Here is a 72,089-nt window from a genome sequence, read left to right on the forward strand (position 1 = left end):
ATATATTTTTAATAATGTAATTTTAAAAAATCTAAAATTATAATATAACATTTTTTTCGAGCTGCTCACGAGCTTTTCGAGTCGAGTATCGAGTAGCTCATTTCGGCTCGTTAAGAACTCGAGTCGAGTTCGAGCTCGAGTCGAGTCCATTCGATCCGAGTATTTATCGAGCCAAGATCGAGTCGATCTCGAGTAGCTCACGATCTGTCTCGTCTCATTTACAGCCCTAAGTCCACATAAGCTTGTAGTGGGCTTAGGACTAAGGGTCTGGCAAGCCTAAGGGGGTATTAGCAAGGAGAACTCATGTACCTTCTTTAGAACCTAAATCGTGAGACTACAGGGAATTAGAGCCTACCCCGAAACCTCATTTCAAAACTGAGGATGTTCTTTTACCCATGCAGTTTGTCTTTTTTATTTTTACTTTCATCATTTATATTTTTATCTTACTAACGTTTTTCTTTCATGTTTGTCATTTTAGCATTTGCATCATAAAAATAGGTCATTGATCCATAAAAAGGTGTTAGTTACACACAAATAATCTACATTAATGGACAAATGTGTTGTAATGCAAGAGGTAAAAAACGCCGAGGTACGACTATGGTTCGAAAAGACTCAGAAAGAAAAGGGAGACAGTTTGCAAGGAAGCTATATGTCAGAATTGGTTAGCTATGCCTCTGTTAGCCTAAAACAGAATGATGTCAAAGAGCTACGGAGCATTTAAGACAGTTGGAAGGGTGACTGGAAACAGAAGTTCAGCTAGCGGTATGGTGATATCGCACTCCTACTCTATGTCAAAATAGATAAGCCCTTAATCAGAGCTTTGGTACAATTATGGAATCCGAGGTACAACTGTTTCACCTTTAACCAGGAGGACATGGTGCCCACGATCAAATAGTATACCACATTGCTACATTACGAGGGAATCATAATGGTTCGAGCCTACATCAAGCACATCAAAAGTCAGTCTTTCAATAATGGGTTGGCAAAAGTTGAGGGAGTAGATGAGAGATGAGTAACCGACCGAATTCAATGCAAAGGTAGCGGGGAATGAATTCCTTGGATCGACATCGAGCAACTGATGAAGAATCACCCCGATGAATGAAATGTGATAGACCTTTTCGCGCTAGGGATTTATAGTTTGGTGATCTTCCCGAAAACTTTGGGGTATATTGAGACAACTGTGATGAAATTGTTTGAACAACTCCCAAGGCGAGTAAATCCAGCTCCAACAATCTTAGTTGAGACCTTTAGCTCTCTCAACCACTGCAGGAAGATTGGTGGAGGAAGATTGATAGGGTATGCTCAGCTTCTCCAAGTTTGGATCAACAGTCATTTCTGGAAGACTAATGAGATTGTTTATCGCTGATTCAGCACAACATATTCACCTTTGGGGGAATTCCTTACTCTAAAATGGCATGAGAGCTCCTCAAAAGAAAAGTGGATGAAAGTATTCACACATCTTCAGGACAGAGATATTGTTTGGAGAGCTCCTTGGTTGACCCATAATGATATCCTGATGTGGGGATTCAGATACTATGACTTTACTTGGACCATGTGAGAAGTTGGATATTCTCTAATTTTGACACTTCTGCAGTATGGGGCACGCTTGTTCGTCCCAGCCACATACGGAATATCTGGATCAAAATTTGCATACCATGGGAACAACTACAAGAAGAATGTCAAGGAAGTAGTTGAGTTATAGAATAAAATATTTTGAATGGATGTCGTAACTGCCAAGGACATGTTTACTCCGGACTATTTGGAATGGCAGAGGCTAAGGAAAAATGACAACATCTCAGTGCCAGATTATGAGGACACCCGAACTATGGAGGAATAACTTAAGCATGTTCCATCCGAGCTGGAGATAGCAAGAGAAGAATTTGAAGCTGTGAAGAACGAACTGAAACAGAGGGCAAGGGAGCTTGAGACCGAAAGATACCAGTGGAAATTATATGCCGATACTCAGAAGGATCGGGTAGACAAGTTAGAGAAATAACATAAGAAAACTTGTTTTGAACTGGAAGACTTGAGAAAAGGATACCGAGAATAAGTCCAGAGTAATTCTAATATGAAGAGTTCTTCTGAGTACTGGAAAGGCAAAGCTAGCAGCCTAAAAAGAAAATTTGAAGGCCATGATGAAAGAGACACTTTGAAAGAAAAGCTAAATAATGCTCAGAGGCGTTTGATAGACAGCCAGCATCAGAACAAATATTTGATAATCCAGGTAGCTGATTTAGAGAAGTCTCTTCAGAAACAAAAAGAACGGGATGGAAAAACCATAGCTGAGTTAGAAGACATTGTGGACGGATTCAAAAACAAGCAAGTGAGCTTCAGATAGTGTCATTTGATGGAGGGTTACAATGGCATTTTCGTTGGGAACAAGCTCAGCAAAGGGTGAAAGCTAGGGATGCAGTCATCCATGATTTCCTTGAGCAAGTGCAGAAGGCAGCTCGCCATTTGTATGGTTTAACACGAGAAGCTAGAGTGGTTTGACAAGGCATTCAACTAGGGATAGATGAAGGAAGAAGACTTGTCAATCTATTAGAAGATATTCGAGGTCTAGAGGATTTAGTCCGGATGTACCTTTAAAATATGTTTATTGTCTCTTAAAAGATAAAACACTTTTGTCTTAATAAGGATTATTTATAATAACAGACATATTTCTGGACCAATGCCTCTAAATCTCATACATCATGCATTTCATACTTTGCATTTTTATTTTTCCATGTTTATTTTTTATATTTTCTATGTTTTTACATTCATATTAACTAATAGAAAATGTCTCATCAGAAGAAAGAACAAACGTCGAGTTTACCTCCACAAGCTCTAGACATCATCATCCTCACAATACCCGCACAAAGAAAAGACAAATAGAAGCCAAAATCGCTCAACTTGAGGAGAATATGTTGAAGTTACAAAGAGAGCTGGAAGAAAAGATAAACCAGAACAGTTAGAGTACCCTAGATACAATCACGAAGAGCCAAGAGTCATTGGTCGATCAGATTGTGGCCAAGTTATCTGGTTTACATCAAGCGAGTGCACCAGGGGCGGGTTCGTCTGATAGGGTAACTATACCACCGACCCCACAGGTGGTTATCTCACCTGGAATCTTACCCGGACTGTAAGGGGACTCATCTGCCGCAAAAGGGAAAACCTCATCTACTATAAAGATACAAACTTCTTTTTCCAACCCTGACAATAATTCGGATGATTACCACATACTGGATTTCGATAAGGAAGACAAGGCGAAAAATATGGAAGAGAAAATTAAGTTACTGGAAGACCAAATGAAGGCGGTTAAAGGGGACCATGACTATTATGGAGTGGATGCATTGGAGCTAAGCCTGGTCCTAGATTTGGTGTTTCCACCAAAATTCAAAGTCTCTGAGTTCGAGAAATTCGACAAAAATAGTTGCCCATCAGCCCACATCACTATGTTCTGTCGGAAGATGACAGAATATGTAGGAAATGATCAACTCCTGATTTATTGTTTCCAGGAGAGCCTGTCCGGTTCAACTATCCGGTAGTATAATCAGCTGAACCGATCTCATATCAAGACCTGGAAATATTTAGCCAAGTCCTTCTTGGAGCAATACAAATACATACACGATATGAGACCAGATCGGGTTATGCTACAAAGCATGGAAAAGAAGCATAACGAAAGTTTTTGACACTATGCACATAGATGGAGGGATTTAGCTATGCAAGTTCATCCGCCCCTGGATGAAAAGAAAACCATGAAGCTCTTTGTGCAGACTCTGAAACCCCTTACTTCAGGCACCTGGTTGTAATCACATCAGGAAGTTTCTCAGATTGGGTTATGGCCGGATAAATGATTGAGTTGGCCATAAAACAAGGCAAAATTGAGTTAGGGGAATCAAGCAAGAAACCTCCCATGAAGAACAAAGATAGAGAGGTCAACAAAGTCAACACCTACAGTGCCAACAAAGGTGTTACGATCTCTAACACAAAAAACAATTACAGTTGTACCGTCATGTACTTCTAGACAAATTCCAATGGAACCTAGGAAAGAAAGAGAGAATGATCAATTCGATCATATTCCCATGTCATACAAGGAATTATACCAATAGCTCTTTGATACTCATATAGTGTCACCGTACCCTGTGGAACCAATGAAGCCCCCATACCCCAGGTGGTATAATGAGAACGCTCACTGTAAATACCATGGTGATGTGTAAAAGCACACGATCAAAAATTACCTCGCATTCAAGAGGATCATACAAAGAATGTGCAATAAGAATTGGATCCACTTTAACTTTGGAGCACCAAATGTTGCACAAAATCCTTTTCCTAATCATCAGGAGACTGGGATTAACACAGTCACTACCGAAAAGGACAGGAGAATCAAAACTGGTGTTTCAGAAATAAAGTCTCTTTTGCCTTGGGTATAGAGCCAAATGGTGAAATCAGGACTTGTTGCACCACATTCGGATACATCAAGGAATATATATGGTAACCACTGTTGTTACCACAATAAAGAGGGGCATGAGGTGCAAGATTTCCCAGAATTCAAAGCTTTGGTCCAGCTCATGATGGATAGGAAGGAACTGGAGTTCTATGAAGAAGTTCAAGATTTTCCGAAAGTAGATGTTTGTGCTACCAGAGAGTTATCTGAAAGAATATAAGACAGGGGTAGTCATTTGATAATTACCTATATAACAAAGATAGTAGACAAGACACGAGAAAAAGTGGTGATCACAACACCTCAACCTTTTCATTATAAGGACAGCTGACAAGTGACATGGAAGTATGAATGTCGAGTGAGCACTTCAAAGGAAGATGACAGTGAAGTGGGGCAGACTGCGGGGAAACACTACTTTCAAGAGGCCAAATCCTCTCAGAGACCACTTGAACCCTTCAAGAAGGATGTGCTAATAATCAACGAACCAATAAAGAAAGAAGAAGCTAGAAAGTTTCTCAAATTTTTTGAAGCACATCAAATACAACATCGTAGAACAGCTGCATAGCCTGCCGACACATACTTTAATGTTGGCACTACTGTTAAACTCGGAGGTACACAGAAAGGTACTTTTGAAGGTCTTGAATCATACGTTCGTTCCACAAGACATACCATTCGACAAGATGGATCGATTGGTAATCAACATTCAAGCCCTTAATGTGATGCCTTAAGTTATGTTGAAAAAGATACCAATGGATACCTCTCATATGAGAACCTGCCAGAGCGAGGTCCGAGCATTTGATGGGACCAAGAGGGAGGTGATCTATAAGATTGAGGTGCCTTTAATCATCAGACCGACCACCTATAATATTGAGTTTCTACATGCCTTCTTACAACTATCTTTTACGAATGCCTTGGATTTAGCAAGCTGGTGCAGTACCATTCACACTGCATCAAAAAGTCAATTTTGTCATTAATAGAGCCCTGGTGATTATTAACGCTGAAGAAGATATTGTGGCAAGTGTGACCATGGATGCTCCATACATTGAGGTAGACGAGGAGGTGGTAGAATGTTCATTTCGCTCCTTAGAATTTATAAATGTCACATTCGTGGATAAAGGAATGAAGATTTCCAAACCCCAACTTTTGAATACACCAAGATAGAGATCAAACTAACCTTGGGACGAGGTGCTAAGACATGAAGAAGATTTGGGAAACTGCTGTAAGGAAGGATTAATTATGTCCTTCCTATATCAAAGTTGAATCAGTTTGGGCTTGATTTTTAGCCCAGACAGCAACAAAAGAGAAAAGAAATTCAGAAGAACTAAGAGAGACGATTGGCTAGATTGATTGGAACTGAATTTCAATGAGAACTCATGGTGTTCCCACCTCTTTACGACATATTCAAGTCAGGCGGTTATATGTTTGAGACCACCTAATCAGATTTGGAAGTGGGTCTGAAAGATTTGAGTATAAATGTCGTAATCATAGAAAGAGGTCAAGAAGCAATTCGATGTTGGTTTCCTTCAAGGGTCCAAGTATCCGAAGTAGGTGGCCAACATACTGTCGGTTCCAAAGAAAGACGGGAAAGTGTACATGTGTGTCGATTACCGGGACCTTAACAAGGTAAGTCCTAAAGATAACTTTTCTCTGCCATACATAGACACGTTGGTAGATAATACTTTCGGGAATGTTTTTTTCTCGTTCATGGACGAATTTTCAGGATATAATTAGATTAAGATGTATCCTGAAGGCATGGAAAATACCAAGTTCGTCACAATGTGGGGAACATTCTGCTACAAAATGATGCCCTTCAGATTGAAGAATGCTGGGGTAACGTATCAAAGAGCTATGGTGACCATGTTTCACGATATAATGTATAAAAAAATCAAGGTTTATATCGACGACATGATTGTCAATGCACAAACCGAGCATGAATATGTCGAGAATCTGAGAAAGCTCTTCCAGAGATTAAGAAAGTTCCAGCTGAGATTGAACCCTAGTAAATGCACCTTCGGGGTGACATCTGGGAAGCTGTTAGGCTTTGTGGTCAGCAGGAAATGCATCGAAGTTGATCCCAATAAAGTTAAGGCTATCCAAAATCTACCTTCCCTATAAATACAAAAGAAAGTTCGAGGTTTTCTGGGCAGATTGAATTACATAGCACGATTCATATCTCAGTTAACCGATAAATGTGACCCAATAGTTCACATTCTCTAAAAAAATAACCTTGGAGCATGGGACGAGAACTGTCAAACTGCATTCGAGAATATAAAGGAGTATTTATCTCACACTCCTATTCTGATGTCCCACATCCCATAAAAACCTATATTCTTGTATTTATCCATATTCGATAATTCAATGGGGTGTGTCATGGGTCAACATGATGAATCCAGAAAGAAGGAAGAGGTCATCTACTAATTGAGCAAGAAGTTCACCAATTGCGAGGTCAGATATAATCCTATCAAAAAGGTTTGTTATGCTTTAGTCTGGGCTACACGAAGACTCAGACAATACATGTTGTTTCACACCACTTGGCCGATTTCCAAGTTATATCCCTTAAAGTACATGATGGGTGTGCCTACTCTCTCTATAAGGTTAGCCCGATGGCAGATGCTGGTATCTGAATTTGACATCTAGTATGTGAGCCAGAAAGCTATAAAAGAAAGAGCCATATCAGATTTCTTGGCAAGAAGAACTGATGAAAATTACGAGCCGCTGGACTTCGACTTCCTAGACGAAGACTTGATGGCCATATCTTTAGAAGAAACAAGTACTTCCACAGATAGTTCCTGGAAAATGCATTTTGATGGTGTATCAAATGCATTAGAACATGGCATCAGGTCCATACTAGTATCCCCAGAAGAGAATCATTACCCATTCATTAGCAGGCTGAATTTCGATTACACCAACAACATGGCAGAATATGAGGCTTGTGTTTTGGGGATTCAAGCTGTAATGGGGCAAAATATAAAGACCTTGAGAGTATATGGAGATTCAACCTTAATAATCTATCAGCTCCGTGGAGAATGGGAAACCAAAGATGTAAAGTTAGTGGAGTACCGGAAACTAATACTGGATATGCTTGAAGAATTCGATGAAGTCACCTTCCATTATGGGCCTAGAGAAGAAAATCAAATGGTTGATGTTTTAGCTACATTGGCAGCCGCATTCAAGGCTGACGGGGAGTCTGAAATGATGCCAATTGACATGTAGTTGTATGAGTATCCGGCTCATTGTTACCAGATCGAGGAGGTGAAATACACTAAGCCCTGGTACCACGACGTTCTGCAATACATCAAGAATCGAAGTTATCCAGAGGAAGCCACCGAAACTGACAAAAAAACCATTAGAAGAATGGCAGCTGGATATGTCCTTGATGGGAAGGTCTTATATAAGAAAAGCCATGATCAAGTCCTGTTAAGGTGTGTAGATGTAGAAGAGGCAAAGATGATAGTGGAAGAAGTGCATGACGGAGTTTGTGGAACACATGCGAATTGACATATGATGTCAAGGAAAATAATAAGATGCATATATTTTTGGTCCACACTGGAAAGTGACTACATCAACTATGCTAGAAGATATCATAAATGTCAAATTTACGGAGATAAAATAAATGTTCTACCTCAGCCTCTTTATGTGATGACATCACCATGGCCTTTTTCTATGTGGGGCATGGATATTATCGGGCAAATCCATCTGAAGGCTGCAAATGATCACCGGTTCATTCTTGTGGCAATTGATTATTTCACCAAATTGGTATAGGTTGCATCATACGCTAGTGTCACTCAGTCCACTATTTGTAAGTTTTTGAAGGAATAGATTATATGTCAGTATGGTTTACCTAAAAGGATCATTACTGATAATGCTACAAACTTGAACAATAAGATGATGGATGCTCCTTGTGAGCAATTCAACATAAAGCATCACAACTCTACTGCTTATATACCAAAGATGAATGGGGCAGTAAAAGCAGCAAATAAAAACATCAAGAAGATAATGGAGAAAACGACTGAGACGTACAAGGATTGGCACGAGAAATTGCCTTTTGCTTTGTTTGCTTACCGAACCTTGGTACGAACTTTGACTGGGGCAACCCCATCTTCATTAGCATATGGGATAAAAGCAATGATGCCCATTGAGGTAGAAATTTCATCACTTCGGGTCTTGTCAAAAGTCAAACTAAATGATGCAAAATAGATGCAATCCTGATATGATCAGCTGAACCTAATAGAGGAAAGGAGATTGAAAGTCATTCATCATGGTCTAATCTACCAAAAACGAATGATTCGAGCACATAACAAAAAGGTGCGCCTAAGAGTATTCCATGAAGGAGACCTTGTGCTAAAGAGAATTTGGCCAATTCAAAAAGACTTCAGAGGAAAATGGATGCCAAATTGGGAGAGACCTTATGTCGTGAAAAAAGCCATCTCCGGAGAAACACTTATCCTAGCTGAAATGGGCAGGCCGAAATTGCCAAATCCCGTCAATTCGGATGTAGTCAAAAAATATTTCGCTTAGGATGAAAACTGTAACCCCTCAGACCCGGTCTGTAAGTTAGACTCAAACCTAAGTGGTCACATATCCCTTTCAGAGTTTTTTTTTTACAACTTATAGAATATTACACAAAATATATTAATATTACAGATATTTCCAAAACGATAGCAAATACATGTCACCAAATATAACTAAAAAAAACATATAGAAATATATGTTCGTACAAAATAAGTAGTTGATCTCCTCTAATGCAAATCTGCTAGCTTATGGTCTGCTGTTATCTGAAAAAAGGTAAAAACTATAGAATGAGCTAAAAAGCTCAGTGTGCTCCAAACAGTGTATAAAATGTACAAATAAAATATTCCAGTAAAATCAGTTATCAAACATGATTTATATATATAATTTTTTTATATGAATACTACCCCCATCCATCAAGTCCAAATTGTGTAGATTCCCCATAACCATACACCCACCAACAAGTCCAGTAAGGCACTGAGCACACAGCAGAGGAGCCGGTAAATAAGGTCCTGAGCACACAGCAGAGGAACCTCCAGGTATACTTCCTCCAACAATATCCCCCCCAAAATAATCATATTCCGCTTATAACAGATATATGTATATCAAAAATTAAAACATAATTCAGGTCAAGTACAAAACAGAGTCCATGTCAAGTATCATATAAAAATTTAGGTCAAATATCATATCAGAATCCAGGTCAAAAATCAGATAAACTATTTATATGATAGTTTAAAACGGTAAAATAACACTGTCAGGAAACACACCTGTAACAGTTTGGAATCAGATAGGGAAGCCTATTACTGGGTCTGTCGATCACGTTCTGCTGCAGCGCTAGATCCTACGAATTGGAAAAATCCATATTGGAATCCTAATATAAATAATCTAAATATTATTTAAATAATATACGAAAACCTACGGGTAATTCTCGTATTACGCGGTTCGGACTGATCTGACAAACGGATAACACCGGACCTAATTGTTCCTTGCTCAGGTGAAACACGAGTACCTTAATAAAATATTTTCATTGAATAAATCTTTAACCAAATCTCAATTAAATAATCAAAATATTAAAATATTAAGCCTTTTTGGGTTTACAAGCTCGATTCGGGAATTTCGGATCAGAATTTGGCAAAACAGACTTCAGAATCAGATTCAGGACGTCGAAAAACATAAAGTATGACTTTTCGTATATTTAAATTCTTGGTCAAAGTCAAAGAAAAAGGGTTTGACTGACAATTTGGAGACTTTCGAGTTCGAATTTGGTGAAACGGACTTTGGATTCGGATTTGGAACGTCGACAAATGTCAGGATAGGTATACTCGGTCGAAAACAAAGGTCGTTTAATAGCCGGTCAAAGTTATGGTCAAAGGAGGTCAACAAAATGTCAAACATTTTACACAAATAGCACCCTTTTTTAAATAATTACCAAAATAGCACCCTTTTCAAATTAATTCTCAAAATAGCACAAATTTCGAATTAATTCCCGGATATCTTTTTTCGAAAATTACCAAAATAGCACCCGTTTTGAATTAATTCCCAGAATAGCACCGAAACCGAATTAATTCCCAGAATAGCACCAGTCAACGGGTCGGATTGGGTCAACGGGTCGGGTCGGGTCATGACCGGTCAAACCGGTTAAACCGATTTCCAGATTTCACTCGCCTACGGCGACGCGTGTGGGCGTGTGAGGTGTCCTCCGGGGCTCTAAAAATCACGGAAAAATTTTTAAAAATTATTTTGAGCGATTTCGAGATACTTACAAAGATCGGTTCAAATTTTTGAACGGCGGAGAGCTCGATTTCATCAAATCGGAAACATTGACCGGTTCACCTCCCCACGCGCCGCCGTCAACGGAGACCGAGGATGACACCGGCAGACTCGGAACGGCACAAGGAACACGATGGTGCGGGAGGTGTCGTAAACGGAGCAACGATCGGCGATGAATTTAGGATTTTCTAGGCGATTGAGCTAAAAAAAACGTCGATGCTTTGACTTGAAATTCACGGCGTTTGGCAGTGTTTCGCTTCAATTAAATTGAAGGGTTTATTCCTCGCTCGATGATGAACACGATGGTGGTTTTAAAATGACGATCGGAATTCGGACGGCGTCGGGATCGTCGTCGGAAGTTGAGGTTGGGAGAGGGAATTTGGGAGGAATTGGTTTTTGATTTTCAGAAACCAATTCACGTATATAACAACCCATACCTAACATTTTAGGGTAAATTTAGGGTTTGATCCCTGAATTTTCTTTAACTCTAAAACAAGCTTCAAGTTTTAAAAACTTTTAATTTAGTCCCCAAAAATCCACCAATTTTCATAATTAAAACCTCAATTCCCAATTAAATATTATTTTGAAATTTTCGGGTTGTTACAATTCTCCCTCTCTACAAGAAATTTCGTCCTCGAAATTTACCTTATGAAAACAGATGAGGAAATTGAACCTCCATTGACTCCAATGTCTCCCAACTAGCTTCTGAGGGGCTACGATTACTCCACTGAACTTTGACCATTGGAATACGTCTATTCCGAAGAACTCGCTCATCCCTCTCTAAAACCTGAACAGGCTCCTCCTCATATGACAAATCAGGTCTCAGCTCTACCTCATCAACCTGAATGATGTGATCTGGATCTGGACGGTATCGCCTCAACATAGAAACATGAAAAACATCATGAATACGACTGAGCTTTGAAGGCAACTCAAGCTGATAAGCAACAGGTCCAACTTTCTTCAGAATACGATACGGCCCAATAAATCGCGGACTCAGTTTACCTTTACGTCCAAATCTCAATACCTTCTTCCATGGAGATACCTTGAGAAAAACCTGATCTCCAACCTCAAACTCGATATCCTTACGTCGCTTATCTGCGTATGACTTCTGCCTATCAAATGCCTCTCTTAAGCGATCACGGATCAGTCTGACAATATCTTCAGTCTCTCGAACCAAGTCTGGACCAAAGGTTTTTCTATCATACAACTCTGTCCAACATATAGGAGTACGACATCTACGTCCATACAGAGCCTCGTATGGTGCCATGCGAATACTCGCCTGATAACTATTATTGTAAGCAAACTCAGCTAACGGCAAGAAATCTTCCCAACTACCACGAAAATAAATCACACAACCCCGTAACATATCCTCCAACACCTGAATCACTCGCTCAGACTGTCCATCAGTTTGAGGATAAAAAGCTGTACTGAAATTCAAACGAGTACCCAAAGCCTCGTGCAAAGCTTTCCAGAACCTGGAGGTGAATCTCGGATCTCGATCAGATATGATAGACAACGGAACACCATGAAGTCTAACGATCTCAGAAATGTACAACTTAGCCAGTTTGCCCAGAGAATAATTAATCCGGATAGGGATAAAGTGCGCTGATTTAGTGAGTAGATCAACAATCACCCAAATAGAATCCTTTTTAGAAGTAGACAAAGGAAGACCAGTAACGAAGTCCATCGTAATGCGCTCCCATTTCTACTCAAGAATCTTAATTGATTGTAACAATCCAGATGGATGCTGGTGCTCTGCCTTAACCTGCTGACAAGTCAAACACCTCGCCACAACATCTGAAATATTCTTTTTCATACCAGTCCAAAAGTAGCGTTCTTTGAGATTATTGTACATTTTGTCCCCACCAGGATGCATAGCATAAGGACTACTATGAGCCTCCTGAAGAATAACCCGTCTCAACTCATCATCTTTAGGGACGCAGTAACGACCGTGAAAACACAAAATACCATCCTGGTCCACAGTATACTCCGAACTCGATCCTTGCTTAACTTGTTCAATAATGGGAAGCAACGAGCTATCAAGGAGTTGTTTGGCCTTAATCTCCTCGGCCAAAGTAGGTTTAACCTGTAATTCTGCTAACAAACTATTATCATCAAATAAGCTCAAGTTGGAAAATAAGGCTCTGAGATCTGATATCGCCTTACGGCTCAAGGCGTCTGCCACTACATTAGCTTTCCCTGGATGATATTCTATCTCAAAATCATAGTCCTTTAAAAGCTCCAACCAGCGACGCTGTCTCAAATTCAATTCTTTCTGAGTAAGCAAATACTTCAGACTCTTATGATCAGTATAGATATAACACTTTTCTCCATAGAGGTAGTGTCTCCAGATCTTTAATGCAAAAACCACAGCAGCTAATTCCAGATCGTGAGTAGGATAGTTACGCTCATGCGGCCTTAACTGACGTGACGCATAAGCGACAACCTTCCTCTCTTGCATCAAAACACATCCTAATCCAGAATGAGAAGCATCACTGTAGACAGAAAAATCCTTCCCAGATTCAGGCTGAATCAACACTAGGGCTTGAGTTAGAACAGTCTTCAATTTCTCAAAGCTAGCTTGTTGGTCCTCAGACCAGACAAATAGAACATCTTTCCTCAATAGTTTCGTCAGAGGAGCTGCAATAAGGGAGAACCCCTCAACGAAACGACGGTAGTAACCAGCTAAGCCCAAGAAACTACGGATCTCAGAGACGTTTCTGGGTTGCTTCCAGTTCAGAATAGCCTCCACTTTGCTTGGATCCACCTGAATGCCATCAGCAGAGATGATATGTCCAAGAAAAGTCACTTCGCTGAGCCAGAACTCACACTTGCTCAACTTAGCGTATAGCTTATTCTCCCTTAGAGTCTGAAGAACAATCCTTAAATGCTCCTCATGTTCTGCTTCACTTCTAGAATACACCAATATATCATCAATGAATACAACTACAAACTGGTCCAAATAAGGTCGAAACACCCTATGCATCAGATCCATAAAAGTAGCAGGGGCATTAGTTAACCCTAATGACATTACTAAAAACTCATAGTGCCCATATAGAGTACGGAAAGCAGTCTTCGGAATATCCGAATCTTTCACTTTAAGTTGATAATAACCAGATCTTAAGTCTATCTTTGAAAAGATAGAAGCCCCTCGAAATTGGTCAAATAGATCGTCGATTCTGGGCAGAGGATATTTTTTTTTCACCGTGAGCTTGTTCAGTTTCCTATAATCGATACAGAGTCTCAACGTCCCATCTTTCTTCTTGACAAAGAGAACTGGGGCTCTCCACGGTGATACACTGGGTCGGATAAATCCCCTATCCAACAACTCCTGGAGTTGGATTTTCAGTTCTTTAAGCTCCTTTGGGGCCATACGATAAGGAGCCATTGAAACCGGGTTGGAACCAGAATAGACTTCAATCACAAACTCGACTTCTCTATCTGGAGGTAATCCAGGCAACTCCTCAGGAAAAAATCGAGAAATTCCTTGACAATTCAGATGCCTTCAATATCGGATTGCGATCTCCTAGTGTCCAAAATATAAGCAAGAAACGCCTCGGAACCCTTCTTGATCATCTTCTCCGCTACCAAAGCAGACACAACATTCGTCAGAAATCCACGTCGTTCCCCGATCATTACAATCTTTCGATTATCTGAGGTCTTCAGAACAGCTCTTTTAGTCTCAAAATCAAAATTTACTCGATGTTTGTCCAACCAATCTACGCCAAGAATCAAATCGAACTCTTCAAAGGGTAACTCCATCAGGTCAGCCAGAAAAATCTCCCCATTGATCTCTATAGGGCACTCTCTAAAAATACAATCCAACACGATGGATTGGCCTAAGGGACTTTGAACTATCACTGAACGCTCAGTATTCTCAACAGGAATATTTAGACCCTCAGAAACGGAATGTGATACATAGGAATTTGTAGAGCCACTATCAAACAATGAAAAGTATGGAACTGAATGAATAGTAGCAGTACCTGCAGTCACATTAGGCCCATCACGATCTTGTCGAAGTCTAGCAGTGTAAACCAATGCAGGTTGTCTGGCCTCAAATCTGATTGGACCCCTACTCTGAGATGCTCGGCCTCTGCTAGCCGATCCAAGTGCTCTCTCCTGAGTACGTCCCCGTGTTGGAGTCTGAACTGTACTATGAGAACTAGCGGGAGTACGAGCTGGTGTCTGAAATGAACGATCTCGCTCTGGACAGTCCCTCAAAAAATAGTCACCAGAACCACACTTATAACATGTGCCCAATTTCATTCTGCATTCTCCAATATGATGTTTTCCACAGTAATCACATATCTTCAAAGGTTGCAACCCAGATGATCCACCATGTCTAGAAGAATGTACAATTGAAGAACCGGATGCAACATGTATGACACTCGCACCGCCTCTCTGAAATGAATCACCCCTGCCTCTCTTCCTAGGATGTGCAGAAGAATTAACAGAACCAGAAGGCCTCCTGAATCGGGTTTGAGCTCGATCACTATCTCTATGGTGCTCCATACCCAGTCGTTCTATTTCCTCAGCAGTCTTGGCTATCTCAACCAAAGCATCAAAATTCCTTTCTCGGTGGGTAGCGACTCGACTCCTGATCTCATACCTGAGTCCATTCTTGAACCTCAAGCATCGATCTGTCTCAGTGTCCACAAGTCCAAGAACATATCGACTCAATCGGATGAACTCCACCTCGTAATCCATAACAGACATATTACCTTGCTCCAGGTTCTGAAACTCCTGGCGTCGCTCATGCAGATATCTCTCTCCGATGTAGCGACTCCGGAAGCGCGTCTTGAAAAGATCCCATGTTAATTGGTTCCTCGGAATACTACCAGAAATGGATTGCCACCATCTGAAGCTTTCTTTCTTCAACATAGTTAGGGCCCCCTTTAGCTTTTGCTCAGGTCTGAGGTCCATCTCATCCATAATCCTCTCTGTGTCCTCCAGCCAATACTCAACGTCTGTCGGAGGTCCACCAGTAATACCCTCGAATGGAACTACACCAGCAGCAACTAGAGAATTTGAAATCTCCACTGCAGTCATGTTACTAGGGGCTCTAGCAGCTCTCTGGAACATGCGGAAGATACCTCTATTAATGGCGTCTTCATTCATCTCAGAATCCTCATCTTCAGTGACGGGAGGGTCTCCCATAGGAGTAAACTGATCGTCATGAGAAAGAGTCGGATCTACTTGCGGAACAGGAGGATCACGTGCTGACATCGGATCGTCTACGACCTGTCCTACGACCTCTAGCAGCATTCATCGTTGGATCTATAAGGCTCTACAGAAGAATTTGAAACATGTGTCAGATTAGCATCAGGGATCTCGAGAAAACTTGAAATCATAACATAAGGTGACATTTTTTTTTCTTAAAAATTCAAAGTTTAGGACCCATATACAGTCCGAGTGTTTAAAACCGAAAGCTCTGATACCACCAAATGTAACCCCCCAGACCCGGTCTGTAAGTTAGACTCAAACCTAAGTGGTCACATATCCCTTTCAGAGTTTTTTTTTACAACTTATAGAATATTACACAAAATATATTAATATTACAGATATGTCCAAAACGATAGCAAATACATGTCACCAAATATAACTAAAAAAACATATAGAAATATATGTTCGTACGAAATAAGTAGTTGATCTCTAATGCAAATCTGCTAGCTTATGGTCTGCTGTTATCTGAAAAAAGGTAAAAACTATAGAATGAGCTAAAAAGCTCAGTGTGCTCCAAACAGTGTATAAAATGTACAAATAAAATATTCCAGTAAAATCAGTTATCAAACATGATTTATATATATAATTTTTTTATATGAATACTACCCCCATCCATCAAGTCCAAATTGTGTAGATTCCCCAGAACCATACACCCACCAACAAGTCCAGTAAGGCCCTGAGCACACAGCAGAGGAGCCGGTAAATAAGGTCCTGAGCACACAGCAGAGGAACCTCCAGGTATACTTCCTCCAACAATATCCCCCCCAAAATAATCATATTCCGCTTATAACGGATATATGTATATCAAAAATTAAAACATAATTCAGGTCAAGTACAAAACAGAGTCCATGTCAAGTATCATATAAAAATTCAGGTCAAATATCATATCAGAATCCAGGTCAAAAATCAGATAAACTATTTATATGATAGTTTAAAACGGTAAAATAACACTGTCAGGAAACACACCTGTAACAGTCTAGGAATCAGATAGGGAAGCCTATTACTGGGTCTGTCGATCACGTTCTGCTGCAGCGCTAGATCCTACGAATTGGAAAAATCCATATTGGAATCCTAATATAAATAATCTAAATATTATTTAAATAATATATGAAAACCTACGGGTAATTCTCGTATTACGCGGTTCGGACTGATCTGACAAACGGATAACACTGGACCTAATTGTTCCTTGCTCAGGTGAAACACGAGTACCTTCATAAAATATTTTCATTGAATAAATCATTGACCAAATCTCAATTAAATAATCAAAATATTAAAATATTAAGCCTTTTTGGGTTTACAAGCTCGATTTGGGAATTTCGGATCAGAAATTGGCAAAACAGACTTCAGAATCAGATTCAGGACGTCGAAAAACATAAAGTTTGACTTTTCGTATATTTAAATTCTTGATCAAAGTCAAAGAAAAAGGGTTTGACTGACAATTTGGAGACTTTCGAGTTCGAATTTGGTGAAACGGACTTTGGATTCGGATTTGGAACGTCGAAAAATGTCAGAATAGGTATACTCGGTCGAAAACAAAGGTCGTTTAATAGCCGGTCAAAGTTCTGGTCAAAGGAGGTCAACAAACTGTCAAACATTTTACACAAATAGCACCTTTTTTTAAATAATTACCAAAATAGCACCCTTTTTGAATTAATTATCAAAATAGCACAAATTTTGAATTAATTCCCAGGATATCATTTTTTTCTCGAAAAATTACCAAAATAGCACCCATTTTGAATTAATTCTCAGTATAGCACCGACACCGAATTAAGTCCCATAATAGCACCGGTCAATGGGTCGGGTCGGGTCGGGTCAACGGGTCGGGTCGGGTCAACGGGTCATGACCGGTCAAACCGGTTTCCAGATTTCACTCGCCTGCGGCGACGCGTGTGGGCACGTGAGGTGTCTTCCGGGGCTCTAAAAATCACGGAAAAATTTCTAAAAATTATTTTGAGCGATTTCGAGATATTTACAAAGATCGGTTCAAATTTTTGAACGGCGGAGAGCTCGATTTCATCAAATCGGAAACTTTGACCGGTTCACCTCCCCACGCACCACCGTCAACGGAGACCGAGGATGACACCGGCGGACTCGGAAAGGCACAAGGAACACGATGGTGCGGGAGGTGTCGTAAACGGAGCAACGATCGGCGATGAATTTAGGATTTTCTAGGCGATTGAGCTAAAAAAAACGTCGATGTTTTGACTTGAAATTCACGGCGTTTGGCAGTGTTTCACTTCAATTAAATTGAAGGGTTTGTTCCTCGCTCGATGATGAACACGATGGTGGTTTTAAAATGACGATCGGAATTCGGACGGCGTCGGGATCGTCATCGGAAGTTGAGGTTGGGAGAGGGAATTTGGGAGGAATTGGTTTCTGATTTTCAGAAACCAATTCACGTATATAACAACCCATACCTAACATTTTAAGGTAAATTCAGGGTTTGGTCCCTGAATTTTCTTTAACTCTAAAACAAGCTTCAAGTTTTAAAAACTTCCAATTTAGTCCCCAAAAACCACCAATTTTAACAATTAAAACCTCAATTCCCAATTAAATATTATTTTGAAATTTTCGGGTTGTTACAAAAACCTGAAAGGGCACCCTAAATTGAAAAAGAAAAGAAAAAGAAAAAAAATAAGGCAGGTCCAAGATGAAAACCCGAAAAGGGCGTCTTGAAACCAAGGATGGCTCCAAGTTGAAAACCCGAAAGGGCAATTTGGATAATGATTTAGAAAAGGTCCCTAATCCAGACAATAAAGCATCACGACATCTGAATCTTCTACAGACTTAACGAGTCAGAGAAAGGTTACAGTCTCCTGAACATTATCGCATTTTCGAAGATCCCTTAACAAAGGCTGCGTTTACGATCACTTAACGATTTATCAGTTCAGAAGCGCCCGCATTATTGAAATCTAAGACATCCATTCATATTTCATGTATGTATTTATCTTTCAGAATGTTTGTCATGTATTGTTTGTTCTTTTTCCCTTATGAATAAATACGACCATTTCTCTAAATCAATTATTTTAAGCATTTTGGGTTGAATTTAAACCTAATGATTTTTTCATTTCTGAAAAAGATAATTGCATATTACTGTACAAAGATGTTTTTGAAAAGTACAGATACTCGAAAGTCGATCAAGGCTCATGCACTCTACTTGAGATGGTTGAAGAGCGTTTCCCAAATCAAGGATAAAAATAAAATTTTACACATCGGATTTAAACGTGTTGAAGAATTCAAGATCAATAATCAGAAATTCAAGATTCCAGAGTCAAGTGTCATCAAGGCTGACAACCAGAGATTGAGATTTCTCTCTGAATCCTAAAATAACATATCTCACATATGCATTTTAGGCACACCTAAGAGCTTTGCATCCATAGCATCACATATATGCATAATTTTGTAGGTTCTTGCTAGAGTCAATTTCAACTTCACAGCGAAGGATATTGAACTCGAAGTGATCGATGTACAAGATGGGATTTCAACTTCACAATGAAGGATATCCATTTCAAAGCTCAACTTCACAATGAATGAGCCCTCCACGATTTCAACTTCACAAAGAATGATATCGTGCCTAGCGGATCGACTTGATTTCACCGTAAATGAGTTATCTGCAACAACAGGGGTTTATTTCCCAGCCAAGTACAATATAACTCAAAGGTAGGAAGAGTTATTTGTCAACAAGAACTTTCGAGATCGTTTCCGTTCAGCTCGAGAGCATACTTACTGTAAGGTAGCAGCAAGGAACTACTTTTCGGTCAAATTTTCACACCAAGGTCTTTGAGTCGAGAAGAAGACCAAGGTTAAGATTGGCAACAAGAAGCCACTTTCCGATTTACCTACGATTTCAACTTCACAACGAAGGATATCGTACCTAAAAGATTAACCCAACTTCACGATGAATGAGTCATTTGTCACACAACAATGAAAAAACCAGTATCTTCAGGTCGAATAGCAGCTTCACGACAAAGTATATTGGGCTAGAAGACGATCCAGGAGCTACTTTCCAACACTTTGAGCTCGATTTCAACTTTACAGTGAAGGACATCGTGCTCAGGATTCTCCAGTTCAACTCAACCTTACATCAAGAGAGTCATCTTTAATTCAGTCCATATTGATTATAGCAAATCAATCATACCATCGAATTTCAACTCTATGACAGAGGACATTCGATATGGACAAAAATTGTGTCTTGTAATCTTTGCCCTATTCCCGTTACACGACTGTGGGCAAAGAAGGGCAATTGTAGGCACATATTTTCGTCCGACCCCATTACAATATGTTATGTATATTATATATAATATAAATGTTTTTATATATGATATAAAATACATATGTTATTTAAACCGTATGGCATTTTTTATACTATATTATATTATTATTGGTATAATAATGCTTTCATTTGGGTTTGGTTCTATGTGTAAGCCCAAGTCAACCCCAAAGACCAGTCCACATATTTATTGAGGCTAGGGTTCTATTGTCTCTTTTCAGCGCCACGCGACCACTTGAGCAGCTATCGGTTAACTGAGGACTCTTGAAGAGTCCTCACACACACAGTAACTAACCTATACTCCGAATCATCTGGCAAGTCATTCGTGAAATGTTCAACCAAGAGAGATGTAGCGTTTTAGTCTAACTAGGATTCTATGGCTATAAAATCATGTAAACCGAAATCAAAGACATACAAGAATCAAGGAAAACACACACTTGTAAACGTGAAAGGGAAAGTGAAAATATCGGAGCAAAAAAACCTTACAATCTTCGAAATAAAAGAGGTATTTTTTGGTATTTTCGGCTTGCATGCTTGTTTTGGTTTAATAGCTTGGGTTCATACTTGTTTTTTTTTTTTTTGTTTTGGGTTCAAAGAAGCCCCCTAAACTGAACGACCGATGAACAAAGAGGGAGGGACCGAGATCTTTTTTCTCAGCCCTCCCCGAGGCTATTTTTAAAAAATGGTTTGGATTTTTGAGAAGGGGGAAGAAGGGCTTTCGAAAAATGAAAAAAAAATTGGCCACCGTCGATGAATGACGACTGGCGAGGCGGTGACCAGTCAGATTCTGGGTTTGGCGGTCGTGTTCTTCGTTTTCATGAAGAACACGATGAACAAGGCAAATGTTTTTTTTTTGTTTTCAGTTTGATCTTTTTGAGATAGGGGATGATTATGAAATATGTTTATAATTTTGGGTTATATAGTAACCCGCTGGGTGACCCGCGTGTGACCCAATCCAAGGCCTGGGATCCACACGTTTTCGTTAAAAGAGGGGTAATTACCTTTTTTGTCCCTGTCATTTTTTAAAAGTGCATTTTACCCCCCTTAAATTCAATTCTAACCCCAATTTCCTTTGAAATTCACCACCTACTTTCTTTTTTCTTGCAATTTAGCCCTTTATTATTCTTTTCCCCATGTTTTAATTAATTCTTTTTTCTTTATTTGTTTATTTATTTAATCTAATGTTTTACTTATATATGTATATATATTTTATTTATTGTTTTTTCTTCTTTTCTTTGTTTTCTGTTTTTCATTATTTACTTTTTTTTCTAACATGTTATATATATTTTTTTTTCCTTTTTATTTTTTTTAATTTTTCCTTTACATAGGGTCTTATTTATTTCTTTCTTTCTTTCTTTCTTTCTTTCTTTTTATTATATATATATATATTATTTTATTCTTTTTTTAATTTTTTATTTTTTTACTTTTTTATTTTTACTTTTTTGATTTTTTGTTTTTGTTTTTTTTTTATTTTTATTTTTTTATTTTATTCATATCTTATTTAACTTTGTTTTACTTATCTTATTTATTTTGTTTCTTATTTCACTTTATTTTACGTTATATTTTCTTATTTCTTCTTTTTTGGAAATTAGATTTTTTTTGTTATTTATCTATTTTATTATTTATATTTAAGCTTGCAATTAGCATCACTTTTTAATAAGACATTGTTCTTTACATTATTTTTATTTGTTGTGTGATTCAATATGAGCATTTTATTTTATTTCTTGTATTCCACCAACATGTATATTTTTTCCTTTAAGTAGTATAATTTAACCTTTATCTTTCTTTTGGATTCAACATATTACTTTACAAATCTAACATTTTTAACCTTTTAAGGGTATTCGTCTAAACCGATCGGAGGTAAGTAACTTAGATCAAATTTTACCTTTTAATTAAACTTACAATTTTCTTAATTAAAGACAACTGGAAATTAATTAGTATTGAAAGGGCAGTTCAAGGGTGTTAATCCTTCATTGACTGTAACCGACTCTCGGATCCGACATATCTTTGGTAAGACACAGATCAAGTAAGATAGTATCCGATCAGCCTAAATAAATAAATAGTTTAGATTTAATTAAAATTTATTCCTCATAAATAAATATTTATTTAAGTCACTGTAAAATAATATCTTCTTTTACTCTAAATTCAAAAATCCTAAACCCTAAAACCCTAAATCTCAACCTCAAAATCCAAAATTCTAAACCCCAAACTCAAATCATAAACTCTATATTATAAATCATACACTCTAAACCCTAAATATTAAATTTTAAACCATAAACCCTAAATTCTAAATCTTAAACTCAACTTCCTAAACTCTAACTCTAATAAGAAAAGTATATTGTTTTACTGTGAGTTAAATATATTTATTTATGTTATAAATTTTAATTAAATCTTAGGTATTTATTTATTTAAATCTAATGGCTATAAATTAGTGTAAAACTTATTAGTTTTACATAATGTAAGCAGAGGCGTGGCTGGGGCGGCGCGAACTGCGCGACCGTGCAAGGCCCCCAAAAAATAGCCCCAAAAAAGTATATATATATAGTGGCATTTTTCCAATAAACGCCACTATAGTTGGACCTATTGTGAAGTTTTTTTCAAAAAGCGCCACTATTATTGTGCAGCCCCCAAAAATGCCCAAAAAAGTATATATATAGTGGCGTTTTTCCAATAAACACCACTATAGATGGACCTATTGCGACGTTTTTTCAAAAAAAACCACTATTGTTGCCCCGAAATCGAATATATCTAAAAAATAGGGCTCCTTTATAAGAATTTGTACAGGGCCCCCGAAAACCTAGCCACGACCCTGAATGTAAGTAGATCCTAACTCTTTCTCTCTATATGTGTGTGTTTTATTTTCCTTAATTTTTTGTGGTACGAGTTTTTCTACTTTCTTTGTTTCAAGTCTTTCCTTCTTTTTATTTCTTTTTCTTTAAGTTGTTTTTTATAAACTGATAATATTTATTCAAAAACTCTTAATCATTTAATAGTATTCGAACCCGAAACATTAATGCAAAACAACAATCTTTTAATTACTGAAGTCACTTGATTTGTGATTTTTTTTATATTTGAATTTTTTATAAGTTTTTGTTTAATGATATTCAAGTTTTAATGCATTTAAATTTTTTTGAACCGTGAAAGTTTATATTTCATTTGACGGTCAATGATTCATGGAAGCTGAGCAGAACTTTAACTTTAAAAATTTTCGTTTCAGAAAATTATATGTAATAAATCCAACATTCTAAGAAATGAACACAGTGCAGGCAACTAAACCGGCCGTACCCGTGTTCAGCTGTGTAAAATAAACCACCAGAATGCTAAAGTTGGGAGCAAAACGAAGGTATTGATACAGCTACGAATATAGTACACAAAACAAATATGTAATAATGATTACATTCTATGACTACTTCTCAAGTGAAGGATCTAACTGCAGAAGATGTGGTAACCAAACTCGAAAGCAAGCCGACAATGAGTGCAGTGTTATACGTGGTCGGCTCAGCTTGCTTTGAGTTGTTCCGGGAATCGATAAATGTTTCGTTTAGGAAAGGCCCTCCCACAAGAGCTCCAACAGCTACATTAGGATTGGGATTGGGTGAAGTTAGCCAGTGGAAGCCATTGGAGCAACCGGTGGTCGCATCTACCGGAATTGAAGCTCCTCTATGATGCACGTATTGCGGGTATTTATCGCCGTATCCCACAAGGAAGCTCATCTTCAAGGGGTTACTGCCTAAGACATAATCAGCCTGGAAGCAAAGATTGTTATTATTATACTAGTCATTACACTGGAGTAACACTTTCGACAAATATTGCTAATATTTGGTTGCATCTTAACGTAAACAGCGTACCTGTGATTTGGCAAACTTTCTAAGATCCGATGGTTTGAATGAACGGCCACCACAGGTTAGCTTTGCCGTCTGTGACGTAAGCATGTAATCGCTATAAAGAGCAGCTAAAAATGCAGAAGCAACCGGATGCTGCAGAGAATTCCATTCACTGATCCATATAAGACCACCTGCAACGTAAAGCCTATACCGGTAAACAAAATATATCCAAAGTGTCCGAGCTAATTCAGTTTATCTGCAACTTAGGTGATCTGAAAGTATATGTAATTCCCCAAAAAGAAAAGTGAAGTATGGTAATAAAGGTCCGGCATTAACATTTACCATCTAAAGAATAATAAAGAATACATATTTTACAGTTGAAGGGTATTGCTATGTTGATTTATTAAGTCTCAAATCATTTGGTTCGGTAATAAACTTTCTTCGAGCCTTTTCGTTTTTTCGGATTTACAATCTACATAGAAAAAATATGAATCCAAGTGACTTAGCTTTAAAGAAGACATTACCGTCGGTTCTGCTGGATGTTGCAGAGGGAGACTTTGGTAGAAGACCACACATAACATCCTCGGCAGACTTCCTATAGTTTTCAAGGCCGGAATTCCCAGAGGCACCCTTGGCACCGAACAAGCTTAACCTGGAAAGCAAAACCTGCATACATGTAGCATAATCAGACACTATGTTCAAAGAAAAAACAGAATGACACTAAGTAAAATTATGGTTCTGATGATATATATTCGGAGAAGCACAACATGCTCAATCTGACAAACGAGGCTAGATATCCTACAATAGTTGCATTTAGCTTAGGCTGGTTAACAAATTTGAATTACTTTCCTACAAATAAAGCTAAATGGTTTGAGGTTAAAGAAATGCTGTAAACCTTTCGTTCTTTTCTTTAGCAGCTTTACAAATGAGAATTCAAACAAGTCGTGCTGGAAATGAATTCAAGCTAATGCTATCTATTTATTTTCCCTCCGAAAACTCACTTCAATGCTTGAGACATGTCTATGCACAAAGACGTAAACGGTAAACAAGAGGCTACGGTCTTGTTTCAAATTCCTCTAAAAGAGGACCTTACCTGGGTTCCTGCAAGTTTATTATCCCAGCTAAACCAGGAAAGACTTTCCCATTGAGCAAACTGGTTCCCATTTTCACCGGTCACATATCTGAGATATGATTGATCGCCTGTTGCATGATAGAGCCAGCTTGCTGCCCATAAGAGCTCATCTCCGTATCCTGTTGAATTGTAGTACGTAGCAACTTCTGGTATGTTCTTACTGTAAGAACCTCTATTATTGTCTGCAAAACTAAAAAGTTGCTTTGCATGTCTAAGAAGTAGGCTTGAATATGTTGAGTCAGCTGCCCTAAACACCAGGGACGCTGAAGCCATAGCTGCAGCAGTTTCGGCTGCAACCTCAGTCCCAGGAACGGATTCATTCACCTGTGTGAGAGGCCTCTTCTCTTTCATGTTCTCGGGCCTTTCCCAACACTTATGGTCTGCTTCAGGGTCACCAACCTGCCATAGTTTCGGAAGCAAAAATGTAAGAGGTCAGAAATATTTCAGAGGCTTTTTGGTCACAGGATTGTACAATCAGATTCCAGACAAGTATGGTTCACAATACAAATGCAGAAGTGCCACAAGGTTTCTCATGATGACAACATATCTCATGATTTCATGGCAACCCATCACTACATCATCAGAAACATAAACCTAAAATCCAACATGTTCCTGATCTAAAACCTGTATCGAAACCCTTAGCCACTCCGATAATCCAAAACATAAATTTACAAAGGCATGATGAAGCAAACAAGAACAAAATGCAATCGAGCAGACATTCATGTACTACATATAGCTACACCAATCCAAAAGAGTAGATGGCAGTTAAAGACAATGGTAACCTGTATATAGAGCACATTCTCCGAAGGATGGGCATTGATAAGGAAATCGGTTATCCACTTGAGCGATTCTTGAGCCGGTTGCAGTTGATTCACCGCCTCCATCTGATCGCCGTACTCGAGGATAGCCCAGGATAGCACAGTAGCAGTGAATGCCATTGGGAATCCAAATTTCATGTGATCCCCAGCATCATACATCCCTTTAGACAGATCCAATTTCGCTTCACTTCCATCCGTTAACGCCGAATTTCCTCTCCATGATATCTTATTATCCTCTAATCTACCAGCTACAACAACAAACAAGAAATAATCCCACATCTAAGATGAATTTTACCAACAAAAGAACCAAACATAAGAAGTCGAAGATTACGAATAATTATCTTGACTAAACCACTTGTTTTAAGTAGAAAACATTGAATCTGAGTCCGTAAGTTAAAGGGTATCCTAAAAGGAAGCAAAATTGAATAAGAATGAAAGAGGGTAAAGAAAGGGTACACTTCTGAACGTCGAAGAATTGCATTGCGATTTTGAGAGCATCGGAATACTTCTTGTCGATAGCGCCTGGAGGACCTGGAACGGGAGGTGGCTTATTATCCTTTTTGTCGACCATTTTCTTCTTTATTGTATAAACAACAGCTCCTACAACCAGAGCCAATATTACTAACACCAGAAACCACCCCAGAAATCCCCTGGACCTTGATTTTTCCCCCATTCTTTTGTCACTTCAAAGGAACACAGTCTTGAACTTGAGATCTAGATCAAAGCATACGCATTGGACATCAGATATGCTAAAGAGAAATGCAGGGGAAAAGAATCTGATGCAGAGCAGAAAGGGTCTGAAACTACTGTGAGGTAATGTGGTTTACAAAACAGGGTCAGTTTGTTAAAGAGAAAGTTAACGAAAGGATCTGTTGCTGTCTCTGCCACATATCTGCTCATAAATTTGTTTAATTGGTGAGTTCTTGCCGGACAAGAACACCGGCACTGGAGTTTCCAAGCGAATATGATAATATAATTATTAGTAAAATTCTGGTCTGAGTCCCTCTACTATACTAGAAATTTGATCTCACAAGTCAGAGTTAGATGTGAACTGAAGGGTATAACAACACAATTCCATAGTTAACATGATTTAGTATTTTAGTTTACCTATTTTATAATACTATTAATTCAAATTTCTAATTCCCTTTGCTACTTCTATTAAATTGTTTCGAAAACATTTTAATAAAATAATTTGATCTAATAACAATTTTACATGCCATTTGAACGATTACAAATATTTTAAAATATAAATAATATTATTAAAAATAACAGTTAATAGTTTGGACTAATTGATTACATTTAAATATAAAAGATCAAATTTCATCAGAAAGAATAAATAAATAAATAATCCAATTATGTCAAATTAGAAGGATTACATATTAAATTTTCATACAATAAAAGGACGGAAATCAAAGTTGACCTAAATTATATATTTTTTTCTGAAAGTCCTAAATTATATTATATGTTATGCCTTTCTGTTTAGGTGTTATACTCTTGATGTTTCATTGACGGATATGCCCCGTTATTTTGGTCGAGCGAGATTCCCGCTAAAATCTCATTTTCGGTCCTCCAAAGTTGAATTATGCTTGACACGTGGAGGATTCATTCTCAGCCATCGACCAATTACCCCCTATCATAAAATTTTTAATAAAATATTAAATTAAATCTGTAATATTAGATATAGTACAGGGAGTAATAACACAATTTAACCTTAGTTAAACTTCTAAGAGCTAGTGTTCTGTCATCTTCTGTGCCTAGAGGAAGGATCTATTAGGCCGGAGATCCTTCCCGTCACTATTGTCGTTATCTTTACAAAATAAATAAGTAAATCGGAACAAATACATACTTGTCTTGGGATTCTTTGTTATTTCAAAATGATTAAGTCCTGAATGATTCGGAGACTCTATATGAATTAGTTCTGAATGTGACATGTTGTTTGATAATTGATCTAAATCATTCATAATATACTTATGTGTTGAATCATTCAACATTGTTTTGTTGAATTAGTCAGTATTGAATCAGTCAGCACTAAATCATTCAGAGGTGCGAAACAAACGCGCTGAATACTAAACGGTTCAACATTAAACGCTGAATGATTCTATTAAAAGACAAACAAACAACCCATAATTCAATGCACATTCATACTTGTATCAAGAAATTAATTTATATAACTAAAATTTATTATATTATATTTTTATGAGGTTATGATTTATTTTATATAATTCCGATGCATTCATATGTATACATATTGTATTTATATTATTATTAAATTTCTAATCATGATTTACTTCGACACACAAATTCATATAATACAATTATAATTGTCATAAATTAGTGCAAACGTCATTGTAAACTCTTAAAAGCTGCAAGAAATGAATTTAATTGCTACAACCATACATTAATGTAGATATTATGTTCAATAAATAATTTAACCCAATCCACCGCCTAATTATAATAAAGCAGCAGCGTGGTTTAATGCCAGACGAAAGCAGTAGTTGCACAATTGACAACAAGGACCCGTGATATTAAGTTATTTAAACCAATAAAGCAACAATTCAACAGCTGAAATCAAAACTAAAAGACAACAAATTTACATCAATGTTAATAACACATTATTCAGTACCATTGTATGCCTACTAACCTGGAAGAACAAGAACTAATACCATTATTTTATTGGGCTGCAGATCGGGTTTTCCTTAATCTACTGCGCGTGAGTGTAACGCTTTCTTCCATGAGAGTCTCTTTTGGAGGAGGCTTCGCGCCTTCATCCTCCGGAGAAGGTGGCTTGATTCAGTTCGCTTTGCTTCTTTTTCAGTTTCCGCAGCAGGTTGGCTGGTTGATTCGGATGCAGTATCTACTTTCTGGCTATTTAAGGATGCTGAACGGGTAGGTGGTTTAGCCAACTGGGAAGGAACCTTAGACGGTCCCACATCTTCAGTTACTTCCTTTTTGTGTTGACTTGAAGATGTGCTAGATGTCGGTGATGCCGGTTGTTTAGCCCCAGATTGTGCTGATTGTGCTTTACTAGATGCTTGACGTTTAGGCACACTAGAGGGTTCGCAAGCCTTGGTACCTTGTGCCTGAGAATTAAGAAGTCACGTAGAACAGAATATAAACTTCAAGATGATTGAATCAGTACAAAAATGGATTTTGGCATAGATTAATTACTTTTCAACTAATATACATCCATTACATCTGTATAGTCAGTTTAATGCGTGATGATGAGAGGTTTAACCGAACTAAGTTTGTTGTTTGCAATGCAGCACCAAATACAATTGGTTTTAATTCGATAAATACTTGAGGATGTTGAGGTTTTGGGGTTGACTGTGATACATATTGCAGAATCTCAAAAACTCTAGTCTGGCCATAGCTTGCAGCCCTTTGCCAGTAAAGAACTGTCATATCTCCAGCTCTAGTTCTTAGTTCCAACATGTTACGGTCAATTTCATTTTCATGTTTAGCAACATATGGTCTAAAGAAAGAGTCATACACATAAGAAGTTCCCTAACATAAACGAAAACAGAGAGCCAGTTAAAAACAAGCATCAAGACGTAGATGGCGGTGTAAATATTATTAGAATTTCTTTAAAAGATAGTACACCTACCCTAGTTTTAGGGTACCACAGATATATACGGAATGCCAACTTACCTTCACTGTACATTTGAACCCTTCAAAATGCAAAGCAGGAACACGGTGAGAAAACAAAAAACAGACATTAACACAGCCTTCTCGTTTTATTATCCCTTACCATGAAATGAAAGTATCACCAATTCGCTCACAAACTGTTAAAACAGCCACCAATATCCTGAAACCAAGAAAAAGATTGGGAAGACGGAACAAAAGAAATGTTACACCATAAATAACATTTGCACAATCTTCACAAACAACCGTAGCACTGTAAGACCTACCAGTACTGGCACCAAAACCGCAGTTGATCGATCTCAGGCTTATTCAATTCAACAGTTTATAACATTCATATGCTGGATAAGCATAACCAAAAACCATCCTGTCAAAATATTTAAAAGCAAAAAAGTGATTCAATTCAAGTAAAAGAATAAATTAAAACTAAAATGAGAAAGAGAATCAGTTGTAAGATGAGACATACACAAGTCCTCTGGTAAGAAGGGATCCAATCATTTTGTTTATTTCCTGACAAAAGAAAACACTTCTCGAAGTTAAAAAGTCGGTAACAAAATCAGTGTTATAAATTCCAGAAAACATGAACAGTCCATGGGATTTAGTCAATTAAGCAAGTACTGCACAAGTCTCTACCATAAGCTTGCATAACACAAAACCAAAAACGATAACTGATAATTGTTGCCTAAGTTTATTCTCTTTCTCTTTAATTCTTTCTTTAATGAATTCCCAAATAGGAGGAATTCTTCCAGTTCTCACAACCAAAATATGCTATAAATACCAGTCAAACAAGACATAATCAAAGTTAAAACTTGAAAATATCTTGGCCCCCATAAACCGAAGGGGTAAAAAAATATACTAAAAGGATCTAAAATCTTAATTATGAGCTAATGGTTCGAGATCCTCTTAATCACTTGAGGAAATACTCTAAAAAACTTAGTTGAGCGAGAATTGTCAGGTAGGCCTCTAAATGAACTGAACGTTCAGCAAACCGTTCATGAACTGTGCGGCGGGAAGTTCGTTTATTTATTAAATGAACGAACATGAACAAGATTTTAATTTATATAATATGTTTTTTATTCTTAAGGTCCAAGTTCTTTACGAAATAAAATGAATTTCTTAACAATCACTAGTTTTCAACCCATCAACTAATTAGTTCAAATCAAATTTTGTAAACATATATTATTAAAACAATCGTCTCGGCTTAGTTTGTTCTATTCATAATACTACATTCAAACCTTAAATTGTATTTAAAGAACCTAATATCTAATCGCACTTGGAATACCAATCTTGTTTAAGTATTAATAAAATGACATAATTGTTCTAATAAACGAGATACTTATAATATATATAGGCAATCTTTACTAGTGAATCAAGTATGGGATTTAGAATATTATTATGGGTACATGTTTTAAAAGATGAAAAATAATGATACTAGCTAATGCTTTGGACGTGTATCACGAAAAGGTCAGGGATATGTATATCCATTCCTCTTAAAGCCTGGCATGTTTCGAGTAAGTTGTAAGCAACCAAAAATGGAGGGGAAAAGAGCAAAAATGTAATAACAGAAAAAAATAAGACCCCACGGGTTGGGCATTGGGCAAAAGATGAGAAAATATGAAGGAAAAAGGGAAGGCATGTGAGGTAAGGATTTTCCCAAAGCCTTGGATTCCACTTTTCTCAACTGCTGCATTAACTTAATCAATGCATGTTCTGAACCTAAACCGAAACAAGCCCTACATCTTAAGAGTTGCTCATTTTTTCAGTGCTGATGCTAAAATCATCGATATTTGCTTCATGAGTCAACATTGTTTTAGCGTTGACTAGAACACCAATAGCAGCACACGAGTATTCACCATGATGGGTTGACGTCCTAAAAAAAAGAGAATAACAGCAAGACTGTACTATAATCCAACCAATGCCAAAGCATGATTCCACTATTCGCAAAAATAAATGTACACATGCATGCCTGTGCGCATTGATAGCCCCATAACTAAAACATCTCATCTATCAATATGCACTATGTAGCCAATGTATGAACAAACTACCTACCTAAGACTAAACAATTGCAGTAAAGATCTTTACACTTTCAAAATAGCCAAAAGATTCAGCCCATATCCTGGACGGATGTCGTTGGAGGTTTTTTGCACTTCCCTCTCAACCATGTTAGCCTTATCTTGCTGCTTTTTAAAGAAATAAGCGTTCCCCTTAAGTTGGGGTATTCAAAGAGGTCAAGAGCTGCAAAATAGAGCCACTCTTCAATGTCTTCTATTTCATCCAATGCTTTAATGCAATTAGTTATGCTAAACTTGTTTTCACTTGGTTTCATGACAAATGTCCGCCTTGACTTCCAAGCAGCAACCATATCTAGCATGGCTCCTGCCATAGCCTCTGACATTGCTTCCCCCTTTATGCTCTGATCCAAAGAAGGTTGTGCCTCAGATGGTCTTTTCTTTTTCTCTCCGCAATACTCCATCTGGACTAATCTTGACGTTGATGGATTATCAGTATGTGTGGATCCTCCATCTGGACATGAAGTTAAGCTACTGGTATCATTTCCAGCAACTTTGTCCAGCCCCTCAAAGTGGCTTGATTGGGCATATTTCCCATCAGCAGACGAGTCCGTGAATATTGTGCAAAGTTGGTCATATATGGGACAGTCCTTGGTTTTGACTGGCTCGGGTCTAGGCTGTGTCTGTAAGCGTAAAACTATATATCAGAAACAGACAATTGACGTGTAAGAACACAGAAAGTTGAACGGAAACGTACACTGATTTCTTCCCACGGGTCAAACCCAATGCAACAAGAGTCCTCCATGGAAGCAAAGTCATTTTGATCATACGCTGATTTGATGTTATAGAAGTGTGTCCGTAGAACATCCAGGTGCTTCCTCAACTGATTGTTATTGAAGTTGAGATCGGTTTGCTTGTTGAACTCATCACGAATGGTATTCCATATTTTCTTGTCAAAAACATTGTTTGGTCTGTTTCCTAATTGAATTTGCTTCACTACCAAGTCCGCAAATATCCTATCAAGGGATGCCGTCCACCTTGTTCTTGACCGCTTCTGTTTTGGCTGACTGACATCAGTATCCATCTAGGCATCTATAACTACAACGTACGCACAATCAGATCGAACAATACTTCAATCAGCACTGCATGAAAAGTTACAAACTACCATAATGATAAAACCATAAAACTTCAATGAATGGCCAGAACATTCCAGAAACAGTCTCAAAACGTACCGAATCAGATTGATAAACAAAATAATGGTTAAGCAAAGGATTAATCATATATCAATATTTGACCAACAAACAATATACTTTATCCTATATGTATAAACACTTGTAAGATTTATTAATACACCAAGTTAATCCGTGATTTTCAGCTAATGTCGCCCTACAAATGCGAATTTCAATACAAATTGGTAAACGTATAAATCTTCAACTAATGCCACCATTCTTCTACAACTTGAATTTCAATACTTGAAATTAACTTGAACTAGAATCACCATTTGTAAAATTAAATTAAATTTTGAGTACCAATTCAACCAAAAACACGCATTATACGTCTTTAGGGTTTGAGAATGAAGCAAATGCTTCGAGCACAACCCCCTAAATTTGATTTTGTGAGAATCTGTACGGATAGTAATAATGGAATCGTAAAGAAAAGCAATGGCCATATGAAAACTGTGGTGTCTTACCTGACTCGGTAATCTTCACGGAATCAAGAGAATAATCAAATTCGGTAAGCAAAATTGTGAATGAAAGCGATTGTTAGCACCGTTTTTGTCCGGGTTTTAATAATTATTATTATTATAATTACATTTTATAGGTTCAAACCCGAAGCCCAACAAACCCAAAGCATAACCTAACCCACCCGGTTTCAGCCCAATAATGGAACCCAATGGCAGACCCGACAAGAGCCCAATTTCATGGCCCAAACAGTTGACCAAGAACCCGATTAGGGTTCTATCTCAAGCCATGCGTCGTAGTCCCCTCAGCCACACGATCTGAACCCATATAATGGTCTAAATTAGTGACATTTAGGGTTTCTAAACCCCTAATCCTAAAGAGATATTATCGCCGCCACTGTTTGTTGATGCTGCCATCGACCGTCTCTGACACTGCCATTTCAACCTACAGTGACAAGATATCAACATCAATAGTGAAAAAATGGAAAATTAATAAATAAAAAAAAAGAGAAACAAATCTAAAAGAAATCCCAATGAGAATTGGGGTCCTGACACAAGCAAAATAGGACACTCATGCCCTATCTTCTCGGTAGCAACAAGCATCAAATCCATCAACATGCAAGCCACCAGATTAAAAACGAAAATCATTGGAGGCAACCAGATTCAACAACAAAGGGAGGGGGATTTGGGGAGAGAAAGAAAAAAAAGTGAAGAAAGAGAGAGAGAAAAAAAGAGATTTAAATAGAAAAAAAAGAGCAACCTACACACAGAGAAAAATCCGAGAGCAACCAAAGGAATAGGAAAAGAATAACAAAGAGAGAAACATACCTTAGTTCGAAGCGTTGGAAGCTCTAGAGTCGTCGATTTTCAAGCTTTCGAAAGGTAAAACATTAGATCTGGAGTCTATGTTATTTTTTAGGCAAAAAGGGGTTAAGATTCGAGTTAAAAGAGACTTAGGGAGCATTTTAGAGGTGTTTTACTCCCTCCGGACGCTGTAGACGGCTGTGATTTGCTGGCGGTGAGCGGTTGTTGCCCTTCCCCGACGAGGAAGTTGAGAGAGTTTGTAAACTCTCTCTTTCCTCTTCCAAAGTGAAACAAAACAAATGAAAAGGGGTGGTTAGTTTTAGCTTGGTTTGTATTATATATATTAAACGTGAAACGACGTCGTTCTGGGGGTTCATCATGTTTTTAGCGCAAAAGTCTAATAGCATTTTAGGTCCTTCTCCGTTTGTAATATTTTGTTTTAGTCATTAATGAAATTTTGTGATATTTTACTTTGGGCATTTATTTTTCAATATTTGTGTTCAAGTTACAATCTTATGTATGATGACAATTTCATTGGCGTTTAACTCTAGCTATAATATTTACGGTTCTTTTATTTTGGTCATTGTTTTGGTATGAGTGCCTTTGGCTAGAATCATTGATTATCCTTCTAAATTTATGGTTCATTTTATTTTAGTCCCGAATATTGTTTATGGTTTATTTATGTTTCTAGTACCTTTATTGGTTAACATCTTCAATAGTTACCTTGATTATTTGGTGTTTTACTGTTTGGTCTTTCAAATCAACGTTAATATCATTTTGGTCCTTTGAATCACCAAATGCTTGGTTTCCTTTGTTTATATTCTGGTTTGTAATATTCCTTTGTTTTTATTTTAGTCCTTTATGTGTGTGTGTATATATATATATATAAACATTTGAACATGTGTGTAGCGTTACTTTGTATATTATGATTTTATATGTTCTACGTGGAATAAATGTCTTTAGCCATATTTGCATTAGATTTCTTTTATTATATATATATATATATTATGAGTATGCATAAATTATCTTATTTATTCTTTTTTAATTCATATTTAAATTTATTCTTATTTTATATTCTTTTATTTATTGATACTTTGCTCGAATATTTTCAAGAACACCAATTTGTAGAATGAGCTTGGAAAGCATTGTTTGATCGAAGTAGTGCTATCCGATATGACGTTCGAACGAAATGTGAACTTGAAATGAATATAGTTTATTTTGTTAATTAATTCATTTTTTTTATTTTAAGTCAAATAATACAATGCATGTTTCTCTAAATGACAATTTAGTTTATTTTATGTAAATATCGATGTTCAATTTATTTTCGATTTACGTTTTTTCAAGGAGAGAATATTCTTGTTAGGAAAGAAATAGAAGAGGCAGTCTTCTAGTCGGAGGATGAGCAAATCTTGATATTTCTTTTCGAATTAAAGGATGTTTCATAATAAATAATTCGAAATAAATTAATCAATGTTCAATATATGGATCATAATTTAATTTTCTATTCGAATTTTAATTTCTACCATTACGATAACGTGTAAGTGACTAGGTATTAATTTTGGACGTTGTGAGGTGCTTATCCTTCTTCACGCATAATCGAATCTTAAACCCGTTAAGTCGAGTTTTTGGTAAACGCATATTAATTTTTTGTCTTAAAAATGATTTTTTCTTACAATTGTTTTAAAAGACGTTTTTAGGCATTCGACCTACCTAGTCCAAAGGTCAATGGTGACTATTATTCAATTAATTTAAATTAATTCAAAATCTCCAAATTTTCAAATATAGTCATAATTATTTTTTAAACTTAATTGTTTTTAAAAAAAATTGTTATGACACCCTACAACAAAGGAGGAAGAGAAAATTGAAAGAAAGACGATTCAACATTGTTTCTGGTATCTTATTGGTCTCTTCCAAAAGCTTTATGGATATTTTCTTGGGCTCATATGCCCATTTCTGCTTTTCTTTTTCACTTGGGCTTCTGAAATTTCTCGTTCTGCTTGAATAAAATTTTATGCTGTTATTACTTTTAAATGTCACTATAATTTTGTAGTTAAATCTTTATTTATTATTATTTTTAATTAAATTTAGGAGTATATTTGGATAATAAACGCTCCTCTCTCTTTTTGTTTTGGTTACAAAGGTAGAAAACTCTTAGCAGTTATCGATGGTCCTTTGAGAGGTTTGCTTGTCAACTTGAAGAGATTTCAGAATAGAATCCGGTGGACTTTGCCATTCTGAGAGCCCTCTTCTCGTTTCTCTTCCTGGCCATAGTGAGCCAGAGCATCGGTTGTGCCATTAGCTTCCCGGAGATGAGGGCAAACGCGACCAACCAGCTTTGATCTAGTAGCTTTAGAATCTTCCGTACGATTGTTGGTTTGTTACTTTGACTAGGTATGGTGACCAGATTGATTGCAGCAGCGCTATCCATTTCCACCAACACACGTCGAGCACCATGATTCCAAGCAATCTGGAGGCCGTCCAACAGTCCCAAAAGTTCAGCATTGAGAACTGGACAGCGGCCAATATATCGATTATATCCCGTAATCCAATCTCCATTATTGTTCTGGATGAGACCACCACTCGCAGCCTCCATGGAGGTTTGCTTCACCGAGCCATCCGTATTCAGCTTAAGCATTCCTACATCTGGCGGTTTCCACACCTGGTTTACTTTCCTTCCACTTGAAGTCTGGATACTGTTCCTCGATTTGGCAGCAATGGATTGTGCCCAGGCACGAGCACTTTGATCACTTCTTCCGAGGATCCGCTCACGCCATTGAAGATAATATCGCAACATTGCTTCCAGATTTTCCAAATTATGCTCCTAAACATGTGCTTCCAGATTTGTATGACCCACCATCGGTACCTGCATCGTTATTCAAGTTATAAACCAACCAATCACAGAGGGAGAGGGAGAAGAAACTCCATGTTCTTTGGTTTGGCAGAATGCGAGTCTAGATGGCTTTAGCGATTTTCAGTCCCTGAGGATATGAAGTATTGACTCTTCACTGTCACCACAAGCCGGACAGCTAGGGTCCGACGAGATGCCATGCCTGGTTCTCTCCATGTTGGTTAAAAAATAAAATTAAAAACATAAAAATTGAACATGAATTTGTCTTTCCATTATTAAGATAAAAAATGAGAAGAAAAATATATTTTATATATAATGTTGTAAAATCCACAATGAACTTTAACTCTTTTTATTTTCAAACACAATAAACAATTATTTCTTCTACTTTTTACCCTCATGTCTTTTTTGTTGACAAAAAAACCAAATTAATTTTTGTTTCTCAATTTAAAGATCATATAAAATACAAAATAAGTTCATGAATTACATTAGTTGTTTCACAAAAAGATTGAAAGCCTCATAGACCATTTGTCTCTTTTATTTAATATATTTAAAAAAATTAAATCTTTTTATTTTCTATATTTAATTAGCATAATTATTTGTATATATAATCTGCAATAGTAAAATAATTTTATATTTATAATTATACTAATTTGCACAAGTTTTGCTTTATTTTTATGTTTATATCTTTTAATAATTTTAATCTACACCAATATAATTTAAAATTTAATAATTAAATATCAATTATAGGAAATTGTACTTAATTTTGCATTATAATTATACAAGTTGTACGGATAATTGAATACTGAAATCTTAGAAAGATACACCGCAATCTTGGAGATGGAAACTATGACGTGGAAAGGCGGCCAAGCTAATAAGCAATGTGTTAATGTTTGGAAACTTGACTATCTTCACACAAAACAAAGACGAGACAGCTCATTTCATTTCTTTGCCAAATTTTGGGAAATTTCCTCGAACCTAAACCTACTCTGCCTGTCTCAACTCAATTTCCAGGTTGATTCTTGTCCAAGACCTAACTTTTTTTTAAAGGATAAAATATATAAATAATCCTGTGATTATATGACATTCTCTATTATAATAAATGATAAAAGGATCATCCAACTCTAAAAATTAATAAATTTATTATTTTCGTTAAAAAAGACAAAAGATGAAATGTCAATTAATAACTTCAACATAATAATAATTTTAGTTCATGATATTTACATGTTATTATAATTTGATCTTAATTTAAAAAAAATAATTTTTAAAATTTAAATATTATTTCAATTTACAATTTTTAATAGTTTAAATACATTTATTTATGATATTTAAAATAATATATATATTTTTGAATTTTTATTATTTTTAAAAGTATATATACTTTTTGAATTTTTATGCAAAACAAAACAAATATATTGATGCTCACATTGACAAAAAAATACGTGTGGACGTTAGCTTAATATATCTGTTAAATTTTTATCAGTTAATTTAATAAAAATTAAAAATTTAAGAGTTAGGACAAAAAATTAAGTATTAAATAATTTTTTAAAAAGTTTAAAGGTCAAAAATATTATTAGACCAATACTTTATTTAAGCATAAATTTGACAACTGCAAATCTGACAAAAAATATTTGGTAAAGAAAAATAAAATTTTGATTTTGACATCTCTCAACCAAAGTAAAATATAGTAATTTTATTTAAAAAAACAACAGCTAAGACAATTTTAGAATTCATGTGTATTTAATATATAACCTTGTCTTTTTTTATAAAAAAAATATAATCTCATACGATAATGACAACCTTAATTTATATCTATACTTTGATTTGTTTATACTCGATGAATTTAATAATATTTAATTGAAGGAGTTGTTCTCCACATCACGTATCAAATTTAGCAGTTCTCAAAACTTATCGACATGAGTATTCAATGTCCATATTTATAGTCTCAAGGGATACGTAATTAAGAAATTAGGTAAAATCTTATTTAAGTAGGGTAAGTACAAGTATGACTTGTGTTTGGTAGATTTGATAACATAAATTATAGTAATGCATCCACATTAACTAAAATTGTACAATAAGAAATGAAAATAACATTTTAGATAATTTCAAACTTTAAGAAACAAGATATTAAAATCAATTATTTTTTTATATTTCGAAGAGTTCACTCATTATTAATGTTATTTATAATGTTAATGAAGAAGTTGGTGGAGAAGGTTTAAATACATGTAAAGACCAAATATAACTTTCATATAAGAAATTTAATGCTTTAGGTCTATGAGATGTAGAAGATGACGAGGAAGCTACACTAATAGATTCACAGCTAGGTTTTTGAAAGTGGGCACATTCAATTTTCTTCGGTTAATTATTTATTTTATTGATAGTGTCAATCTCAAAATTTTATTTATGTTTGCTTGTTCGTAATTTTATGTTGTTAACTTACATTTTCTTATCTTAAAAAATATTTTTGAATCCGTCATCGAAAAGAAATACGAAAGAGAAAGCAGTTGGTAAAGTTTAAAAAATATAGAACATGTATTCCATAGTGAGAAGTGAAATATCTTTACATTAGTTTATAAGGATCTCTCCATTATTTTTCTTTGTTGAATGTGAACTGACAAAACCCTCATATGCACTCAGTTGTAACAAAATTGATAACATTTATTATCGTTCCGCTCTTTTTACATGGATCAAACATCATTTATATAAATAAGATTTTTCAATTTAAAATCATTTATATAAATAATATTTCTCAACTTTATTATAACATTTTTAACATGTCATAATTTTACAGATATTATTATATCAAAATTTGAATCAAACACAACCAGTTGGATTAAACATAATATTCGACATTATTTTCCAATCTACAAATATTGAACACAAAACTTGTTTCAAGCCTTGGAACCCCTCTGGTCAAAAACATCCATGAGTGCTTGAGGATCGGATCCAACAACTTAATCTCTGTCTTTGTATGGATCAACATTAATTGGTTTGATGATGGATTTCATGGGGTTAACCTGGCTGGAAATGTGCATAACAAAGACCATAAACAGTTTTCTTAGCTCAATCAGCAAAGTAAAAAATTGCAAAGAAAAAGTTTCATATTTTGTCTCAATCAGTCAACATTCCAAAAGTTTGCAACTTGCAACATCGATCAAAAGTGAAAGTAGAAAAAACAACCAGACTGTACTCCAAGCAGACAACTTTGATTTTTACTCTGACAACTTGTCAGCAACACGACATGTACATTAATCCGAAATCCTAGTCTTTACTAAACATAAAAGTTCAGTTTCATCGACCCTTTTTTCTCCATGTTTTCCAATTCGCACATTTATCATCCAAATTAAACAGTCTGCGGTGGTTGTTGGTTTTGCTGCGCCGTGAAACACTTAGCACGAGAAACGAGACTTGAGATGGGATCAAAACAGACAGGAAAGATCTGTATTTTGGAGTTGAGCAGTGTGAAAACGACCAAACAAATGGAGACCAATACAGAAAATGCTAAAAGAAGAAGCATTATAATCTGTGGGATGTCGCCTTTGACTTCTTCTGCGTATTCCATCGATGCCAAAGCCAGCACCGATAAGGGAAACGAGTAAGCCCACCACGCCACGCTGAACCTTCTCATAGATCTCTTGAACATTGTCGGTCTGCATACCTGTTTAACCACACAGAATTTTATGTTAGAAGGATGAACTTATAAAATCATTTTCAGAATACAATTAATTAGTAATTACCAGTGACATGAAGAGGAAGAGGGAGAGAAAGAAGAGCAATTTGGATGCGGTATCGAAAGAGCCGGCTATGGATTGCCAAGCCAAGCTAGCCATGCTCGGCGCGGCGAAGAACAAGAAGAAAACCGGCCTCAACATCGACGGAAGCCGATCGGTTCCCGATAGACGTTGGTAGAGCGTGACGAATAGAACCAAATAATGCACCATCCCTAGTGAAAAGAACCCAATGGCACTCTCTTTCCACCCCATATTGGCCGCAGCCTGAGCACCCACCAGGTTCCCTATAACTGATAACAGGCTCGTCGGATTCGCAACGGCGGACAGAAACTTCTTCCCTTTAGTGAACCATTGACCGTAGATTTTCACGTCGAGCACCACGATAGGAAGAACGGAAACAACCCACCATAGAACCACGTAAGAGTAGTGGTTTTCGGGACTGAAAAAAGGTGCCGATTGAAGCAAAAGAAGCCAAGAAATCGATGGAGCGAATAGGTAGTTAACTCCTACATGATGAAAGAACTCTTCTTTCACCATCTTGAAGTGAAACAAGCATCTCAAAAGGTACAGAATCGAGAGCAAAACAAGGGCAAAGAATGAGAAACACCAGAGAACCGTGAAAGCTGTAGGGTGGAACAAATGAAGGGTTTGTCTCAAAGTGTGACTGTCGTCCGTTGGGCCTCTTAGTGTCTTCCATAATAAAGCTTGGCCACCTAAAGATAAGCTTACCCTAAAATAACCAGCATGGAATTTGGTTAAGATGGCCGAGATCAGGCGGCTGCTACATTGAATACTATCGGTCGCAACGCCGCCGCTGTTGGCAGTGGGTGTGTCGACTACGAGCTGAAGCTCAGCGCGAGATGTAACGACGGCCGCCATTGGTAAGACTAAGTGTTATCAAGCTGATCATATAAATTATGTAGGTAAACGGCTCTAGTTTTTATGTGTTACTATGGGTTTGTGCAGATTATGTTTGCTCAGCAATGATGGGGCTTTATAGAACTTTTGCATGTGAAATACACTTTTTTTTTTCTGTAAAAGTTTATTTTGTTGGTATTTTTGGGGATTTTTGCAAATCTAAACCTTTTCTTTTTTGTACTTTAGGGCCTAACACTTTTGAAAACATGAATTAATGTTCAACAGATTTGCTTCGACTTTCTTGGCACGAGCTCGGCAAGTTTTCTTTCTTAATTTTGTATTAATTGCTAAAGACTTGATTTTGACGTATAATCTGGTCAAATATGGTGCTCTTTAGAATGCAACACGGTGAGACGAGACAGATCGCGAGCTACTCGAAATCGACTCGATCAAGGCTCGATAAATACTCGGATCGAATGGACTCGACTCGAGTTCTTAACGAGTCAAAACAAGCTACTCGATATTCGACTCGAAAAGCTCGTGAGCAACTAAAAAAAATGTTATATTATAATTTTAGATTTTTTAAAATTACATTATAAAAAATTTATTAAAAATACATTATATATTTAACAGATTATGTGATAGAAAACATAATCTATAAACCCTGAACCCTGAACTAAACCTGAATCCTATTAAGAAAACATGAATTATGTGATAGAGAACATAATTAGGGTTTAGGGTTTGTTATATTATACTTTTGAAAACATGAATTAATGTTCAACAGATTTGCAACCCAAGTCAAATTGTTATATTGTATATTTTTAAAAGAAAACTAATGTTGAACATTATGTTTAACACTTTTGAAAACATGAATTATGTGATAGAAAATATAATCAGGGTTTAGGGTTTGTTATATTATACTTTTGAAAACATGAATTAATGTTCAACAGATTTGCAACCCAAGTCCAATTGTTACATTGTATATTTCTAAAAGAAAAATAAAAGCTCATTTAATTAAGCACATGTTAGATTACACCCTAAATCCTAAAATATAAATTCTAAACCCTAAATTTAAACCTTAAATCCTAAACTCTAAACCCTTAATCCGATTATGTGATAGGGTACTAAAAGAAAAATAAAAGCAAATTTAATGAAGCACATGTTAGAATATACCCTAAACCCTAAACTATAAAGTATAAACTATAAACCATAAACCATAAACCCTAAATCTCAAACCCTAAACCATACACCCTAAACCATAAGCCCTAAGCCCTAAACCATAAACTCTTAATCTGATTATGTGATAGGGGTTAAGTTATGCACATGAATGTAATATACAAATTATACAAAATGAAATTAATGAAATAAACAACGGCTTATATGTAAATAAACTAATAAATCACACTTGGTCAAATCAATCAATAGGCCCATTATCAAAACAAACGGTGATCAAAACATAAAATAAAAATAAATTAACAACTCAAATCATAAAAATATAAACCTTGATTAATGACGAAATCAGATGATTACAAATATAACAGGTCCTAAAATGCTAATACCCCATTTCTAAAACACGGGCTTGAATATATGTCCACTGTCCATTTTCTTTGGTTTCCTTTTTCTCTCTTCAACTCTCTGTTTTGTGTATCCTCAAGCTTTCTGCAACAAAAAAGTGCATCCTACGAAAATGTAGCCGAGAGTTCAAGACGCTCCAAAAATGGAGTACTTGGGCATCCTACGATTCGGCAAATGGATTTGAGAAGGCATTTGTTCATTTGTTAGAGGGGTTTCAATTCATAGAGTTTACACCTCCCTGCTGTGACCTTCGCCACTTCAATCAAACAAGAAAACAAAACCAAAAGGAAAACTTAGATTAAAGTGCATCGTTTTGGCACTGCATCCATAGGTCTTTCATTTCTCTACAAAGGATAATTACTGATGGAAATCAAATAACTGCAGAGTACAAAATCATAAATCGAAAAAAAGTGGAAGACGGAAGCGATGCTCAGTGAATACGAACCAGGAAAAAATCATCTCACGAATTAGTTATGAAACAAATCGGGCAATCGAATATGATTCGTAACAAATCTGTCAACTCAACATTTTGAGAAAAAGTTTTCGAGGAATCGTATTTGCAAGCTAGCAAGTGTAATAGATTTATGAACTGATTCGTAACTAAAATATGACAAATCCATGAATCTAAAAAAGTAAGAGTTCTATGCCAAGAAGGGGGATCAGAAAAAACAATAATTAAGAAACCAAACAAGACCAGGCGGTTACATTGAACCAGATTACTATCAAAACTACCAAACTTACTAGAAAACTGGAAACCAAAAAAGCTTATTAAAACCAGCGAAACTGGATTTTGTTTATTATCAAGTTTGGAAACCAAAAAGTTTCAGCCTTTTAAACCAAACTTTAGAGCAATTCATTTTCAATCGGTTGAAGTAAGAACTGAAAGAACAATCAGTTCAACCACCAGTTTGGTTTTTTATTCCTCAGGAAGCTTTGTTTTTGAAGCAGATATCAAAGATGAGAGTGAAAAGAAGCTTGGAATTTGGCAGGTGAGTTGGTCATGTGAGTTATATCCCACATCGGTAGTTCCTGGGGAATAAGGGGGTAAAGTGAGTGTATAAAAGGGGATGAGTTTTCAGCAAATGAAAATTAACCCATGGAGCTTGAGTCGAGCTTGAGTCGAGCTTGAATCGAGTTTGAATCAAGCTTGAATCGAGTTTGAATCAAGCTTGAATCGAGTTTAAGTCTTGAGCTTCAATCGAGCTTGAGAATTTTTTTTGAGTTCGAGCTTTTTCGAGTTCGAGTCGAGTTTTAGAAATATATTTCGAGTTTGAGTGGAGTTTGATAATTTTTAACTCACAAGTTTTCGAGTCAAGTTTATCTATATAGTTATCGAGTTCGACTCGAGCTCAGCAATACTTGAGCTCGACTTGGCTCGTTTACACCCCTAACTTTACCGCCTAATCGCATTGATTATAGTCAAAGTAGCTCAACTTATTAATATTACTATAAAGTCTAATTAGTTTGTATTTGATGGAACGATTATATATTTGTTTATATATAAAATAATTGAATAATCTAATATACGTATAAGTAATATATGTTTAAATTTTTTCTTAATTATTTAAAAATATGTATATATCATATAGATACAGCTATTTAAATTCAAAATCTTATGAAAGAGATCATTTGATAGTTTCGTCTATATAAAATTTTTAATAACGTTGTGTATTCATTAATATATATAATTTATATATTGTTCGTGCCTCATATATAAATAGTTTTTGTATCTAGTAATATAGCTATAAACGGCCCACCAGCCCCATTATTTTACTAAAGTTCTCATTCTCTATGGATTTGAATTATGAATAGTGTAGTAATCTAATTTTGTCTGATAACTCAATTCAAATCAAATTGAAGGTAATTTAAAGATTATTCAAATTTAAGTAGCATTATCGTCCATGGTGAAAAGAATAGGTTATAGAATTAGATCTTTGGTGGGAGGGTTGAATATTTAGATGTTTGATTGAGCTATAACCATACATTCAATTAAAGATCCAAATTAAATTCTCTAGATACCAAATAAATCCAAAATTAAAAACCTATTTATTAAACTTTAAACCAAACCATGAAACCCTTAAGACATTTAACCCGATACATCATAACCCAACAAAATACCCAAACCATTAACCCATTTTAAAGCCCAAATTATTACATTTGACCAATTTCACCAAAACTTTACCTGTTTACATTCTTAACCCAAATCCATTTATCCCAAATCCTAAAATTTCATACTACTAATCCACTAAAAAAACAATGGCCCAAACCGTGCAGCCAACGTGACCTAAGTTTAGGGTAAACCCTAACTCCACAAACCAATACAATCGCCACCAGCTCTACCTCCTCACTCAGGAGCCGCCTCCAACCCACGATGGAACCTCCACGTCAACACCAGATTGTGTAACCGATTCGTTCTACCAATAACTGATTGGCACCACTGGCAAGTCCATAAACTTCTCCAAGAGCCTCATCAACAATTCATGCATAAGAAAAACAATTGGGGGATGAGCTGTGAATATTTTTATTTTTTGGTATTAGTGGATTGTAACAAATGGGTTATAAAAACCCTAAACAGAGACTATAAAAGGGGCTCCCCTTCGATCTTTACAGAGAAGCAATATATCTTTTCCCCCATCATTTTTTCAGCGAAGAGCAATAACAAAGAAAAAAACATTTTTTTCGATTTCCCATTTTATTCCATTTAACAATCGAAACAAGCAATAAGAAACCTTTCAGCAAGATTCTCCATTAAAAATTCAAAGCATACTCGAACGAACAAAAAAGATAGAGGAAAAAAACTTTACCTTTTGACTGAAACCTCCCACCGATCTTGGGGACCTCCTTTGGTTAATTTGAACGGCGAGAAGGCAAATCGTACCCGTGGGAGAAACATATCTCAAAATCGACTCGATCTGACGGTTGAAGGAGGAGATCAGCGAAGTGGAAGTCAGAGGATTCTCAGCTTATTTTGAAGAGTTGTGGGCTGATTCTCGCGAAACCGAGTCCAAATTGGAATTCCCTATGTCAAAATGAGTCGTCAATGTATTTTGGGCTTTAACGGCGAAGTGGTCGACAACAACGACAAGGTGGCCGACGGTGGTACTCTCCACCAAATTCTGGTAATTTTAGAGAGAGGAGAGAGAGTTATAAAAGAGGTGAGAGAGAAGAGAGGTTGAGAAAAAAAGAAAATGATTTATAGCCAGACCGGACGGCGTCGTTTTTCCCCATGTTCATGCGTTTCGAACTCTAGTGGCCATCACAAGTTTCTCCGATTTTACTCTAGTCCCTAATTTCATTTTATTTTATTTTAAAATTGATGTCCTCATCCTGATATTTTTTCATTATTTTTTAATACTAACATTTGAGTTTATTTTCTTTCAGGTCCTCCGATAACCGATAACTCTTTTTCAAACCATCCTTGACATCTATGCCTCATACTCAGACACCGATATTCACACTTGAACCAAGTCGAGAAACTCATTCTTCATTGCATCCGTATATTGCGTTCCCATAAACGTTTTCCTGAACACCTCCAAAAAATACGGCCAGGTCAACCTATCCTCGGTGACACTCCTCCTAATCATCGTCCACTAACGATGCGCGTCACCATGTAGCAACAATGCAACACAACCCAACTTCTCCACATTAGAGCAACCCATTTGATCCAAGATCTGCACCACACTCTCCAACCAATCTTTAGCGACTGTCGGCTCAATTTAACAAACATCATAAAACTCTCTAGCACCAAATACCCTCAAACGCTATAATGGTGAACCTCTACCCGCTAACGCTAGCATAGGAGTAGGTGCACCATTAGGAATGACTTAGCAGAAGGTAACGATAATCACCTCAGTCAACACATCGACATGAGGATTCGGGTGTGGATGTGTGGAGCCACAAGTGGGGGTCCATTGGCACCACTTTCAATCTCTATTGCATTAGCTCCGTTGGTAAGACAATTACCCTCGTGAACACCCACGATAGCATGTTGCGACGCCATAACAAAACTAAGCTAAACACCACACAATTAAACAACATAAGGTAAGAAGCGCATTGATGATCAAGGCAAGACCTATAATAGTTTCTAGATACAACACAGTAATGTGGTTATCATTTTCCTACCACAACAAGCAAACATACAATATTGATAATATAGCTCTGATACTACCAAATGTAACACCTCATACCCAGGTACCTGAGTGTACATTAGATTATGAACTTGTCGGATAAACAAACATACAACATCGCTAATATAGATCTGATACCACCAAATGTGTACTATGTGGAATCATACAAATTTAAATCATATATCATTCAACTAATGGCAGAGGATAAACAAACAACAATTTAACAGTCGATGTATTGCAAGATATAAGTTATTAACTAAGTAGGGGTAATTCAATAATTTCACATCATCCGAAACAAATACCTAGAAATACTTAATTAAGTTCACCAATATATATTATAAGTCGTTAATTAGTGACATGAAAATTTCCAGATTATTGAAACACTAAACAGGGATCTAATTGAACATGTTTTTCTAGAGACTAAAACGTAAACAATTCAAAAGTCACATACGAAATACAAACATGCAATTGACACCTTTATTACGAAATTAACTATATTTAAGAGTGACAAAACAAGTCTCATCAAATTCTAACTTAAGGTCTAATATTAATTAGTAATTTAATTTTAGGACTATTTTAAGCTTCTATAAACATCTTAGGGCTAAACTAAGACTTAGGGCCATTTAGGATCTTTAATGAACACAATTTTATCATTTTTCGTTAAGCACACAACAAAAGGATCAATCTTTTGTTAAATAGTGGGTTTGGGATCGATTCTTTCTGGGAAATGATCGTTCTTTCCCCTAAGGGATCAATCATTTTTTTGGAAATGTGTAAAATTCTCAAGAACATGCATAAATAGGCCACCAAACTTTCATATAATCAATCATAGGAAGTAGATACATGCTTGGACACTCTCGTACCACATCATACACTTGTAGCATGCTTTATAACACAAGTCACAACATCATACAAAGATCTAGCATCAAAAGCCAAACATTGCATAAAACTTCACTTTTGGCACAAATAACCTAGTCCAATTATGCATTTTGGGCCATGTCATTCATCATACGATTATAACATATTTAATACACTTAGTGTCACTTATATAAAAATACTAAACACTTTATTAAGGCATAATTAAACTTTTGGTTATCTAAGTATTTAGAATCACATACCATTACGAATTCAACGTTCTTAATAACAAATTCAACCAACCCAAAATGATTAATTCTAAATTCTTCATGCTCAAATGTCATAACAATTTCATTACAATTCATTTCATCAAGAAAAATCTAAGTACCCAATGGTTCCCATATTTTCATTTTATGAAAAACAAATCGCATACACTTTATTTATTAATGTCTTGCTTGATCACAACAGATACTTGCTCCTTGCCTCCGACTCAGCCACTAATCCTCTGGAAAAGTACTAAACAACAAGTGTGAGCTGAAAGTCCGGTGAATAACTAACATTCAAAGTGATGCTCACTTCAAAGAAAAAGAAAAGCTCATACATGTATTCGTTCCTCACTTGTTTTTACCTCAATAATCATACCATCATGCCATGCTTCCAAATTCTTCTTGTAATACCCCAAATTAAGGTCAGAGACTTTATTGAAAAGATTTGAAAATTTAAGATTTATTTGAATGATTGGAATAGTGTTTAGACTAATTTGTAACATTAGATAAATTAAGAGGGCACTTTGGTATTTTAAAAGGGAAAATGAATTTTTAATATATTCCCTATTAGGGATTTTAAAAGGGAGAAAAGAGGAAAGTAGCCATTTCTATTCTATTCTTCTTCTTCTCTCACGTGGGTAGTGTTATCCTCTCTAGCATAAGGTAAACTTCCATTATCTAGTTCTTCTTTTAAATTTTGGGTTTCTTTGGTTACATTAAGTGATATATAAGCGTAAGGAAGGATTAGAGAAGGTTAAAACTAAGTGGTGGATGTTTTATAGGATATTTAAAGAAACGAGTTTTTAAATGATATGTTGATATATGTGTTTTTATTGAGGTTTATTAGTATAATTGACTTGTCAAAGGAATGAATAAGAGAATAGAAGCATGAGATATGATTAAAAACATGTTTAGAAAAATTATATGATTCTTGGGTTGAGATGGTCTATGAAGATGTTAGATGTTAAAGGTGGTAAAATGAAGTAAAGTTAGTTGGGTTAAGTAAAGATGAGTTAAATAGTATTGTTGGAGGTAAAAGTATAAGATTGGAGGGAAAAATTAAGTGAAAATCGAGCTGAAAAATGGTAAATCTGGGCAATGGTATCGGTACTGATAGAACAGTGCCGATACTATAGGTGTAAATAGGTAGAAATTGGACGAACAGTATAGGTACCGATGCAAGTGGTATTGATACTGATGGGGTATCGATATTAACAAAGGGAAGTATCGATACCATAGATCCAGAATGTCAAAATGGTATCAATACTAAAAGGGAGTATTGATACCATAGTAGAGTAGTATCGATACTGAGAGAAGGGTATCGATAACAAGCAACACAAAATATAGAAATGGTATCGACATTGAAAGGGGTATCATTACCATAATATAGAAGTATCGATACCAGGGTAGTTGTATCGATACTAATGAACTTAGAACTATAAGATAGATTGAAATTTTTATAGAAATAGAAAAAATGATACTTTTAAGTATTAAAGTATAAATATTAGGGAATATACTAACATTTGGTATGGTATATGTCTTGAATGGATGATTGTGTAGATCATAACCAAGCTCCTAAATCTACCAAGAAAAAGGGGGAAATAAAGTGTGCTGATTAGCTAGATATCTCTACATCTTATTAGTGGGGATTATCAGGTGAGTACCTTATTGTAATTATTTGAGATAAAGAAGAAGCAAATTAGAATGTTTAAATTTATGTATGTTTTATAGTATTGATTATGTTGTCAATATATGAATGGAAATAGTATTATGAATGAGTTTTAGAGTATGAACTGCTCTAAACCGAATCCATAACTGAAATGTATGAAAGGATACATTAAGGCATGAAAGGATGACATAACTAAAAATGCATGAACGGATGCATTAAGGCATGAAAGGATGTCATAAATGAAATGCATGAAATGATGCATTAAGGCATGAAAGGATGCCATAACTGAAATGCATGAAATGATACATTAAGGCATGAAAGGATGTCATAAATGAAATACATGAAATGATGCATTAAGGCATGAAAGTATGCCATAATTAAAAATGCATGAACGAATGCATTAAGGCATGAAAGTATGCCATAAATGAAATGCATGAAATGATGCATTAAGACATGAAAGGATGTCATAAATGAAACTAACGAATAATTACTAAAGAAAAATTAAAAGAAAAATGTACAAGAAAGAAATGTATGTTGGACATACTAAGGATGTTTATGATAATAGTATGAAAGAAGTTTGGTTTCAATAATAGAGATTTATCTAATCCTTATAGATGATACAAATTAGTGCAAAACTAAGAAATTCATATTAAGTTTATGAATTACCATATTGGTAGTGGGTGTGCAACCCACATAAATTATAATAAGTTTGTGAATTACCATATTGGCACGACGTATGCAGACTATAGAATTTTTAATGAATTGAGAGAGTTAAGTGATATTATGAATAATAATTAGAGTAAAAATAGTTCTAAAGTAAAAGATTAATGGTCTAGTTGTGCATTTGGCAGAAATGTGTCAATTATGTCAGTTAGATAAAAGGTTAAATACCTTTGAGTAAAAGATTAATGACCTAGTTTTGCATTTGGAAGAAAGGTGTCAATTATGCCAGTTAGATGAAAGGTTAAATACATTTGAGTAAAAGATTAATGGCATAGCTATGCATTTGGTAAAAAGGTGTCAATATTCCAGTTAGATGAAAGGTTAAATACATTTGAGTAAAAGATTAATGGCCTAGTTGTGCAGGTGGCATAAAAGTGTCAATCATGCAAGTTAGGTGAAAGGCTAAAGGCCTTTGGGTAAAAGACTAAAGGAATTATAATGCATTTTGATATAAACGGTGCATAAGTGGTATGAAATGATATCATATAGATAAAATGTACAACAATGCATAATTGGTATGAATGGATGTCATAAAGAAAAACGTAAACAATAATTAATGGGCATGAAATAATGCCCCAAATGAAAATATAAAATGGTGTGTTCACAGTACTTAAGGTGCTGCCCATGATGATTATAAAAGATACATGATCAATTGGCACTTTAGTACAATACATGCATAATATTTTCTCATTCAATGTACCCAGGACAAATAATGAAAAATGGGGAAAATATACAAAAGGATAGGTATGCTGGGCCTACTAAGAAAAATTCTGATAATTGTATGAAAGAATTATGGTTTAACTGAGAAAGGATTATCTGGTTCTTATGGATTATTAAATTTAATTCGTCATTCAATAGTCATAAAATAATTATGTATAAATTGTGATATCTTTACAGTATTATGTCTCACTAAGTAAATACTGTAACACCCCCAACCCGTACCCGACCCGGATACGAGTCATAGGTATCACATTGACTTTTCAAACTTTGACTCTTGACAAAATTCAAAGAAAATTTAAAACTTTCCTTAGAGTAAAAGCAATTTAGTTACATAACTTGACCACAATAACCAAAATCGATCAGAGCATATTTAACTCAATCAATTAGTACATGCCAACTATATTTAAAATAACAAAAATCATTTAACTCATCTATTTTCTGATATGAAATCTTGTAAGGGAGATGCTGACCTGTATTGCTCCTCACAGCTTCCATATTCACTTTCTGTAACCTGCGTGTGAAACACTCACACGCTAAGTCGATGACTTAGTGAGGCATAAAGAAAACACATATAATGGAATTCATACCCATTAATCATGCATGACTGTTTTATGCTATCAAATTATACAACTCATTTACATATACATCAACATATATTCATGTATATTATGTAACAGATACCATAACCACTATCACACATATATCATATCATGCACACATCATATCACAAATCATATACATATATCACATACATTGTTCTCATATCACCAAGACATATATGCACTTCTACCATATCACGAGAAATACACATATCATTATATCAAATTATGTTCTATTTTCAAAGCCCATGTACACATGTGAGAACTATAGATATGTGAGTCTATAGAGGTTGTGCACTATGCTGTCACCATAGCTCGTATAATTGTACCAAAGTGCCACGTAGAATTACACCGGAGTGCCGCGTAGAATTACACCGTAGTGCCATATAATAATGTCCATAAGGACTACATATCATTCCTTAAGAATCATATACATATACTAGGGATCAAGTATGTGTCTCACCAGACTTCACACATGTTCCAAAGAATACATATATGTCCCGAAGGACCACATATCATTCCTTAAGAATCATATACATATGCCAAGGATCAAGTATGTGTCTCACCAGACTTCACACATGTTCCAAAGAATACATATATGTCCCGAAGGACCACATATCATTCCTTAAGAATCATATACATATGCCAAGGATCAAGTATGTGTCTCACCAGACTTCACACATGTTCCAAAGAATACATATATGTCCCGAAGGATCGCGTAGACCCTCAACTCTTGGCATGCCAACTATACCCCTAGCTCTCAAGACACATAACATGGGCATTTTCTTTTATACTTATCATTTCACATAACACATAGTTCAATTACTCATAGGACATTTTCATATGAGTCACATTTACATGTCACATAGCTTATATACTTTCTCACGTAGTTACATAGATCCATATCATATAACATATATCCCAAAGTGCACATAATCACATATATCATATCATATAGCTTAGATCATTTCTCAGATATTCATATAAACATACATATCATATCTTGTTCACATATGATCATATATGCTTTATATAACATATAGAAACACCTAGAACACTTTCTCATAGCTTATATCAATTTTCAGAGTCCTTTCATATTACCTGATGACATATATCATATAGATATATAATAATGGATATCATATTATCTACCTTATGCTCCATTTCTTTGTATTCCCTTAGATTATAAATTATGTCGTATTTCTAAACATATATCATTTAATAGTATTTTTATTTAGGTACTAATTTAATCTCTTTACTTAATTCAATTTCATATATTCATTATAATATTTTCATATAGCTCTATTATACTAATTCTCATAATAAATCATACCACTATGTACTTGTCCAACTCATGTTTCCATTATGCATATACTGTTACCCATGTTTACCTAGTTCATATCACTTCTTATAAACTCACTTTCATCATATTTTCCTATTATTACATATTTTATCTCATAACCATGTATCCACATAGTCTTATATTTCATTATCATATTACATATATTTGTTCTCCTATGACTCTTAATAAACATCTATTTCTATTTCCCTACATCTCTTGACTTATCTTCTATATTCCTATAATTTCATAACTTATTTTATACCATTTTCCCTTTTCACTCACATAAACCATCTATTTATTTAGTTCAATTTCTCATGACTTCCACAATACTCTTTAATAAAACTTTGTAGCTCTTCACTTTAATACATAAACCATAGTTTCCTTTAATTTATCAATCTTCTCTATATAACTTATGTATCCTTATTTATGCCCTCGAATTCATACTATTCTCTTAGAGTCTCCTAACATTTCTCGTATAATCACTTATACCATATCATATGACTTATACTTGATTATCTTATTCTCTCATGTTCATTTCATTTCTTATGACTCTATCATATAACTTATTCCATGTTCTTCCATTATTACATAATAAAGTCTTACATAAATCATATAGCATATACAAAGCATATCATTATCTTTAGTCATGCATACATACAATCAACGTAATACATATAATCACATATAGTTATAACCAACACATAATCATGTCTATGACTTCATGCATATTACTCTAGGAAATAGACTCATCGCAAGTCTTATTTCCATTAAACACTACATGTCACTAGTATGCACTCATCTTGGCCTCACTAGTCAATTCCAATCTCTTATCTTTCCCTTGATCGATCTTACTTGCCAAATGTTCCGGAATTGCTTTACACGCAGAATCTACATAAATGTACATTTTGAGGCAATCATTAGATACCTACACCTTGTAATTGGATACTAGCAACTTAAACAAACTTATTAAACCAATATTCACATTTTTCCTCTAGGGGGAATCGGTTCCCTCCTGTGGGGGTATCGGTTCCCCCATGACATTCTGGAAATTTTTATTCGCTTGAAGGGGTATCGGTTCCCCTTGAATGGGTACCGATTCCCCTAGCCCAGAATTACATTTTCAACACGAAAAATACTTCATTTCCTCTCAAACACTTCATATATCATCCCCTTTTTCATTCTTAACTCTAGTACACATACTTAAACCAATCTATATTCATTTATTTCATCTTAAACCTCAAAATCCTATCTTCCATATGTAATTCAATAATTACATCAATTTTGCAATATTCAAATCCAATTCTATTACTCCAAATCTCTTAATTTAACCATTGACAAGTCAAATTTAACTTCCAATTTAAGAAATGAACTTTATTCCAAGATTTCATTTGTAAACTCTAAATCTTTAATCTCTCCTAACTCCACCATCCTTTGCTTTTAAGATGATTTAAGCTTTCCTTAAGCTTAGTTATCATCTAATAATCAAAACCCAACCTTAAAATCAACAATTCAATTATAAACAAAGAAACTTACCTTTGGCTCTTGGCTTCCACGTGAAGAAGAAGAAGAAAGGAGAAGAGAACTCTGGAGAATTCTCTCCCTTTCCACGTGAATTTATCCTTACCAATCCCATTTTTAATTCATTTCTTGGTCAATTGACCCTTTTGCCCTTTATTTCCTTTAATAATTACTAAATAACCTTCATCATATATATCCAATAATCATTGAACAATTTCATTCTTATACTTTAGTCACCAAATTCTGAAACTTTACAATTTGGTCACTAACCCGGTATTGCATATATTACAAATCTCCCCTCCTTTTTAAGAAAATTTGTCCTCGAATTTTCACTGGACATCTTGATAGAAACATATCTTCTAAAGTTCTCATGTTGCTTCATTTAATTAATCTTTCTTGTCATCATCATAAACTTACTTTTCAATCCTTTAGCTTTTCAATTACCTTTTTCCTTTATATATATATATATATATTCATATCATGTCACTTATCATTTAAACAGCAACCAGTAACTTCAATACATTTCCATCAATCAACAACCTAAATCCATCTCTAACATAATTCGTTTTCCATCATCATTTAACCAAAACACGACCTTAAATCTTCTTTAAATATGATTCAACATACCCTTTTAAAGAATCTATTCACATAACCTTACACACTTTTCTTACTTCTATATCAAAATTATCATCTACACTCCATATAACCTTTATCGTATTTGATCCTTTAACTCAATCCCTTTCATTTCTTTATTCCATTCTTCCTTTATTTATTCCTTATACACAAATCATATCTTTCCTTTCATGTTCACATACTCTTGTCTTATCACCTATATTCATCTCTGTGTAACAATCTTCATTGCATCCTCATAACTTTGATATCCCTATTTATTATACCGAACTTTATTCTTTATCATCTCTTGTGTTTGTATTTTCTTCTTTAAAGCCACTTTTTAAAACATACCAATGCTTATCTCTTTGCCTACATCATATCTGTATGATCAAAATACATAACCACATCCAGATTCATATCATATTTGATTAACTCCACTTTATCTTTCCTCCAATCTTATAACTCTAGCACCTTTACTCTGACAGCTAGATAATAACTTTTGTTCAATCTAGGGCACAAGCCCTATTATACCAATCATATACATCCTTTCCAATCTAAATTATCTCAAAATTCGCTTACTCAACTTATCAATTTCACCTCTATTCTCATACATCTTGAAATTTCTTTTTCTCAAACTCAATATTATGACTTCTTGTGTCATATAATCTGATCATCGATATACACATTCTAAAACTCTTCTTATCAATCATCAGCTTTACTCAAATATACAAATTCTTACTTCATTTTCCTTTACTATACCACATTACTATGATCCAAATATGCAACTGTATCTAGATCAATTTCAGATTTGGTTATCATATCCTGACAATATCTTATAATCTTATAATTCCAATACATTTTTATCACATACTCTGGTTAGCCAATGCTAACTCTTTCCATCTTAACTGCAAACCCTTATCATAAACATACTCTTGTTTATGCTCAATACTATCACTTCGTTTCAAACTCATAAGCTCTGACTTTATACATCTTATACACTTGTCACTGATGCACTTATCCTTGAGATCTTCTATAAGTACTCACCACGTCATTAGATCTTTTTAACATTCTTATGGTGACACTTGTTCACCATATTCTATCTTATCCACATACTAACAAAACTAATCCATATCGCTTTTCCGATTCAAAATAATAAAGATCTTCTTTCACTATTCTAATATGATTTTAACTTTATGAAATCAACCTTTAATCTTATAAGACACTTTATGAGGTTTCTGCTCTTCATCCTACCTGGCCAGGGCAAGTGAATTGCTATCACCATCAGATTTGTCAGCTATCGATTCACTTCGACAATTTCTATAATCAATTTCTACTATATTATATGTAGACATCAATTTTTTTCATTTAAATTTATTATTATTATTAAAATTATTATTATTACTATTATTATTATTATTATAATTATATATTATTTATTAAATATTACAAAGCCCAATTACAATAACTCAGGCCCAGATACAGAAGCCCAATATAAACCCTAAAACCCAACTAGGGTTTCTCATCTCATGCCCCAGCCGCCAGTGATCTCCACCGTTGGATCTGGCAAGATCCAACGATCCAAAACTATCCAGCTTGAAACCCTAGGGTATCATAACCCTAGGGACCACACGGCCGCCGCCGTTGCTTCCAGACGTTCCAGCTGCCAGCGCTACAGCCACGAAGCCGCCGCCTCACCAGAAGCTTCCAGAAGGCCAGCTGCCCCCCACATGTCGCGGCTATGGGGTGAGTCACCACATAGCTCGGTGAATCACCGAACTTCCCCCTCTAGACCGGTCCGAGCATGGCTCGGTGGTGGCTATAAAAGCCACCGGATCCTGCAAAACAAAAAGGAGAAGAAACAAGATACAAAAAAAATATATATATATACCAAAGATCCCAGTCAACAACAACACAGTAACAAGAAAAAAAATCGAGAGAAAAGAGAAGAGAAACCCTTACCGAGAAAGCAGAACCACCGGAGACTCCTCACACCTTCACGAGCCACCATAAAAACAGAAATACCGAAGGTATTTCTTTAAGATTTGCGAAAATCCATGGATTTTTAGGCTAAACAAAGGTTAGGTTTGGGTTTGGATCGTCCCGATATATCGTTTGGGAAAATTTCATAATTTCTGACCACCGGCGACGGTGGCCGGTGGTGGGGTTGGCGGCGGCGTGTGCCTGCCGGCCGATGTCTGGTTTCCCTCCGGTGAGGGAAACCTAGAAAGAGGCGAGAGAGAAATCTCTCTCTCAGTTTAAGAGAGAGAAGAGAGAAATGAGAAATGAGATGCTGGCCCTTCGGGCCAGCCAGCATAGGGTATTTATACCCTCTCTTAAACGGCGTCGTTTAAGGGAGGACCTGTGTGTAATTTGGTAAGGGTAAAACCCTTCCCGCAGCCATTATAATTTTATAACCTTATATTTTAGTCACTGAACCCAATTTTAGATCTTTATAATTCGGTTCTTTAATTTTATTTTTATTTATTTTAGTCCTTTATATTAAATAATATATTTAGGATAAATATCGCATTTAGTCCCTCATAGTTTTTTAAATTTTATTTTAGCCCTGAATAAATAATTAAGGTTAAATTAAAATATTAGGATATAGATTTCTTAATATTTCGAATTTGATCTTTCATTTTCAATACTTTATATTTTGATCATATAATTTTAATTTTATTTATTACATTGCAATTTTATTTTATTTGTTATATATTTAAATTAATAATAATTATTATTTTAATCATATTAATATATTATTTGATTAATTTTATAAAAATTTTATAATAATGTTTATTTATTTTTTAATATCAAAGAAAATGATAGTCTTAAAGCAACTAGATGTCTGTTTTCTGGTAATTTTAAATAAAAAAATATTTTACTTTTATAAATTGTATATATTAATCTATTTTTTTTAGATAAATGTTTTAATATTTATTTATTTTTTAATATCAAAGGAAGGAGCTGTCTTAAAACACCTAGAAGCTCTTTTCTGATATTTCTAAATAAATAAATATCTTATTTATATAAATTAATAAATTTACTTAAAATTATAGTAATAAATTTAAATTAAATATTTTGAATTTTAATTTCTAATAATAAGAGACAATTTATAATTAAAAAGTACCAATTTTGGGCGTTGTAGGGGTGCTAATCCTTCCCTAAACGTAACCGACCACGAATCCCTTTTTATTATTAAAAAGAATGAATTTTTGGTTAAAACGCAGATGAGTTTATCTTTTAATCGATGTTTTCTTAAAAACTCTTTTAAAAGATGATTTTTAGGTATTCAACCTACCTGACCCAAAAGGTCGATGGCGACTCCCAAATTATTTTAAAAACCATTTATTCACATTATTTTTCTCGCCAAGTGTAAAAATTTCGTGCCCGGGCGAAAACCGGTTACGACAGCTTGGCGACTCCGCTGGGGACTGTCAAACTTTAAAATCAATTATAAATTGTCTCTATTAATTAGAAATTAATAATTCATTTATTTAATTTTTAATTCTTTTCTTTCAAATTTTTATTATTTATTATTTTTTTATTCAGGTATTAATTATTTTATTTATCTGTTAGAGGTTTGAACATTTCTCCTCACACACAACACTTGCATTACATAACATAAAGCTCTATAATTGAGTTTGTCCCTTTTAAGTGGGAGTGAAAGCGACGTCTTCGTGAGAATTTATTCTCCGTGTCAGACCTAGCAAGTAACTTTCGGGATTCATATGCTCTATGCCTTCGTGAGAATTTATTCTTCGTGTCAGGTATAGAGAAATGTGTCCCCTCGAATTGAACTCAATCTGTTTAAGTCTGTAATGGACTAGGATTGAGGGTTGACAGCCCAAGGGGGCATCAACAAAGACAGTTCGAGTACTTTTACTCCTAGAACTGAAACTCTGCATATAATAAACCCTAGAAATTCACCTAATCTAAGACAATACTGAACCTCTGTTCATAGGTGTACACAAAGGAGAAATAAGCTCTAGCTTTTAATTTATTTAATTTATTATTATTTTTTCTCCCTGAATAAATGCATGCGAACTAGAAATCATGCGGTTAGGTTAATTTTTCCAAACAAAGCATGGAACTAAAAATCATGCGGTTAGGTTAAATTTTCCAAACAAAGCATGGAACTAAAAATCATGCGGTTAGGTTAAATTTTCCAAACAAAGCATGGAACTAGAAAGCATAAGGTTAAGATTTATACCTTGATAGATATATTGTTTTCATTAGTTGGTACTAACTATTTTATTTTTTCTCATTTCTTTTGTTTGCATTGCATAATCATAGCATAACCAAAAGGTGTTTACTTGAAAGACTGTTCATCATATTGGAAAGAAATTATAAATGGACAAAAAGTTTTATGATCAAACAAAATATGATGCGGCCAAAGAAAGACATCCTGAGGAAACTCTGAGGATAGAAGCAAGCTATGCACCCAAAGATCGTATGACCATTGAAGAGCAAAAGGAGATACGAGAAATAAGAGAGCAGATGACCAAGATGATGGATAGAATATCTGTTTTGGCCAAAGGAAAAGAGATTCCAGCACAGAAAGAGAGAGAGCTCAATGAACCTAACTCTGCAGTTTCAGATACACATGGGACTTCGATTCTTAACCAATTTGAGAAATTACAGACAGTCATCATTCGTATTCACAAATCGTCTGGAGATACCAAAGAAATGGTGACGACTGTACAAGCTCCCAGAGAAGAGAAGAAATCATGTAATCAGAAATCATCAAAGTTTGGTCTGCTCCCGATGTCTAAAACTCATGTTCAATCTAAGACAAAAGGTGGTTCTCATCTTGATACTATCCCCATATCATATAAAGAGTTGTATGAGAAGCTACTTGAAGCACGAGAAGTGGATCCATATTATATAAAACCGTTCCAACCTCCGTATCCAAATTGGTATGACATCAACATTCATTGTGAATATCATGCCGGAGCTCAAGGACATACCATCGAGAATTGTCTTGCCTTCAAACGCCGAGTCCAAAGTCTTTTGGATCATGGAACCTTACAATTTATGGTAAATGATCGACCTAGTTTGGTAACCGAGGGTCCTGATAGATTAATACCAAAAGTCTTCAAAGGTAAGAATATCAGTAGGGGCGCCCAGAGAGAAGAAGATTTGCTGAGGTTTGAAGCTCAAATACGTCATTTAAAGATTGAAAACGATAAATTGAGCACCAAAATAGAAAGCATACAGGAAGATTTCCAGAAGGTCAATCAAGCCTTTCAAAATGCTGATATAGGGAACACCCCAGAAGAGTGGATAACAGGGGTCACCAAACTGAAGAAAAACTGTAACATACATGAAAGACGAGCCAAGAAGTTTTATCATAATTCACGAGTTACAGAAGAAAGATGCAATACGTCTGTTAGTGAATTAAAAAGATGTCAAGTCAAAAATCAAAGGTTAAATAGTGCTATGACCAGCATGGAAGCATCATATCAAATTCATCAGCTTGAAATCGATACTGAATTAAAAGCCACTATGGCCAAGAACAAAACATTGAAGAAATGTGTAGATGATTATGAAGATCTTGTACGAGAACTTTTTGAACATAAAGATTCTCTCACAAGAAAAAATGAACAACATTGTTTACAACTTCGAGAATTGACACAAAGGATGAAGGAAAAAGACAATGTCATGAATGAAGCTGCTGCTCAAGCAAACAATGTGGCTCATAAGCTGGTGGACATAGCTGGCTTCACGGGAGAATTAAAGCAGATGGATAACTCCACACCTAAGTATGAGTGGAAGTTAGTTTGGCTTTTAAGTGAAATAGAGAAATTAGGAGTGAAAGCTATTCCCTACATATAAAAGTTTTGTTTGATGTACCGAAACTTTTGTGTTCAATGAAATCTGTTCTAAGATGATCACTCTTGAGTAAAACCTTTTCATACATGCATTTACATTTTGTATCTGTGCATTTTCATTTTGTATTCTTACTTTTTGCATCTTTGCATTTTTCATTTTGCATTCATACTTTTATGTTTGCCTTTGAATTGCACATTTTGCATTCTTATTTTTCCATTTATGCATTTTTCACATTTTTATTTAAGTACTGTTATGTACTTTAATTATAAAAACATGTAAATAATTCATGAAAGGTTCTGTAATAGTAAAAACCAAGACCATTCATTCATATTACTTTACTATCATCATGAAAACAATGGAGCAATCTTATAAGGGACTACAAGACCAGTGGCCAGAACAATTGATAGGGTTACCTGGGATACAAGGAAAGAAGCGTCAGATTCAGTACTAGATGGATCAGATCAAATTATTCAGGGAATGGAATCTGATAAAGAAGAGATAACTACTAAAGAGAAATCGTGCTATCAAATTGAAGAGTCGAGAAAGATAACATACCCTGGGGCATCCCACTCAAACCCAAAGAATAGCCTCATTAATTATTCACAATATGAGGAGATAGTCAAGAGAACAGAGAAAGCAATCAGAAACATGAAAGATGTTAGAACCCACCACAAAGAATTAGAAGCAAGAGAGCTCAGCTTGGTTCCAGATTTGATTATTCCCCATGATTTCAAAATGCCTGATTTTGAGAAATATGATGGCACAAGTTGTCCCCTAATCCACCTGAGAATGTTTTGCAGAAAAATGGGAGGATATTTAAATTCTGATGGCAGTATTCTGGTACAATCAGTTGACCCAAGAACAAATCAAGAAATGGGTAGATTTAGCTGATGCATTTTTGGGACAATATCGGTATGTTAAAGGCTTAGCTCCAACACGTATAGATCTTCGAAGAGTAAAGAAGAAAACCAATGAAAGATTTCAAGAATATGCCTTAAGATGGAGAAGAGTGGCAGCACAAGTTCAACCTCTCATGTTAGAAGAAGAGATATCACGTATGTTTCGTGATTCCCTTCCAGCGCCTTTCTTCGAGTTAATGCAGGCAAATCCGATAAAGGAATTCGAGAATCTTGTGACAAGTGGAGATTTAATTGAGAATGTAATCAATGAAGAAAACTCAAAAGTCACATCCAAGAGCCCAACGGATCAAAAAGCGAAAGCTGATGATGTGAATGTATGTCGCATCCAGAATCCCCGCAACTGCAAAAGAAAAAGAGCAAGTAACTGTTCGGATCGACCAAATAAAGTCATGCGATCAAGAAAAACTTTGGAAGTGTTCCAAACTTCTATTTCAGACTTATACCCTCATTTGGTTAAAGGTCAGTACATCACACCAAGACCAATGAAAATGTCACCAAACCCTTCTGCTCATAGTTATGATCAAAGTAGTGTTTGTGATTTTCACTTGGGAGTATTTGGGCATTCCACGGGCAATTGTAGGCAACTGTTAAAAGAAATAGAGATGCTTGTTGACAAAAGAGTCTTGACACAAAAAATGATCAAGAAATGGGGGGCAAATGAAGACAATGACTCTGATCCTATTACATACCATTATAGAAGTAATGTGGCATGATAAATAAACAAGTGGAAGTTGTTATCTACCATTGTAGTACTTTCTATTTTCAGCATCTTGTTTGAACTTGTTTTTTGTTCCTTTCTCTGCTTTTTGTGCAATAAATAAATTTGTTTTGCTTTTATGGTTATGAGCAAGGAATCAAGTTTTAATCTTGAGATTATTGAGTATCAAGTAGATTAAATATTCTTTTAATTTTTCAAGAGTTATAGATCTTTGGCGAGTGGTAAAATTATATCTTCCATATCTCATTCAATACCAATTACTCGACACTTACCAAAACCAAATCCTAACACTACATTTATCTGAGATTCTGAAGAAATGTCTCTACTTGTTTTTGAGACATCAACTCTAGATGTTTACCTTCTCGGATAGAGTTGGTTGGTTTATGATATTACCCCTTCCACCATATACATGACTTTAAGAGTCACACATTTATCCTTCCAAACACAAAACCATCATAAACCAAAAGACCTCAAAAGAACTAAACTTTCAATTATCCGTAATTTTACTGCAAGAAGAGACGAGATGAGGCATCATGGACCAACTCATTGATGATAATTTCGAGTGATTAGGGCATACTCAAAGAAGAAAGGGAAAGTGATTGATTGAAATAAATATATCATGCATTAATTACATTTTTCATGTAAGTAAAATTAATCTTGAATATTCATCCCCCTGGAGATACCTCTTTTTACAAAGGTTACTGTGTATGAGATGACGAACGACATTGTTTCATTTATCCTTTTATATATATATATATATATATATATATATATATCCTTTGTTGTCTCCACTTGAGCCTGAATGATTTTTCTTCTGATTCAACCCTAACCAAGGATCACCTTCCACATTAGGGGGCAAGGTGAAGGATATTTGCTCACAAGAATAAAGATTGTCAATACATTTTTATTACGAAGACAAGTTTCCATGAAGTCATGAAAGTTTTGAACTACAAAGAATGTCAAATACAGAGTGCTTGAAGATCAATCCAATCAAGAATAATGGAAAATCTCCAAAATGCAAAAGGAAATGGAGGTGCTCAAATCAATTGAAGTATTATACTCATCCAGCAAAGAAAGAAGAAAAAAAAAGAAGGAAAAAAAACACAAAAACAAAAAAAACAAAAAGGAAAAAGAAGAAGGAAAATTGAATCAAGATGGGTGAATTATTGAGCCTCAAGTTACAAGGTTGATCAAGTACAAACAAGAAAAGCAAGAAATGCTGAAGATATGAGAAAATGGAAATGAATCCAAAATTTGGCAGTCTAGAGGGATCCAAATGATGGAAAAATCCCCAACAAAGCAGATCCAAGTTAATCAAGGCAAGATTGATGGCATCAGAATGAATTGATCCTTGGTTTAATTACCATTAAACACTTATTTGGGCCTTTTTATCCCTTTCTTTCGTAACCATAAACCATGGCCTATGTTACGTACCTGAAAAGTCCATTTTAATCATACATGGATTTCTAAGTAAAAGAGAATATCTTCAGAATTCATTCCGCCTCTCAAGATTGATTTTTATTTGAAAAAATTGGTTTTTAAAATCTTTAATGCATGATATGAAAAATGATAAAAGGGGGGTTCAAGATGTAAATTTTTAAATAACATCTTAGAACCAAAGGAGGATTCGAGTCGAAAACCTTAAAAGGCGGCTCAAATATTGAATGGTGCAACAAACGACATAAGAGATGATCTTAAGCTCTTAAATGAAGCACCACACATCCCAAAGATGTTCCTGAGATTCTGGAATCGAGAAGCATCTCTACAAGATGAGCATAACAACCATTTCTTCAAGTTAGTGGAAGCCCGAAGCGACATACTGAACCAACTTGAAAGAACCTACTTTACCAAAATCAACCTACACCTCAAATCAGTCAATAATTTTGACACTTGCCATAGGACTATGATTTTTGAATGATTTAAAAGTGTAGTTGATTTATTTGATATTCATTAAATTCATTGTTTATGATTTGATTCTATTGTAAACCTGAGAAGGGCAATACTTTGTAAAATTCTTTCATTCTTCAATAAAGAAAGGAGAAAAACATTTTCAAACAGTACAGTCTCAAATGAGGAAGGTCCTTAAAGCAATTGTTGCTTATTATACCTCTGTTGTAGAAAAAGAATGAACGAAGCCAGAAGAATGAAGCGCTTCACATTTTTGAAGGCAAGTGGTCCAAGAAGCCAGAAAGTCTGGAGAATTGAACTTGTGACACTCTCCTATGACATTAGCAATTCATCAAGAAAGATTATCGTTTATCTCATGCTGAGGGCGATAAGCATCACCAGACAGATTATTTTCCCCAACCATCAATTCATGTTCTCTAGAAGATTACATCATAAAGCCATGAACAAGTCACTACCTGCACTCTGGTTATACCGTGATGCTGGCTCTAGTCTTGATACATTATTGCTACTTCTTCTATGCTGATCATTTTCTTTGTCAAGATGATATTTATTATGTCCTTCAGAAGACTGCTGAATTTGAATTGGAGGACTTATGGCACAAAATAAGACATTAGAACATAATCTACCCTTATAGGCGTTTTATATAGGGTAACATTGGTTACAAGATTCCAAAAGTTGAAGATGACAAATTTTACTGTCAACTAAACCGTTCCATAATTCGAAAAGAGTGGGATATATTGAAGCAGCAGAAGAGACAGTTTATTGTAGCAATCATTGCAAGTAAATGCACCAACAAAAATCTTCAAGCCCATCACAATGATGTTTATTTCTTCCAGTAAGGTTGTTACGCTGGATGCCACTTACAACAAGGTCGAATTCGACAAAACTACTCATCAATTGCTCCAACCGATCATCATTCAGTTCCTGCACATCTGTTTTCAAAAGTATGCCAAGACAGTAAAAGGCAACTTATGCATCATTGATCCTAGAGAAAAGAGACAGGACATTGATACCACCATGGAACATGTCTCTATACAGATCCTTGTGTATGGTTTTTAGGGAAACCTAGAAGCATTTCCACCTCATCAGATTCAAGTGGAACAATTTTATTCTTTTCAACCCATACCAGATTCTATTTTCAGCACTCATCAAGAACATACTTCTGGACACTCGAAGGTGGCTCATAGTCATAAGCTTCAAGAGCCTTACAGATCCTTTCTGTAAATTTGGCACTTCCTGTACATGCTTATAAACAGTTCAACTTTGTTCTTGGATCCTAGGAAGGCCATCATTTCTTTGTCAATGGAAAAGCATCAGCATATGGAGGAAGCAGAATAAGAGAAAATCTGTTCTTAATTGGCAGAATTATGAATATAACCCTTTTCAGTGTAGTAGCATGAAAAATGCTTTGAATCTACAAATTCTGGCTCTACATCGAATAAGTACTGTGATATCCCAGTCCAAACATTAACTGGAGCAAGTGCCACGTTCTCATAGTAGAAATAAGAAGACCCAATAGCATCTTCTGGAAGTGTTCTTTGAGTTATCTGATCTGGTTTGGTATGAACCCCAAAACCAATCATTGGATTTGAAAGATGAATTTGCTCATAGTAGAAATAAGGAGACCGAATAGCATCTTCTGGAAGTGTTCTTTGAGTTATCTGATCTGATTCGGTAGGAACCCCAGAACGATCATTGGAATTGAAAGATGAACTGCATGATCATCTTCATTAAGAAGCTTCTTTTCAAGCTTCCTCTGCTTCTTCCTTTTCAAAAATCATAGCCCAAGTTTCACCTTTGCTTGTAATTGGGATCATTGCATAATGGCTTCCTATCTTATACTGAAAGAAGTGCGTCAGCAGCCTTAGCCATTTGAGCAGCACATATAAAATCTGTTAACTCTGGATTAATGAATCCGGATCACATCTCTCCATGGCTATTGAAGCCTCAACCTCTGAATATCCTGTTTTTGTCAAGTATAACAGTTTACTCTCCTCATCAGAATCAAAATTCAGGATTTTCTCAATATCAGAAGAAATATCAATCTCTGTGAAATCATCCTGAAAGATCGCTTCATAATCAGATGAGTTGTTATCAGAATCAACATGTTGCATGGGTGTGGATTTTTCAAGAGCCTGTACCACTGTATATGTAGTCTTGCTATTGCATCATATTACTGTTTGCAGAAATTGGTTTCTCTCCCACAGAAAAGTATATTTTAGAGATGGCCTTCACTGAAAGATGATAAGCCACTGTGTCAGCCTAGAACGGATTACTAAGCTATTTTTACTGCTCTGTCTGACTAAATCCCTCCAGATACAGAAAATGGTCACCTCATTCAGAAGATACATATCTCAGACGTTTCTGCCAGAATGATTGAATACTTCTTAAGTTTGTGACAACATGAAGATATTTCCTCCAGTTACTTGACAATACTATTGTTTAGTGACACCAGAATGAGAGTATTCAAGATAAACAGATTTGGGTCATGAATAAAGCCACAAGTACCTACAATAGTTCATTGTCAAAATTGGACCTCATGGGGATCATGACATTTCAGTCAAACAGACATTGAGAGTGAATCAGAAACAGAATATTGAGGCATCTTGAAAGCCCATTTCAAATAGAAATAGAATATTGGGGCATTTTGAAGGCTCACATCAGTATGAATATTTGGGCATTCTTAGAGGCTCATCTCAACAAGAAGTAATGTTGAGCAAACTTTTAACATCTGTATCAGCAAATGTTGGGGTATTTTAAAGGTTCCTTCAGACAGATCCATGTGGGGCATTTTGAAGGCTCATATTAACAAGAAGCAAATATTGGGGCATGCTGAAAGCCCAGTTCAATCAGAATCAGGAATGTTGATAAATTCTGCATGCTTGTATTAGCCCATGTTGAGGCATGCTGAAGGCCCATATCATCCTATGTCAAGATCATAGATTTGAACAAATATTTCCAATGAGACAAAAAGGTATGAATAATAAAAATGGTGAAACAGTGATAGTCGAGCTGACTATACATAATTGCTTCATTCATCAGGCAGTTATATTATGATCCTGTTGTTGAACAAATATCTATTCAGCAAGTATGGTTTCAAATACCCAATCTTCTTAACCATGTGTCACATGATAGCGCGGTCTTTGTTAAGCTACATCACAGTTGCATGAATAAGAATGATCCCCAGGGTTAAGTTCCTCAAGATCTCAGCTTTGAATTTTGCATTCTCTGTATCAGTGATAAGTGAAAATATTTCTTTGAGGTTCCTGTCAGTTAGTTTTAACCATACTGTTGAGGTTATGAAGCTGTTTTTCACATCAGTTTTTGTTTAATTGATGACATTGAAGAGAGAAGCTCGACTTACATATATTACCCTTTCCTGTTGTTATTCGGGTCATCATTGCCAGCCAAGATAAACTGATTTTCCATCAATTGGATTTTATCATGTGTGTTTCATCCCCGGCAGTAAAAATTTCACGGATATCTTTCTGTACAAGGATCCTATAGCGGATGTGTTTCTACTTTCTACAATTCTCATTATGAAAGAAAGCATGATCAGTATCACATTTGCCTTTGCCAAAGATGATATCAAGATTTGTTGTATCTCCTATTCAATTCGACACCAGCACATTTTGTGAATTTGACTAACTTTTTGGTCATACCAACATTATACTTGAATCCCCAATGAGTTTTGTTCTCAAGTGGTCTTGTGACATCATTCAAAAGCTTTGAACATTAGGCAAAGAGCTTCAATGATTGAGAAATCTTGGCAGAAGCCACAGGAAAGGATGAATGTGTTGTCAAATGTTTTATGAACATCTGAGCAGAAGCCACAGGAAAGGTTGAATGCGCTGTCAATTGTTTTACGAACCTGCTATTCTGATGCTGAACCAATGTTACGATCATATGGTTTCCATTTATTGATCCAAGATGAAATCTGTTTTCTTTAACCCCAAGATTAGAAGTGAGATATGATGAAGATTTCTTTCCACAAAGAGAACCAGAAATTTTAACAACAAGAAACTAGAGCGGACTAAGGTTAAACGACAAGTTGTTGTTAAGCATCTCGACATTATATGGTCCAAATTGCCTTATTCGAGATCTGATTATATGTGGAGACATGAAATGAATTGAAATAAATCTTCTTTGTGATGTGTTTCAAGAGTCAAATCAGAACAGACTCTACTCTCCTGATTAATCCCTGTTGAGTCAAGCATATCTACATCTGCACTTTTTAAAGATGATAGATTCTCACTTCAGAGATGACAAATTTTCTTTTTAAAGATGATAGATTCTCTTTTCAAAGATGAAAGCTTTATGGGATTTCTACACAAGTTCAAGCAAAGAAAGTTGGTTTTATCCAAGACAAAATGGGGCATCAAGGTCATAGTTCTGACTACGACAAGAGTTCCACAAATGAAACAATTCTTCCGAGACTTTCATGAAGCAAAGAAGACATAAAGATACAAGTTGATCAGATGATTCTGCAGAAATGCAAGCTCTACACTGACATCCAGAGGTAACCTTGGCAATAAATGATGAACTGAAGGAAAACTAAGTTCACCACTTTGAAGTCAAATGAAGATTGCATCAATATTCATGCATTCATAAGAATATCATTTACATAATAGACAATGCATTACATTGATACATCTGAGTGCATTCAAACATGAAGTTTTACATATCTTCGGAAGAACAAGAAGATTCATGGTAAGAAATACCTTACAAGAAGAAGGTATTCAAAACCGCAAATACAGGAATCATGCAAGCATCTGAAGAAAAGATAGATGCAATCCACAAAAATGAGCATTATCTTGAGATTGGGGCATTTTACCCAATCAACATGTTATTTTGAAAAATAATGAAAAATGATTTCCATAGTTTCTCATTCAATCTTTTCTAAAAATGAAATTGTTGAAAAGTAAGAAAACGATTTCCTTAGTTTTTTTTACTTAGTAAACTATTTCCCATATCTGTAAGCCCTTCAGTGCATGATGTTTTTCAAAAAGCCTTCAAGAGCTTTTTGATATTTTCAAAAACCTTCGGGTCATCTGTAAGTCCTTCAGTGCATGATGTTTCCAAAAAGCCTTCGGGAGCTTTTTGATATTTTCAAAACCTTCGGGTCATCTGTAAGCCCTTCAGTGCATGATGTTTTTCAAAAAGCCTTCAAGAGCTTTTTGATATTTTCAAAGCCTTCGGGTCATCTGTAAGTCCTTTAGTGCATGATGTTTCCAAAAAGCCTTCGGGAGCTTTTTGATGTTTTCAAAAACCTTAGGGTCATCTATAAGTCCTTCAGTGTATGATGTTTCCAAAAAGCCTTCGGGAGCTTTTTGATATTTTCAAAAACCTTCGGGTCATCTGTAAGTCCTTCAGTGCATGATGTTTCCAAAAAGCCTTCGGGAGCTTTTTGATGTTTTCAAAGCCTTAGGGTCATCTGTAAGTCCTTTAGTGCATGATGTTTCCAAAAAGCCTTCGGGAGCTTTTTGATGTTTTCAAAGCCTTAGGGTCATCTGTAAGTCCTTCAGTGCATGATGTTTCCAAAAAGCCTTTGGGAGCTTTTTGATGTTTTCAAAAGCCTTAGGGTCATCTGTAAGTCCTTCAGTGCATGATGTTTCCAAAAAGACTTCGGGAGCTTTTTGATGTTTTCAAAGCCTTAGGGTCATCTGTAAGCCCTTCAGTGCCTGATGTTTTCAACATTTTCATCCTGCTCAAAAGAAGCCAAATAAAAAAATTATTGTCTTTTTCGTCTTTGCTCTATTCTTGTCAAGGATGAGCAAAGAGGGGCAGCTGTAGACATCAATTTTTTTCATTTAAATTTATTATTATTATTAAAATTATTATTATTAGTATTATTATTATAATTATAATTATATATTATTTATTAAATATTACAAAGCCCAATTACAATAACTCAGGCCCAGATACAGAAGCCCAACATAAACCCTAAAACCCTACTAGGGTTTCTCATCTCATGCCCCAGGCGCCAGTGATCTCCACCGTTGGATCTGGCAAGATCCAACGGTCCAAAACTATCCAGCTTGAAACCCTAGGGTATCATAACCCTAGGGACCACACGGCCGCCGCCATTGCTTCCAGACGTTCCAGCTGCCAGCGCTATAGCCACGAAGCTGCCGCCTCACCAGAAGCTTCCAGAAGGCCAGCTGCCCCCTCACATGTCGCGGCTATGGGGTGAGTCACCACATAGCTCGGTGACTCACCGAACTTCCCCCTCTAGACCGGTCCGAGCATGGCTCGGTGGTGGCTATAAAAGCCACCGGATCCTGCAAAACAAAAAGGAGAAGAAACAAGATACAAAAAAATATATATATACCAAAGATCCCAGTCAACAACAACACAGTAACAAGAAAAAAAAATCGAGAGAAAAGAGAAGAGAAACCCTTACCGAGAAAGCAGAACCACCGGAGACTCCTCACACCTTCACGAGCCACCATAAAAACAGAAATACCGAAGGTATTTCTTTAAGATTTGCGAAAATCCATGGATTTTTAGGCTAAACAAAGGTTAGGTTTGGGTTTGGATCGTCCCGATCTATCGTTTGGGAAAATTTCATAATTTCCGACCACCGGCGACGGTGGCCAGCGGTGGGGTTGGCAGCGGCGTGTGCCTGCCGGCCGATGTCTGGTTTCCCTCCGGTGAGGGAAACCTAGAGAGAGGCGAGAGAGAAATCTCTCTATCAGTTTAAGAGAGAGAAGAGAGAAATGAGAAATGAGATGCTGGCCCTTCGGGCCAACCAGCATAGGGTATTTATACCCTCTCTTAAACGGCGTCGTTTAAGGGAGGACATGTGTGTAATTTGGTAAGGGTAAAACCCTTCCCGCAGCCATTATAATTTTATAACCTTATATTTTAGTCACTGAACCCAATTTTAGATCTTTATAATTCGGTTCTTTAATTTTAATTTTATTTATTTTAGTCCTTTATATTAAATAATATATTTAGGATAAATATCGCATTTAGTCCCTCATAGTTTTTAAAATTTTATTTTAGCCCTGAATAAATAATTAAGGTTAAATTAAAATATTAGGATATAGATTTCTTAATATTTCGAATTTGATCTTTCATTTTCAATACTTTATATTTTGATCATATAATTTTAATTTTATTTATTACATTGCAATTTTATTTTATTTGTTATATATTTAAATTAA

The 72,089-nt window shown here is 35.6% G+C and overlaps 3 protein-coding genes, 1 non-coding gene and 1 pseudogene across 6 annotated transcripts; all 5 read right to left on the bottom strand.

The window, feature by feature from the left end:
* Positions 1-23,531: 23,531 nt before the first annotated feature.
* On the bottom strand, positions 23,532-26,830 carry LOC120145975 (endoglucanase 10-like). Its single transcript, XM_039159655.1, has 6 exons — positions 26,426-26,830; positions 25,934-26,217; positions 25,113-25,550; positions 24,544-24,685; positions 24,044-24,210; positions 23,532-23,941 (listed from the first exon to the last, which is right to left on the bottom strand). The coding sequence occupies exons 1-6, from the start codon at positions 26,640-26,642 to the stop codon at positions 23,609-23,611; spliced, it is 1,581 nt and encodes a 526-aa protein (XP_039015586.1). The 5' UTR covers positions 26,643-26,830; the 3' UTR covers positions 23,532-23,608.
* A 1,638-nt stretch (positions 26,831-28,468) lies between these two features.
* On the bottom strand, positions 28,469-30,106 carry LOC120145850 (annotated as a pseudogene).
* A 1,406-nt stretch (positions 30,107-31,512) lies between these two features.
* LOC120146020 (L10-interacting MYB domain-containing protein-like) lies at positions 31,513-34,402 on the bottom strand. 3 transcript variants are annotated; one of them, XM_039159686.1, is made up of 4 exons: positions 34,127-34,402; positions 33,308-33,743; positions 32,375-32,709; positions 31,513-32,300 (listed from the first exon to the last, which is right to left on the bottom strand). In XM_039159686.1, exons 3-4 carry the CDS (start codon positions 32,699-32,701, stop codon positions 31,713-31,715), a joined length of 915 nt encoding a protein of 304 aa, XP_039015617.1. In that variant the 5' UTR covers positions 32,702-32,709; positions 33,308-33,743; positions 34,127-34,402; the 3' UTR covers positions 31,513-31,712. The 3 variants fall into 3 exon arrangements, with proteins under 3 accessions (XP_039015617.1, XP_039015616.1, XP_039015615.1); XM_039159685.1 differs by having other exon boundaries at positions 32,375-32,715; XM_039159684.1 differs by having other exon boundaries at positions 32,375-32,715; positions 33,147-33,743.
* A 5,689-nt stretch (positions 34,403-40,091) lies between these two features.
* On the bottom strand, positions 40,092-41,624 carry LOC120146042 (S-type anion channel SLAH4-like). The gene is made up of 2 exons (XM_039159710.1): positions 40,685-41,624; positions 40,092-40,605 (listed from the first exon to the last, which is right to left on the bottom strand). The coding sequence occupies exons 1-2, from the start codon at positions 41,555-41,557 to the stop codon at positions 40,291-40,293; spliced, it is 1,188 nt and encodes a 395-aa protein (XP_039015641.1). The 5' UTR covers positions 41,558-41,624; the 3' UTR covers positions 40,092-40,290.
* Positions 41,625-43,219: 1,595 nt separating this feature from the next.
* On the bottom strand, positions 43,220-43,367 carry LOC120146150. Its single transcript, XR_005518188.1, has one exon. It is a non-coding gene; the product is annotated as a small nucleolar RNA snoR145 (small nucleolar RNA).
* Between the last annotated feature and the right edge of the window lie 28,722 nt (positions 43,368-72,089).

Source organism: Hibiscus syriacus, unplaced genomic scaffold, assembly GCF_006381635.1.
Source record: "Hibiscus syriacus cultivar Baekdansim isolate YM2019G1 unplaced genomic scaffold, ASM638163v2 tig00110895_pilon, whole genome shotgun sequence".
Lineage (NCBI taxonomy): Eukaryota > Viridiplantae > Streptophyta > Magnoliopsida > Malvales > Malvaceae > Hibiscus > Hibiscus syriacus.

What these genes read in the sequence shown, in the direction of transcription:
- LOC120145975 (XM_039159655.1), bottom strand. Translation starts at nt 26,642, where the DNA reads ATGGGGGAAAAATCAAGGTCCAGGGGATTTCTGGGGTGGTTTCTGGTG. An exon ending in ATTCTTCGACGTTCAGAAGT is followed by an intron (nt 26,218 to 26,425) that starts GTACCCTTTCTT and finishes TTGTTGTTGTAG; the next exon opens with CTGGTAGATTAGAGGATAAT. An exon ending in AGAATGTGCTCTATATACAG is followed by an intron (nt 25,551 to 25,933) that starts GTTACCATTGTC and finishes AAACTATGGCAG; the next exon opens with GTTGGTGACCCTGAAGCAGA.
- LOC120146020 (XM_039159686.1), bottom strand. Translation starts at nt 32,701, where the DNA reads ATGGATACTGATGTCAGTCAGCCAAAACAGAAGCGGTCAAGAACAAGG. An exon ending in ACCCGTGGGAAGAAATCAGT is followed by an intron (nt 32,301 to 32,374) that starts GTACGTTTCCGT and finishes TTACGCTTACAG; the next exon opens with ACACAGCCTAGACCCGAGCC.
- LOC120146042 (XM_039159710.1), bottom strand. Translation starts at nt 41,557, where the DNA reads ATGGCGGCCGTCGTTACATCTCGCGCTGAGCTTCAGCTCGTAGTCGAC. An exon ending in TCTTCCTCTTCATGTCACTG is followed by an intron (nt 40,606 to 40,684) that starts GTAATTACTAAT and finishes GTGGTTAAACAG; the next exon opens with GTATGCAGACCGACAATGTT.